This window comes from Halichoeres trimaculatus, unplaced genomic scaffold (genome assembly GCF_033239565.1).
Source record: "Halichoeres trimaculatus isolate MK-OKI-2021-1 unplaced genomic scaffold, fHalTri1.1 fHalTri1_scaffold_5, whole genome shotgun sequence".
Lineage (NCBI taxonomy): Eukaryota > Metazoa > Chordata > Actinopteri > Labriformes > Labridae > Halichoeres > Halichoeres trimaculatus.
The window spans coordinates 10,974,724-11,045,319 of NW_027437183.1; the positions used below are offsets into that span (position 1 = coordinate 10,974,724).

The 70,596-nt window shown below is 40.5% G+C and overlaps 3 protein-coding genes across 5 annotated transcripts in view; 2 read left to right on the plus strand and 1 right to left on the minus strand.

Annotated features, from left to right (window-relative positions):
- The first annotated feature begins 6,934 nt into the window (after positions 1–6,934).
- LOC141790522 (uncharacterized) lies at positions 6,935–11,128 on the plus strand. Of its 3 annotated transcripts, XM_074670443.1 has the most exons (10): positions 6,935–7,015; positions 7,137–7,254; positions 8,058–8,085; positions 8,188–8,337; positions 8,444–8,564; positions 8,766–8,978; positions 9,107–9,190; positions 9,473–9,614; positions 9,820–9,982; positions 10,181–11,128. In XM_074670443.1, coding segments are annotated over exons 3-10 (1,110 nt in total). In that variant the 5' UTR covers positions 6,935–7,015; positions 7,137–7,254; positions 8,058–8,083; the 3' UTR covers positions 10,416–11,128. The 3 variants fall into 3 exon arrangements, with proteins under 3 accessions (XP_074526544.1, XP_074526546.1, XP_074526545.1); XM_074670445.1 differs by lacking the exon at positions 6,935–7,015 and having other exon boundaries at positions 7,252–7,340; XM_074670444.1 differs by lacking the exons at positions 6,935–7,015; positions 7,137–7,254 and adding an exon at positions 7,376–7,745.
- Positions 11,129–13,415: 2,287 nt separating this feature from the next.
- cspg4ba (chondroitin sulfate proteoglycan 4ba) lies at positions 13,416–43,208 on the plus strand. The gene is made up of 10 exons (XM_074670829.1): positions 13,416–13,641; positions 18,675–18,838; positions 20,862–24,434; positions 26,034–26,507; positions 27,325–27,501; positions 32,201–32,399; positions 33,980–34,111; positions 36,906–37,078; positions 37,564–37,747; positions 39,189–43,208. Exons 1-10 carry the CDS (start codon positions 13,554–13,556, stop codon positions 41,246–41,248), a joined length of 7,224 nt encoding a protein of 2,407 aa, XP_074526930.1. The 5' UTR covers positions 13,416–13,553; the 3' UTR covers positions 41,249–43,208.
- A 17,980-nt stretch (positions 43,209–61,188) lies between these two features.
- The window catches only part of snx18a (sorting nexin 18a), a 15,475-nt gene continuing 6,067 nt past the window's right edge, over positions 61,189–70,596 (minus strand). The window contains exon 2 of the mRNA XM_074670156.1: positions 61,189–62,616. Within this exon, the coding sequence (XP_074526257.1) occupies positions 62,363–62,616 (254 nt within the window). The 3' untranslated portion in view covers positions 61,189–62,362. The remainder of the gene's footprint in view (positions 62,617–70,596) is intronic.

Genomic DNA, 70,596 nt, shown 5'->3' on the forward strand with positions numbered 1-70,596 from the left:
GTCCTGGAGCGAGATGATTGGCTGATTTCTTTTCCTCCTTCTTCCTACATGACACACACGCTTTGCATGCTTTGAAACTTACAGCCTCAGGCTCAGGTAAGCTGTGCGGTAAGCATGGACCGGGTGATAAATGGACCTAGTCTCTGTGATGTCACCTATTTGTTTCTGAAGTAGAGTTTTGAAGAAGTTGACAATTCAATGTTCTACTTTAACCAAGTTAGGGGCAAGTGGCAACTCCTGGCCGTACTAAATCAAGCCCATGTAGATCTTCTAAAAATCCCAGTTCTCAAAAACTGGCTGTAGAAACCACAAACACAACAAGCCAAAAAAAGTTTTCACAGCATTAATAAACATACTTAACACTTACAGTATTTAACACTCATCAATTCTACTGCATCGGGGTCACAGCAGACGTCTAATAACCCAACTCAACATACCTGAAACTCAATCAAAACTCTAACCAAACAAACATCTCCACTGTCTCATTTTAGAGGCTAACGTTACCACTGGCATCACTGTTATCAAGTCACTGAGTGAGTGCGTGTGTCCTGGACAGATGTCTGTCAAAGGTTAAGCTTGTTGCTGTCCCCTCTCCAGCAGCTCTTTCACATATCGAACATGTTGCTCTGCTCCTGCTTCTGTTAACTGTGAAGTCTTTGACAGTCGAACACTGATTTGCAGCACCTCTTTAAGCTTCCTGGCAGCAAACGTTGCCAAACTAAACGGCACGTGGACTCACATGCAGGTGAACACACTCCAACTCTTGCTTGACATTACATGAATTATGAGTTTAATTATGAGTCCAAGTGGAGTTACAAGTTTTTAAGTCCTGGTTCTCAGAAAGAAGAACACTGGCATTAATTTTGCAGGTTTTCGTAGCGAGGGACTGAGCAAAGTTTACTCAAACTTGGAAATATAAATCATCAAAAACACTGAAAGTTACAAAAACACCATTTTCACCACCCTGACTTACAGTAGCTCCTGTGGGGCACACTGTACTGCAGCTGCAAGATGTCTTGAGTTTTAGTCTGAAGCACAGCTGTGATCTTCGACACGTAATACAAACGGCTGAACTGTGAGGGTGTTGGTCTATTTATAAGCAGAGACAGTAGATCCACACTTGATTTGAGCCTTTGAGGCTGTGATCCTTTGAATGTTTTAAATATTTCTACACATCATGATCACATCAAACACAAACAGTACAGTGGGGTGTCAAATGATTGTTCTCTGCTCAAAAGCACACAGCCAATCCTTAGGGTGACCTCCAGCGATAAGTTAAAAAACTCCAAAACCATCATGCACAGCTTTTTGTTTTTGCAGATAAGAGATGTTTCTTATAGCATTATACATTGCTATAGTGTTGTGCAAAGCTGTTAAGTAATATGCCCCTGCATGCATGTAGGCTTTTTTTTTTTTAAACTCTTTCTGTTCTGAAAGACGATCAGTCATGTCAAGTTCTAAATATTGAGGAGCTTCTTTGGGGGCTGCACCGGAAAGAGAAGCTCTTACGTTCTGTTGACTCAGTCAGATTTGGAAAAAGACGTGACGCACTGACACCTGACTCCTCGCTCAAAGAGCTTGAGCTATATAAAGGGCAAGCTGTTGCACTGAGGTACCACTGAACTCTTTCAACCTGCACGCGCATGAGCACACGTAATTATTATTTATTTGCTTAGTCAGTTTCCTCATCAACCACCTTATCTTGCCAACCCTCTCCCCTCTCTTTTTTTCCTCAAGAATGCACTCTTAAGCATCCTTAAAGGCTTGTTAGCATTCATCCGGTGCATCTACCAAGAATAGCCGCTCTGTTTCTTTTCGATCAATCAGAGGGCCCCTAGAAAAACCGAATTGGCCCCCTGAACGCCAGCACCTCTGTCTTTGCTGCTCCTTTGGCGTCTGCAGGACTCGGGTGTGATTCCAGGCACGGGGATACCTAGAAACTGGGCCTTGTGGTCTCTGCCAGTTTCCATGGTTCCCCCCTGTCAAAGGAAGGTTCTTTCTGGGTCCGGTGTGTTTGTGAAGTCCCCGTGAAAAGATGGCTCTGTGTCTCGAGGTCCAGAGCCCAACGAGAGCAGAATTCCTCTGCGACTTGGTCTGAGTTTGGGGTTGTGCAGCACGGTGGATGGAAGTGAAAGACGGGGGAGAAAACACAGAAGCAGCATGTTTGGGTTCTGGCTCGGTGCCATGCATCAGTTAGGAGCTCAGGGGGACTGGGTCACTGGGGGGTTCCTAGGGGGGAGGTAAACACAACTGTGTGTACTCATTTCCACCAGCAAACATACATCCAACTGCTAAGATACAAACAGAAACAAGTGGAAACATAAACACCTTCTTTTCATGCCTGCATCAGTAAAATGTAAGTATTACGTAACAAAACTGAAAGAATTTCTTGTTCGCTGCATCAAAAACACTTCAAATGTCAAAATACAACAAGTATATCTTCATATCTTTATATTTGAAGATTTAATTCATTTACAGGGCGTTTTACTTTCATAATTTTACAGTGTAGTTTACATATGACTCATCTTGCGGAATTCCTGTCGGCACTCCCTCAGGTCTCTCCTGATTCTCAGGTTTAGTGTATGTGTGTACACACATTAACACACACACACACACACACACACACACACACACACACACACACACACACACACACACACACACACACACACACACACACACACACACACACACAGTAGTCGGAAGCTTCTGTTAAAACTAAAACACCCACAATGACTCAGCCGACACAGAGGAGGATAAGCAATCCTAAGAGAGATAACACACATGACCTAGACCAACGAATATGTCCAATGAGACAAAAGCTGATAAGCTGCAACATGCCTTCGGTGTCTCACGTGATCCAAATATGTCTTAAAACACTGAAGTGATGACTCTCAGTCCCAGTTTCTGTTGTTACTCACAAGAAACACTGGTTTTGGTATGAACGCAGCAAACTGAATTGCATCAGTGATCCGTTTTCAGCCCTTATTTAGCAATGCTTCTTTCAGTGACAACATCATAAAATTTATTATCAGATTTCTTCTGAAAAGCAGCAGCCTACAAAGAGTTGACTGTCCCAGGTCTATACACTGTGTAGAAAAGAGACTAGTCTTTCAATGGGACAACCAGTACCACCAGCCTTTCCTGTTATATTTGTGCACAAAGTCCTCTTATTAAGTGCAGGATTTGTCACCTGGCTCAAAAAAGGCGGCTCACACCTCGTTGTTTCACATGGACAATTACATTCTTGATATTCAACTCTTGTATTCAAAGACTTCCTTGAGGCAGTCATTTGAATACAAGTTTAAGTATGCCTCAGAGTAAGCACAGGATGTCCCTATATAGATGACAAGATAATGATTTGTGTTGGTAAGTTAATGTAAAGAACATAGCCTAACATCTTCAGTCACACCCCCTGATGAAAGCAGTAACAGCCTGCTGTATATGAGAGTGTTGGTGCTTGTATGTGTCCACGTCTCTGTTTTGATTCTGGGCCAGCTACAAGCAATTAGCATACAAGTTAACATGTTGGAGAAATTTGCCTCAGTCCTCTTTTGGGTTTGGACCTAGCATTCGTGATAAGCCCCGTTTCCACCAAGCGGTTCAGTTCTGTTCGTCTCGGCACCGACATGCATTTAATGGCGCTTCCACTGACTGATCCTGCAACAGATCGGCAAATAACCGAGACGAACCGTCCTACTTTTTGCCAGACTAAACCGATCTGACCTCGGAGGGTGGAGCTACAACACTGCAGACCGTTGATTGGTCGAAAGAAGTGTCACTTACCGTGCAACAGCGACTGTATTTCTCCTGGGAGCACACAGTCTTCTCTGAACAAAGCTTAATTGCACTTTGTAATAAAAAGCCACATTCCAATCACAAAGAGGACGAAATGCTGGATGTCCTCCATTGTTGTGTTGCACTGCTATGGCATTGCGCTATTATTCAACAGATGCAGATTTCGGCATCTGGCATACGCACCACCTACCATAAGGGGGCACAGTTTGCTGTCAGGCTTAACTGTACCAAACCATACCAAACAGTACTGAACTGAACTGGACTGCGTGGTAGAAATGCGGTTATACTGACAGAATCAGAGCTTAGGTGTTTATTTTTTAAGTCACCAGTGTAAGTTTTCATCAGTTTAGCAACAAAACCAGAAATCCGCACAGAGATATAGAAAGAAAAACCCACTTTTTGACAGTTTTTTGAAAACTCTTGTGTCATTGAAAAAGTGAAGAGGATCTGACTGTTGTTAGCCTCTGGTTTAATGCAGCTGCTGGTGATTCAGAGCCTTGCTCAGGGACGCGTCAGGGGGACACTTGTTGGCCTGAGGCTGAGTTCTCCTGTTGAAGGACGTGCAGGGTGATGCTTCATGTGCTTCCCTGCAGCATCAGGGAAATCATCGAGAAGAGATTTGATCTGAAAGGCTCAAAGAGCAAAAAGTATGATGTTTGTGACATCTTGTCACTGACTTTCAGTATTTCTACACTCCTTCATCCAGGCCAAAGGCAGCTGCTGTCAAAAGTTGTTTTACAGTCCATATATTCTTATTTTCCACTTGACTATTAAAGTTTTTCTGCAAAGAACACTCAGTTCTTTGTGATGGTATTCCCTCACACCTTTACAGAATACAGGCTCATGTACGTCAATTGTTATTATCTTAATACCGCTATGCGTACAATAATTCCCTCAAGGATAACATAATTCTCAAACAGGCACGGGAAAGTGTTGTGAATTTTTCACCACAGTGCGTAAAACGGGCTGACTCTGCTCGTGCTGTCAGCCGAACGCCTGACTTTGCACACGCTCAACAGCTCCGTTTCCACTGCGGCTTCTGGAAAAGCACCTGGGCCTCCCCACATGGCAGCAGATGGAGGAACCACCACACACCCACTCAGGGCTGGAGGCTCCGCTCAGTGGGGCCAAACATAACAATAACCCTCGGCCTGGTCAGTGCTCGTACACTGCTCTGCTTTCCATGAATTCGCAATGTTGAAGCCAAGGTTTTCCATGGTCACGGCCAATGAAGCCTCTGTCTGAGGGTGGTTAAGTGCAAGATGGCCAGTAAAAGAGCATGGGGGTGTCATAACTGCAAATACACAGTAATAACAGACTAAACTATAGCTTTGCATGGTTTACTAAATGCCAAATTCCATAAAGGAACATATGGTGTTTCTATACTTCAGCCATTTTCTCCACTTTAAGAAACACTTGTTGAGTACGCCCACTACAATTCACTCAGGCTATACTTAAATTCAAGCTACTAACCTTTTAATAACATGACTACGATGTACACACACATGACAATAAGATAATTTATATCAAGCTTAGATACACAGACCAGAGCTTCAGATTTGGACTGAACTAGAATGACACATCATGTGAAGAATTCTTCCTCCCTCTGCTGGACAAATGCTGACAGTGCTTCACAGGCTGACAGGTTGAACATTTCCTTTATTTACACTAATCTGCTTTGGTAATTTCCAGTTTTAAATCATTTTTTGGTATTAATTTCCAGATTACGTGTTTGGTCATAATGCTGTGCCCAACTACATACCACATATATACAATTATTTTCTAATCCAATTTGTGCCCTATCTTTTCGGAATGAAAAGCTGAAATCAGCATTTTTCCAAACTGTTTTGAAGATTTTAACTTAATTATAAACCAGGTTAAAGAAACTATCTGTAGAGGTTGATGGCATATTTTTCGAGGGATTTGTTAGAGGCATTTGTCTAATCTCTCTGATAAACAATAGACAAAATAACTACAGCTGATTCACCATTTTACAATTTAAAAAAAAAAAACAAAAAAAAAAACACAACACTTATGATCCACGAAAGGGTGGGAAAAGCTGTTGAAAGACAAAATGCAATGTATCTGAAATAGCAAATCTTTGTCATGATTATACCTGAAGAAAAAAAAGCTGACGATATAAGATGTTGAGAAACAAGTGGTTATACGCAGCTAGTATTGGTATACACCTTGGTCTAACTTTTTTTCTTTTAATCCAGCTATAGTAGAACAATGTCTTCATTAATTTACAAAAAGCTGTTCTTTTATTATCGATAACATGCTTCTTCAGCTTAGCCTGTTTTACTATTAATTTTGAAATAAGACTGTGAGGTGGGGATTTACAGAAAACTCTGTTGAGTCTTTGTTGACAGAAGAATTGACTCAACTTGTATTAAAGACAATTTTCTTTTCATTTAAGCACTGAATGAAGAGATGCATGGTTTGATGGACCAACACAACAACTTTTAACGAAAGTGGTAGCTAGCCAGCATAGGACAGTTAGTTAGCATGGAAGATTACAAGGCACTAAATTCTTGAACCCGTTGGTGAAGACAGACATTTTATGGGTTAATTATTGACCACAGGAGTGTTTGGAAACAACCAGACACGTGGGCTTGGTTGACACAGTTGGGTGAAACCTTTAACTTACTTTGTCATGTTGAGGTGAAGATATCAATGCAAGAATTGTTTTTACCTCACTTTGCTCAATCAAATATTGTCATGTTCAGAGGTGTTTAACAATGGTTATTGAGGTCAGTGAGGAACATTTTAAAATCTTATCTGTTACTGGATTATTGCTGTTAGGCAGTACAAGCTATTTTAGGCTAAGCTGTAAAATACAGGTTAGTGAAATCCTGATGAAGAATATACCTAAAATCTTAAGAAATAAAACATGTACCCAGATAGAAAACACAAGTCATACGGCATTAATTTGAGCAAACCACATTTCTTTAAGCAAAACTGTGGTTTTACTTTAAAACTCAGACTTCAGGCTAAGCTTCACTAACCAAGATTTTTTTTTCCTTTGAATGGCCTCATTAAAAAAGCAACAATGGCACATATTTTCCCTAATAATTGAGACATAACAATTATTTTACTTACATTTACGTGAGGGCGCTCATTCTCTGGCGGTCTATGTACTTCCGGGGTATCAGCGAAGAGCTGTTGACGATGACAAGACCATAATCCGTCTATTCCTGCCGACATAGAGCCCCTGGTAAAATAAAAACCTTGTTTTTATTGATTCCCTTACATGTTTGTAAAAATATTTAGTTAAAGAAAAACTGTTCTGTTTCTAATTGATATGTTCCCATCGGTTTATGCAAAACATCCACCAGAAGTACTAACAATCTATCAACCCTGAAAGTGCGAAACGGAAGTTCGGGGATGCCATCTCTTGATTCTCCGTTTCATCTTTGTCGTACCAGGAGACACCGGCGTTTGGAGGACAGTCAGGTAGTGAAACAGGGTTATCCACTGCATCGATTTACGGGACACATCAATTATAATCAGCGGTGTCCACTGGGATTGCGGGATTCCGAGTACAATAAATGAATTATTCGATTTTGGTGTTTAATTTAGACGTGAATTGTGTTTTCCCGCTGGATGACAGGTTAAGCTATGTCTTAGTTAGCTAGCTGACGTAAATAAAACTTTGCTGCTTGTTTCACTTCCATCCAAGAGTGCCCATATGGTTTAAGTGTATTTGTAGTTAAAGTCACTCTGTCAGCCAAACTTTTCTGAAAAAAACAGCGTTGTTAGATTTTGTCCGGTCTCGTACGTCTCAATGCTATCAGATAACATGATGCTTGGTAGCTTTTGTTAAGATTTTTTGTTTACATTTTTATACTTTTGTCAAATAGAGCAAGGGAAGTAATGAAGCTTTTTGTACCAGTTTATTCGTTGTGCATTTGTATAAAGGTCCATCTCCTCTAGAGGACGCCCTGGTACGTAGGTTTGGAGAAACGTACCACTTTTTTAAATACCCCATACACTAGGTTTATCTACCCTGCACAGTATTTTTGTAAACTGTCAAGAGGATTAGCAAAAATTACCCGCTGTAATTTTTTTTAATGGATATAATTGATCTATTAAAATATTTACCTAATGCCAACAGCTTTATTAGAAATCATCATTCCATGAGTATTGAAAGTTGTTGTCAGAGTATACACCAGGCTATGAATGTAGTTGAGATTACATTAAATTTAAACTATTATGATGTGCTGTCATGAGTATTCACCATCTTTTGCTCTGTGCAGGTGAGGAGGACACATTAACCCAGAGCATGTAAGAGTCCCTCTAATACAAAATTTGTTCAGTCTTGTCTAAAATTGCTTTTGTATTACTGTTACCATTATTCATATTAATCTGGTTTTTTTTCATCTAAAGGTCAGGATTTAAGAATCCTGTGTCACTTCCAGTAGCTGTGGGTTTCATGTTGGTAGGTGTCCCATACTCCATCTCTTTGGCTGCTCAGTGGCTCTATGGCTGGCCAAACAAACCTGGATATAAGAAGTACATGGAGGCTCTCAAACCAAGGTAACATACAAATTGTAGATGCACCTTTTCTCACAATGAAGTTCATTGAACAATATGATAGAGCTGGTTCTTAATCTCTTTGTGTTGTGTTTGCTTTCATCATCAGACGAATATACTGTTTGACCAGAGCAGTGCTGGAAACCTTAAAATACCTGCAGTACGGGAGGCTCTACTTCCAGTGGAAGTCCTGGTACAAGAACGACAAAAACCGTAAACATTATGAAAAGGTGTGTTCGAAAAGAAAATATTTTTTGTTTTATTAATGTATTAGAGATTTTTTATCCAGAAATTACCGCCGTTATCAAGGATAAATATCCGCTCTAATGGGTTTGTCTCAGTTTTCTCTAAGAAATTTGAAATGCTCTCTTAAATATTTGTGAATCATTTCAGTTTCTAAACATTCACACATCTTTTTTGAAATTTGAAAGGGCATCACATTTGGCCGCAGAAGCAACAAACTGGATTTGTATCACCCTCCAAACAAAGGCAGATCTGAAGAAGTGGCATCACCGCTGGTGGTTTTTATCTTTGGAGGAGCGTGGGGTTCGGGAGACCGATCCATCTACTGCTTACTGGCTAGGCAGATGGCTGAAGAACTCAATGCTACAGTCCTTTGTCCTGATTACTGCACCTATCCAAAGGTTGTTCTCTTTTGTTTTTAAACATGTGAGGTGTTTCAGATTCATACTAAAGTGACCTTAATCTTTGAAAAGAATCATGAATTTTGCCTTAGGACCAGAGCTCACTGCTAGTTTCTTCTCTTGACCAGGGAAACGTGTTGGGAATGGTGCAAGATATTGCAGACTGCTTGGTTTGGGCCCAAGAGAATGGAGGAAAATTTAACTTTGACAAAGTAAGGAATATCCCCAAGATGAGAGAATTAGAGCAATAACAAACACATTGAAGATTTATACCCCCAAAAAGAAAACATTTAAAGTCGTGACTTGTGACATTACACACTCATTTGTTTATGTATCTATTTATACTGTTGTTTTGCTGTAAGATTCATCTTTATTCCCCCGTGACATTGCCCCACTGAGATATTTTTCATTGTTCTGAGCTTTAACATCCACATTAACCTAATGTTCATGTAAGAGATGTTCTTCCACTTGTCTTCCCCTACTGTGTTTTGCAGGACAATGTGGTGCTAATTGGTCATTCAGCGGGTGCACATTTGTGTGCACTGGCCACTCTGTTTCTCATTGATGCAAGAGAAGAGCTTTTCATAGAGGTCAGCAAACAGAGAGATGTTATGCTGGCGATAAGAGGAGTTATTGGTAAGCGTATAACCGAGTTTCAGTCATGGTTGCTTCATTGTTTTATGCTGAGGAAATTTCCCTTTCAGAATCCTGTCCTTTAACAATAAAAATAACTTTTTGTCTTTCAAGTATTTCATATTTTTTCTTTTTGTGACCCGTGAAACATCTTTTGGGTGATACTTAATGCTTTTGACATCCTTCTCTTCTTTCATTTCCTGCTCAGGCCTGAGTGGCGTCTACAACATCATGGACCATTATGAGCACGAACAGAAGCGAGCAGTTGAATTTGTCTCTACTATGCACAAAGCCATGAATGGGGTGGAGAACTTCCCGTACTACTCACCAACACACTTACTGAAGGAGCTCAGTCAGGACAAACTGAACAAGTGAGCTGAATAATAACTTTATGTACATTCACTGATTAAGATATCTCATAACAACAATCTCATTAAATACATGAGAGAAATATATGAGATCAATTTTAGAAAACAATTGCACAGTAGTTATGCCAAAAATTAATCACTCTATAAAGAGGAACACAGGATGAAAAATAAAGATGTGTATAAAATTTGTGTTTCTGTCAGAGTTCCTCCGTTCGCTTTGCTCCATGGGACCAGCGACATCATTGTTCCTGTTGAATCTTCCACAAAGTTCTCCGAGCTCCTCACCTCACTGTCCATAAAGGTGTCGCTCTACCTACTGCCCAAAGTTGACCACACTGAGATCGTCACCGACATCATGGCCTCAGACAGGCGCTTCTACAGTCCCATCTACAGCTGTATCAAACAGGAGTACAGAAGACTCTCAGGGTCCTGCTGATGTCCAATCAGATCCCATCATCATATCCCATCCTTCATCACTTATTTTACTGATTGTTTCAGGGTTTGTTTACAGCATTATCTGTTCTAATACCTCAAGATAACCACGTGGGCCTTGATTTTAACTTGATTCCTTTCAGTTATGATTCCATTATGTTGATTCATATTCCATATACCTCTTTAATCTTTGTTGAGTTAATCCAGGAGTTTGACATAAATGACTTTGAATCTATGTTTTGGGTGAAATCAGCATGAAATCATTTTAGTATTGCTTTGGGGAAATGTTACTCAGATGAAGGTGAAGTTGAATATCAGACATGAAGGAAATCCAACCTGACGCAGTATTATGGAAAACAAGTGAAGCACTCTATTACAGTGTGTTGATATGGGAGTCCAGTTTACAAACTGGACCTCTGGACCATTTCTCTTCTCCTCAGATTGACCTTTAAAATGTTTAAATTATAAACAAAACGTCATTTGGTTTATAAAGTTATGCTATGGCACTATTTATTGATCTCAGATTCATTTAATGAGGCTGAAGGAGGTTTTTTTTCTTTTGTTACCAATCTCACACACAGAAAGTAAATGTGAACTTACTGCCAACGAGCAGTATTAAAAGAAGTGCTAATCATGTTGGACCACCATTTTTACAACCTTAAATACAAAACACTTTTGGTGCTATGTATACAATAAAAAAGACAGGAAATAAAAGTATCTGAGTTAAACTTATTCATTACTGTTTTATTGTAATCATTCATGTTTCATATTCCTGTGTGCTTGTTTTTTTTTATCTAATGTGGCAATTAATCAACATTTCTCTAACATAATGCATATAGTAACAGTTACATTGCGACTGTTTATTGTCATTCGCAACACTTAGGAGGAGTTTTATGCTCTATTTAGACAAGTTAAATTATAATACTCTGAATTTTTAAATTACAATTTGATATTTTTGGTATTTAGGGATGCATGCTGATATCTTCAAAATAATTCTGACTGATGTTGAGCTATGAATCCCTTTTTTCCCCACAGTAAGTGAAAGAGTAAGTGTTGTTTTGCTCTTGAGTCAATTGCCTCAAAGCATTGCAAATAACTATATGGCTGATGATTCCCAAAATTTCCCAATACTTCTATACAGCCTGCATTTTGAAGGTTTTTCTTTGCCTGCATACCTGTTATCAAAAATGTCCATATCTGCTTGTACTGTAATCAATACGAAAATTTCAAGCCTTTCACTGGGGAAAAGAGCAAGGTGTATTGGAATTTTTGTGCAGTTTCCCTTTAACACAGAAACATATTAATTTCTTGGACAAAAATCTTGGACATAACAGAGCAGAAATATCTTGGAAATAATCTTTTTATTTATTTATTTAAAGTTTCATCTGAAATATTTTTTAAACTGCATTACTCTAAAGGAGTATTTTGTAAAAACTTAGCTCCTATTCCTTTGACTTAAAAAAATATTTAAGTTTGAACAAAAAGTTGCCTGTTTTGAAAGGAAAAAGACTGTGTAATAAAAGGACAGAGCTTTTTTCCTCTGAACATAAGTGGACTTAGGGGACACTGGGATGCCCTCTAAAGTGGCACGCCGTGGAGTGATATGTGTCAAAGTTGCCCCCAGGTTGTCCCTCCAGTGGAGTCAACGTGATGCAGTGCAGAGCCACACAGGATGCCCAGAGTGCCCCACATGCTAGTTTGCCCTTGCCCCAAAGTGCCTCTGAATGGTTAGATAGTTCACACTTTCCTGTCTGTTTTTATTACAGAGCTGTTCTACTTTCTGATGCCCCACCGCATGCAGCTGCTGCCCTTTTTGTTCGCTTTCCCCCCACTGTTCCTCAGACAACCTGAGTCAGCCACTGCCTCTGCACATGACCACACAAGCAGACAGCACATTTTTACTTCTGGACACACACACACACACACACACACACACACACACACACACACACACACACACACACACACACACACACACACAAACATTTTTATGCTTCTTTTATGCATATAACATCAAAAACCAGCGACAAAGGGAAACACTACTCCAAAAATATTACAAGAATATTGTGAATTTAATCAAATAAGTATAGTGCATGCTTAACATTCAACATTCAAATACAGATAACCTCATCTGATTTTTTTTTTTTTTTTAATGTGAAAGACTATGCATGCTGGAATAAAAATGTATTCATTTTTGTGGGAATGCATACTTTCATAGTATTAAAACCTATGGTTATGAGGATGCACTTTAAATTGCATATATTTAAGGACAAGGCAATTTTATATTGCACATTCAATATAAAAATCAATTCATTGGACCTCACAGAAAAGAAAAGTAAATTCTAAAATTAAAAGCATTAAAAAATAAAAACGTGGTTCAAAATGAAAAACAGATATCACATAAAATGGGAACTTACATATTAAAACATAGTACAAAAAAATAATGTAATAGTACGAATTACATTGTTTTTAATTAAGTACGAAAAAATAATGATATAGTACGAATTACATTGTTTTCAAATAAGGCTAGCTACTTATTTTAGCTTATGTTAGCTTATGCATAAGCTAACGTTAGCTTAAATAAGTAGAAGTGTAATATTGCATGCATATTGTTGTGTAGGGTTATGTAAAGTGTTAAAAATTTTACCATGCATTTGATTATATAAAATATAAATTGAATAAAAAATCGCAAAATGCTTAAATTTAGACAATATTTAGGATTTCGGTATGAACCAGTGGCCGTTAAGTTAGGTTTGATGTCATACTATCTGTTCTATCTGTTCTAGGCTCTGGTTTAAACCAGGTAAGGACTCTTCCTCCTTCTGTGAGAGAACACACACACACACACACACACACACACACACACACACACACACACACACACACACACACACACACACACACACACACACACACACACACACACACACACACACACACACGAGGCGGAGTTAAGCGAAGACCTACATCGGTGCTCGGGCTCAGCTCCCTTCACACTCTCCCTCTTTCCCGTTGCACATTTCTTGGAGTCTCTCAACTGTTGTGTTTGACGGAACCGGAGCGTGACTGAGTGGAAACACGTCTGTAAATATGTAACTTCCACAGTTCGGCTAACAGAAACGTTTCCAGTGGGAGAGGAAAGATGGATTCTGTTGTGAGAAAAACCCAGAAGAAGTTGTGGCTCCGTTGGCTGCTTTGGTGGTCGCTCCTGCTCCAGGCGGCGTCAGGAGGTAACGATGCAACTTTTCGACCTTTTAATCAATGAAAACACACAGAGACTCACTTATTACCCAACCTTTGGGAACTATATGTTAAATCAGAAACACTGTTCTTAAATTTGATAATTTGGACAAGTTTCTTCCTGTAATTGTTGTTTTCTGAGGAAATAGTGCGACCCGTGGAGGCTCCTTACTAGGACATAAAACACAAATGGTCTTATCACAACTACCCAAACATCACCATTTAACTGTCTTTACTCCTTCATATGAAGGCTACAGCACTATTTCTGTTTCATCATGTAGAAATGTGTCACCAAATGCAGGCTAAGTATCACTTTACAGGGGAATGTTGTTTTCTTCCAGTACGTGCTTTTTAAAAGCTGCCTTACATGTCTGTAAAACTCAGCAACAGAAGGGCATGAATTTTATATGAAGACTGGTGGTTTGAAAAATGTCTGCTAAATTACAGAGTTTTGTTCCAGTTTGAAGCCTTGAAAAAGCAGGATTCTGCAAGGTTATTTCAAATGAATGAGTCTTATCTTAACATCAGTTTTATCTCATATTTATGACCTTGGCTAATCTGTGCATGCATGATGCACTGGCAGGATAATGCAGTTCACTGTGAGCACCCACCTTCTCAGACAGATCAGCAGAGATGAGGATGTGATGTCCACTGCACTGGAAAAACTATCAGACTGTGACAATGGCAAATGAAATGCTAGAATTGACAGTCATCTCCGTGCAGAGAGATCTGAAGACAAAATATGTTTTTTTGGTGTGTTGGCTTTAGTTTTATATTTGCATCCATATGGGCATTCATTATTCTCTGCTGGGGTTGATCCTGTGCATGTGTCATCTAAATTCAGTGTTCACCCAGCCTTACCCCCCCCGGGGATAATCAGGCGTTATCGCAACATGACTCACCCTCACCGTATCCTTCATTGAAAATAATTACAGTATAGACTTTTGTTTCACTTCGATGCATGTTATAATGTGCTGTATCCTCTGCATTCCCTCTGTAGCATTACGAAATCAGCCTTTGCTACTACACCCACGTCCCAGGTTTTGACAGTGCATCAGCATCAGAGAGGCATGACAGTCAGAAAAACCAAAGAGGCACTTCAGTCAAGTTGCATCTCTGATTTGAGCACACAGGCAGTGACATGCACTGGTCTCTCACCCCCCAAATTAACTGAGAGCGGGTGTTTGCTCAAAGGTCACTGCTTTTTTTGTTGAAGGAGTGGTGTGCGACATCTCGCCAAAAAATGTCCGTGTCACACGTGAAAATGTCCCCGTGGACATGCAGATTACAGAACAACCCTCCAAACACCCCCTGTTACTGCTTCTTAAGACACACAATCATGTGCACGCGGGTCTGTGTTTATGTGTGGGTATTGTCTTCTGGCACTTTACGGTGCTCTTTCATTTACATACACCCACAAAATGTCCATAATGAAACACATGAGAAACAAACAGTGTCCCAAACACTACCTTTTAACATATTTGTACGGCTCTTCAAGAACCGTGACCCCTTCAGGAAAGTGAACTGTGAGGGGAAACCCTTTAGCTTTAACCACATGACCAGAACGTCAAAGAAACAATGACAGAGTAGAAGTAAGCAGGCGTGTGCATCCTTGTGAATTAAAGGGGAAAATGTTATTGCATTCCTCTTGGCAGTTTTCGGACATTGTTCCTCACTGTTTTGTACACAGAGTCACTCAGGGAGATGAGAAAGACAATAAATTCAGTGGGCCTGGCTCCGGATCAGAGGGGGGATAAGTCATGCTGTGTGCCCGGGTGCCAATCAATCTGTGCTTTTTCTAGCTGTGTTAAAAGTTTGTTAATGGTACTCTTCACCTGACTGGTCGATTAATGAGAGCCAATTAAAAGCTATTTGAGACCCAGATAAACTATTGCTTGTTATTGTAATTTAGGGTGTCCTGCATACAGCTGCAAGGATATAAAGAGTATCAGAGATTAAAATAGATTGTAAGGAGGGTAAAGGGGGCTTAAGCTAGGATAAATATAGCCAAAAACATGCAATCCATGGAGACCATTTATGAGAATAGCTACAGCTGTAATTTGGTTATCTGAATGTACTATTTATGTGGAATTTGTTGCCTTTTATTGGAAAGAACAGGAAATGTGGGGAAACAGAGAGTGGGGCAAATGCACCTGTTTTTAGCATTTCCTACAAGTTATTCTTGAAAGCAATGGAGGCTGAGAGGTTAAAAAAAAGGCGTCCTTATGTTGTGGCTGGACTTTACTATGTTCTGTTAATTATTAATAGTAGCACAACACCCCAGCTCCGTTATAACATTAAAATAGTTAAAATTAAGATAAACTTGGCTTTATGTTGAGCAGGAATGCTAACTATGATAGGGATGATAAAGGACTTTGTCACTCATTTCTCAGTGACCAATCATGAGTGCCTGGCTCTGCTCCTGCTGGTTATAAATGACTGAACAGAAGGATTGTGTTTGCTAAGAGTTAAAACAACAAAAATAAATCTGCAAGAGCTATTAAAACAGCAAGAGTCTGGATTCAAGTACCTGAGATTGGTTTATCTTAACTCCATGTTCTGAAACTAGACTTAATGTCAGGCCAGAGGAAAGATTTATTCAGTGTCATCTTGATTATACATAATGGATAGGAATGAGCTGGCTGTTCATTTTCAAAACATTTGAATTAGAAAGTGTATCTTAAATTGCGTTTTGTATTTTGCCTTCTTCTGGTTTTGTGTAAATGAAAGCTGCACATTGTTTTGAAATATCTTCAGTTATTTGTCCTTTGAAGAGTTTAAACTTAGTGTGACTCCGAAATGAACAGTTATGAATCAAGACCTTCAGGGATAGGTTGGACGATTTCTCTCGTACTTTATAATGCCAGCAACTGGCATTATAGACTGAGGAGGCTGGTGTCAGATAAGACGACTTAGGGCGCAGTCACACTGGCCATCCAAACAATCCAATACTCAAGCAACACCCAGGTGGTGCTATAACTGTCTTGTCCAGAAGCAGCTTTTGGTAGATCTCCACCAAAGCCTTGAGCCGGTCATCTGGTGTATTGGGGAATACTAAGTGCAAAAGTGGAGTAACAGATGCACATTTTGTATGAAGACAGTCAATAGATTCAGCAGCACAACTACAACACGGTAGTTGATGACAATCGTAACAACAGTACTGTTGTCCTGTTGTATGCGCTCACGCGAGGTGGAGTGTGACGTCAGTGTTTCCACTGAAAACTCAGGCTTACTGTTAACACAGCAACGGTGTCAGCAGCGTTTCAGAAGAATCCCACTCTGGAAGCCGTTTTCAAAAGGTTGCGTTTTAGGTCGGCTGAAACGCCGTTTCCGTGTAAACGCGAGGCTGAAGCGCAACAAAACTTTTGCGTGCCACTCTAAGACAGTTATTGTGTAGACGTCCCTTTAAGGCACATGTATGGCACACCTACAAACCCTCAAGTAAAGTGTACCACGCTAAAGCACACTTCTCGTAAGTTTGCCATAGCAGAAAAGTAAATCTCACCTGTGCACAGCACACTTGTGGTGACACACTGGCCAAGCAAACTGGACTTAAGGGTTGGAGTGTGTAAGGGCACGGTTCTAATGGGGTCTTACAGCCAGATGAACATGCTTTTCTCTATTTTCACAATGAGTGATAAATTTGACTTGTTGAAGAAAGCAGGATAATAATTATTTATAAGGAAACACATCTTAAATCTGTGCAAGGGAAAATTAGCTGAAGATATGAAGTGTCACTTAATCCACAGGGGGCGCTAAAATCAACATTGACACAGTTCGTCACGGAAGCTGTAGTGTGGTCTCTCAGCGTTCAGCACCTGTTGATTGTCAGCTGTGTATTGATATTGCTGAAGGGCTTTTTCAGTTGCTACATGGTCTATAGAGCTGGATTAACTTCAGGTTGATGCACAAACCTTTAAAACAACGCATTAACCCATTTTATCTAGTTACCCAGGTCAGACCGCCCACAGGTCAGTCTGCCCCATTAGTGGTCATCTATCGTTGTCCTCGGCCATTAGCTACGAATAACCCAAACATGGAGTTGACATGTTTGTTAACAAAGGCAAAGATGTTTGTTAACCTCTTACTCTGCGTGGGACTCTTGTGCTCATTAAAACCAGAGCTGGTGCTGCCCGGGCACGAGGGCTTAGATGAGAATGCTTCAGAGCGCATTAGCCTCGATTACAGGGTGATGTGAGATGGCTGGGAGTTGACGTAGAAGAAACAGCTGGGTCCGTCTGCCCGGCTCTTTCTGGAACATGGGGCCACAGACAATGTGGGGATGTCAGAGCCTTTCATGTTCAGGTTGAAGGTTCCTGTCAGGGCAGGGAGGACAGGTCTCAACATGTCTGAGTCCCTCCAATCCACCTCCACATCTCCTGTCTCCATTTGTACTTAGCTGTTGTTGTATTATACTCAGACACCTTTACAGTTTAGATTTATCAGTCTGACTGTCCATGAAGAACTTTCTCCTTAAAGTACTAACACCCTGAGGTTCCTCCACAGTATACAAGCTGCTTCTGTGTTTGATGCTTAAGGTGGTCATTATTGTAAAGGTAATGCATCAAAATTACACGCCTGTTGAATGCATGTTAATCATTATGCTTAAGCACAAAGAGTAAAAACACAACAGGCCCACCTGGAAGGCAGCAGATCTAAAGAGAGTAAAAAACATTCCTTTAAATCAGGTGAGCTATAATTTATGCACCCTGTTATGAAGCTGTGTGGGTGTGTGTTTTTGTGTATGTGCTATCCCCACGTACACACACTCTGCTCTACTTTCAAAGAACAGCCAGAATGATAATTAGCTTGGCTTTTACATCTAAATGTCACATGTTGGCTATATTAAGACCACAACGCCTGACATGACTTGCTCTGTGTTTACTCTTTTCTTTTCTACTTTCTTTTTCAACTCTTCTTTACATTCACTTTCAACAAATGTGAAGTGTTTTTAAACCATGTAAAAGGGCAACTTCTTTTCTCCTTCTTATTGTTGAAGTCTTTCTAATGTCTCGTTCTGCAGCTTCCTTCTATGGTGATGGCTTTGTACAGCTGAAGGCAACAGAGTCGTCCGACCATAACAGTCTCCGCATTAGCTTCCGAACCTCCAGCACCAAAGGCCTGCTGTTTCTCGCTGCCGGCAAGACAGACCACCTCCTACTGGAGCTTCATGCTGGTCGCCTGCAGGTGGGTACATCCGCGGCCCTCACACATGAGCATATGTGTTCAGGCATACATGAGAACACACATGCATATATTTTCAAGCGCAGAGATCTTTGTGCTTCACCACACGCATGCGCATGGAAAGACATGACACACACACTGTGACCACCTTGAGCTATTGCTCCATCTCATCTGACAGTGTCAGTCTCTCAGCGCAGTAACACAAGTAGACAAGGCTGTGTGATGTGAGCTGAACGCGAGCTTCAAACCAGTCACTGGGCACAACTGAATTGTGATGTGAATTTAATTTATGTTAGAAATGTCGTTTGTGACGTGGCTACACTGCAAATGACGTCTGCTTCAGACTGCCTGCATGCAGTCCAAGGACTTTATGAATTACTTTTGCTTCCATAATTTTTGATGTTCTTCTGCTTGAATGCTCTTGGCTTCTAAAATTAAAAAGATACTTTGACTTTGTGTGTTATTGGACTGCCACTCATAAGTATTTCTGACAATAAATACAGAAGTTAGTAAGAATATGCACTAGGCAAAAATAAATATAAAAAAAAAAAAGATTTTTTTTTGTTTGTATTATCAAGGAAAAAACTGAACAAAACTCCAATATTTCAACTTGGTTTAACAACATGCAAAGCTGCATATCCTCATGTTAGAGAAGCTAGTTAATTGACTGACATGTCAATCATTATCCTCATGACATAACTGTCTGTCATCTGATATAATCTGATATAATAAGGCTAATCTGTGCCGTGTTCCATCAAGGCTTAGCCAGTCAAAAAGAAAAACAAATTAAAATTGACAAATTAAAACAATAATTGCTTATGTTCAAGGCACTGTATTTCATAACACCAGTTTATAATAGCTGAAATTATTCGGTCAGAAAATATGAGAAGAAGCAGTCAAAACCATGTGCGTGCAGCCAAGGAGCTTTAAAATACCACAATATTCATCCGACTAAATATAGAAAGATACAGAATGTGCAAGAAGACACCTCTTAATTTGAACTTTTCCCAGATTTTATGAAAGGGCACACTCAAGAGATTAAATATAGGTTTATATACCAAGCTCACAACACAAGCCAGCGCGGGGGACTTCAGAGTGAAATACATTTGTCCCTTCAAGGCTCCCTCTAGCATCTGGTAAGCAGCTCTGCCAGCAGAAATCAGCCCACTGAAAGGACAGATGTACTGTAGAAAGCCTCTGTAATATGAAGAAACATTCATAAGAAACTCAGAGTCCTGACATATGCAGGATACTTTTTTAACATCAAACCCATGAAATCTTTGTGACTAAGCTTTTTTTGCCTTACAATTGCGCTACTGGAAATGAATCACACCGACCAACACTGTGTTCACTGACGTTCTTCAGTGTGCATGCTTGTCTTTGTACCTTAAACAAGCTCAGGTCACTATTTTTTTATTTTATTTTGTTAACTCACACAAGCTATCCTCGGGCTTAGGGTCTCATTCCATGTGAGTCAGGCATGAGCGTCACTCCCTGGAAACCCTCGCATGAATAGCAGGGACTCAGCAGCAAGCCTTGACAAGCATGTCATCTGAATGCAGAATTAGCCGGAGATGGTGACATGATGCTCTAAAGAATATAGCTCGAGGCAAAGGGATAATAGTTCTCTTCCTGTTGAAAATAACAGGAAGAGAAGGAAAATATCACTGTTGTGTTAACCTGTGACACCACAGAGTATATAAGCAATCTTTACCCTGTACTTTCCTTCAGAGCTGTCACAAAACATTGTGGTCGGTGGAGTGTAATGTGCAGTTTAACCAATCTGGAAACAAGATGCAGCGTTTATCGGATTAGAAAGATGGCACTTTGTGGATCTTACCGTTTCCTGACAGTCCATCTCATAAGTCTGTCAGTGTTTGAGTGCAGACCAGAGATAGCTTTTTGCCCGGCATGCTCTAAAGCAATGACAGTAATCATATTAAATGTAGAACTCCAAAAAATACTCTGTTGTAAGAAATGCCTAAATGAATCTCTACTAATTTTGTTGTTTTGCTTCTTCTTCCAGCTGAAAGTGGACCTTGGATCAGGGGAGGAAGTTTTGCATTCAGACCAAGGCACCCAGCTTAACGATCTCGCCTGGCACTCAGTGGAGATCCACCATGGACAGAACAACATCACTCTGACTGTAGACAAAAACTCACACACAAGTGTAAAAATGCCAGGCTCCAGTCAAGATCTTAACGTGTTGGATGGTCTCTTTGTTGGAGGATCAGGAGGCTTGGACAGATCCTACCTCCCCAGGGACCCTCTTGGCTTTAGAGGCTGTATGGACCAGGCAATCTTCAATGAACATGACCTGCTGTTGTCACTGAGGCCGTATACTGGATTCAAGAATGTCCATGAGGTGTCTCTAGGATGTAGTCCTCAATTTTTTGCCACTGAGGACGACCCCATCAGCTTTTTTAGCTCCAGGGCTTATATTTCTCTTCCAACCTGGATTGCCCAGCAAGACACAGTGTTTGAGTGTGTTGTGCACACTTCTGCCAAAGAGGGAATTATCCTGTACAACTCAGCCAGAGAGGGGGACTTTGTGGCTATGGAGATTCAGGAAGGCTTGCTAGTGGCCATCATTGGGAAAGGTGGAACCAAAACTGAGCTCCGCTCCCTCACATTCATCAACGACAGGAAGTGGCATTCAATCAAGTTGCATTTAAATTCCAAAAGCCTTGAGCTCACTGTTGATGGCGAGGTGGTGAAAAGCAGCATCAACTCTCGCTCCAAGGGGCTTCAGTTTAAAGGTTACCTGTTTGTCGGAGGTATCGATGACAGCACCAGATCGGAAGTCAGAAAGATGGGGCTTGTCTCTGTTTCTGGGAAGCGGGTCAGAGGAGGTTCCTTTAAGGGTTGTTTAAAGAACATTGAAGTCAATAGAGCAAAGATGGGCCTCTCCAATACGATAGTCACCAAGGATATATCAGTTGGTTGTGAGCCTGAGAGACTACCAGAACTATTCAGCACTGTTAGCCCAACAAGCACTCCAGCATCCCTTTTTCACTTAGTGACTCCAACGCCGTCGCTCTACATGTCTACTCTCGCAAGAGGCTTGGACAGAAGGTACGGCTCAAACTTTATGCACCTTAAAAACCTTGTTGTCCAGGAAGGAGGTCGAGCTTCTCTTGAAGCCAAACACATCAAAGTGCTCTTGGATTTCAAGAAGCTTGGTATTCGACAGTCACAGATCATGTTCAGAATTCAAGAGCAGCCCGTTCGTGGTCAGTTGCGACTTGATGTTGATCAGGACCAGGAAGAGAACACCTTCAGCATGTTGGACCTTTGGCATGGACGTGTCATGTATATCCATGGAGGGTCTGAGGAACCAGACGACTTCTTCATGTTTTCGATTCATTCTAGCAGCAGAAAACAAGCCCCCGATTATCTTAAGGACAACAAGCTGTATCGCTACAATATCACAGTGACACCCACAAACGATGCCCCTGAACTGAGTCTCCCTGAAGGAAACCTCTTCGTCCTGTTGGAACACTCAAAGAAACGCCTCACTACTGACATTTTGAAGGCCACAGACATTGACAGTAACTACACCGACCTTTTCTTCTCTGTGCTTGGAAACCTGAATGCTGATGCTGGATATTTGGAACTAGAAAACAACCCTGGCAAGGCAGTGACCACTTTCTCATATTTAGACTTAGAGGAGCAAAGAGTATTCTATGTCCACACAGGAGTTCGAAACTCAAGGATAGTTCTCAGAGTCAGTGATGGGGACAAAGTTAGCAACACTGTGGTGCTGAGGGTCATGGCTGTAGCACTGGAGTATAAGATTGCCAACAACACAGGTCTTCAGATCATTCAAGGAGAAGCAGCTATAATTGGTTCCAAGCAGCTGGCTGTGCAAACCAACGCTGTAAAGCAGCTTGTAGACATCCGGTATGATATTATTGAACCACCTCAGTATGGAGAACTACAGAGACTACACTCAAGCGGTGAATGGAGGCCAACTGACTCATTCTCCCAAAGGCTTCTGGAAAAAGAGCGGCTAAGGTATGTTAGCTCTTTCCAAGAAGTCCAGACAGCCAATGCAACAGACTACTTTAAGAGTAAAGTTATTGTGGCTGCAAAGGCGACAACAGAAATACTATTTCCAATCACTGTAACGTGGGTGAGGTACCACCTGGTGAGGAATGTTATGTTACATTTAGATAAAATTAGAAAAGTCACACTGGACTCTGAGTGTCTTTATGCCAAAGCTGAAGGTGTGGACCTCTCAGAGGATGAGCTTTATTTCCGTGTTCTGACCATACCAAAGAAAGGTAAACTCCTGCTGGACACCACCGTCCTGGGGAAGAACTCAACCTTCAGCCAAAGAGATGTAACAAATCTGAAAGTCCACTATGAGCTGGTTGACAGGCCTTATGAAGATACAAGCGATAGGTTCAAATTTCAGCTGGTTTCCAAACATGCACAGTCACAAAACTATGATTTCCAGTTTTCCATTAAAGCTGACGTCAACAGCGTGTTTATGAAAAATGATGGCCTCTCCCTCCTGGAAGGGGAAAGTAAACTCATCACAAAAGATGAGCTCTTTGCTGAGACTTTAAGTACAAAGGATATGTACTACACAGTTATTAGTAGCCCTAAGCACGGTAAGCTAGCTCGTATTAGCCAGTCAAATTCCAATGCTAGCTACAATAACATCTTAACCTTTAGCAATCAGGATATTTTGGAGGAACGAATCATGTACATCCATGATGACAGTGAAACAACCCATGATGAGTTTCATTTCATTGCCTCCACCAGCCCAGCGTTTAAATCTTCCATTGCAGAGGATGAAATTGGCTCCAAAGTGGGAGCTTTCAACATATCTATTGAATTAGTCAATGATCAGAAGCCGGTACGTGTGATTGATAAAGTTTTCCATGTTGTACGGGATGGACAGAGGCTTCTCACTATAGAGGATTTGCGCTATCACGACTTAGATTCTGACTTTGATGACGGCCAGTTGATTTACACTCGACGTGGGATCCCAATGGGCGACCTGGTGCTGGTGAATGACACGTCTCATCGACTGTTCCAGTTTCGACAGAGAGATTTGGAAGAAAAAAAAGTTTTGTTCATTCACAAAGGCGTGAGCACTGGCAGGTTTGTGCTCTTCGTCTCAGATGGGAAACATTTTGTGTCAAGCCTTTTAGATATTAGTGCGCATGATGCATTCTTGAAAGTTGGAAACAACACTGGTCTACTTGTTCAGAAGGGCCATTCGGTAATCTTTTCTAGAAGTAATTTTAGTATTATTTCAAATCTGGACATTAGAGATGACCGCAATGTGATCTTCACACTGGATGAGGCTCCCAAGTATGGAGGACTTTATCTCAATGAAACCAAAGTGGAGTCGTTCTCGCAGTCGGATTTAAAGGACGGGCTGGTCTCATACCGGCACCATGACAGCAAACACCTGGCAGATCATTTCAACCTCACAGTGAAAGCTGAAGGCCTTCGATTCACAGAGAGGATCAATGTGAAGGTTTACCTGGAAAGTCATCAGAGGCCACCCATCGTGCAGAATCATAACACCTTACTGGTGGAAGAGGGGAAACCAGCAAAGATCGATGAGGCCATATTAGAGGTGGGTGTTTCAGACAGAGACAGAATACAAGTTTTTAATCAAAGTTTGTACAAAGATCTTTCTTTTTAACAAACTTAATTGTAGTATTTAAGTTTTTCTTATTAAATAAGATAGCAAAGTCACCAAAATGACAGTTTACATTTGTGTTTGTGGTTAATTATTAGGTCAAGTAAACTTGACTGATGAAGATATGACTCAATATTAGTGTTACAACAATATACATACTTACGTTGAATGGCTGTGAGTAACAAATTAATTTTAGTCAATAATAACAATTTATGGGTTTCTTAATTGAACGTTTGATGTTCCATTATTGTTTAACTTGTAATGTTCATTTAATCCATACAGTGTGATGCAATTCTTAGATATAGCTTAATTCAAGAATCAAACGTCATGATCTCTACTTTTAGATTAATCATTCAAATAATCGCCAAATTGCTCTCACCTTTTGCAGTGGGTAACTTGGCTGCCAGCACTCTAAACAGCTGCACCTGTATGCTTAGTTCTTGAGTTATAGCACAATTTTTTGACTACTCCTGTGATATTTTTTTAGAGCCCGACCGATATGGGATTTTTGGGGCCAATGCAGATATCGATACTGAGGGCAAAAAAAAGCTGATATCCAATATATCGGCTGATGTCTGATATATCAACCAATATCCGATATATCGGCTGATATATATATATATATATATATATCATAAATTAATTGATATGCAGAGGATGTATACTGTATATGAACACAAATTATTCTAATACCCATATGACTCAAGACAGAGACAGAACACCATTAAATTAAAACAAGGAACTTAATTTATAAAACTATCAATATAAGAACTGTAGTGTAAACCAATGATAAATAAGAACAAGCTGTAAACACAATAATGAATAAAGAAGTCAAACTGTAAACACCTTAAATAAAGAAGTCAAACTTTAAACACAGTAAGTAGAAAAAAAAGTCATACTGTAAACACACAATGAGCAACTTACATAACGTTAAAATGCCGTATTATAGTCTCACATTACATAATGGTGGATGTGTGAATTAACAGTAGCATTTATCTCTGTTTATTTCAGCCCAACACACAGACACACAGGAGCTGGAGTGACAGAATCTCCGTGGAGCAAAAATTTGTATAATCGGCTACATTTTGGCCGATGTTGATTAATCGGTGACAGGCTGTAATTGGCCTGATTAATCGGGCTCTAATTTTTTTATTCCATTTGACACAAAGTGAATGAGTGAATTAACCAACTAAGTCCAGGAGATTTTTAAAGTCATAATATGCCATTCAAAAGTAGGGGTGCCATAATTTTCTATGATAGCAGCAGCTGATGCTGCAAGTTAACTTGAAATGTTGATCCCATTCCGATTATCACGTTAACACTGACAGCCTGAGTTGAAATCCAACACTATGGGCAGGGACATCTGGCAGATTATCTAACTGATAACAAAAGGCAGCTGGAGGAAAAGAAAACCAAACACTGACCTGTGTACAATGATGCCACGTTACATTTATAGCAAAATGAAATCTGAGGCTGAGTGACACATGGAACATTTCAGATTTAACCACTGAATATGTTCTCTGATTGATGCAGGTCACTCACGAGGACAACCTGCCATCTGAGATTGTACTCACAGTGACGGCGGGCCCGTCTCATGGCTTTCTCCGGCGTTTTGTGGAAGCAGAGGAGCGCTACATCGGAACTAAACAGTCCCCTGTCAAGACATTTACCCAAGAGGATGTTAACAGTGGGAACATCCAGTACATGCAGGTGGAGCCCGGCAAAGTCAACGACACTTTCATCCTTCACGCCAGCAACGGGGTCACTGATGTCAGTGACATTAAGATGTCTGTTGACATCATCCCACACCTCATCCCACTCCAGGTCTTCAATTTCACGCTGAACGAGGGAGCCTCTAAGGCACTTACTCAGGATGTGCTCAAAGTGATCAACCGACACTTCTCTGGGATTAACTTCCTGTATAGTTTGACTGAGCCGCCTCAGCATGGCCACATTGAGCATTCCCGACACCCTGGTATACCCATAACCTCTTTCAGCAGGAGGCAGGTGAGATATTTTTAAACACACTCTTATTGAGCTGCTATGGTAATAGGATCTGAATTGGAACATGAATGATGTGCTTTTGTTATGATTCCCATAATAAAGACTAAATTTTGAATACTGAAGCAGATTAAAACCAGTTTATTGATGGCTAACTATATGGATTTTTACATCTATTTTTTGTTTGTTAATGCATCTACATAATGATTTGAAGTACATTCTCCACCTACTGTCTTTTAAAGCTCAAACCTTTGACTCTCTGGGAATATTTGCTCTGGAAAAGAGGCTTTTTTTTAATGTACTGTCAATCATCTGGCCTAACATCCACCCTCACAAAACAGTTTCAAGCTCTAAATGACAACATAGAAACATTTAAAAACCCTGTACTGTAGCTTTAATTGAATAAATGAAGCATTATGCTTTCAAGTGGCTGATTGATGGATTCATGAATAGAAATTTAAAGTATTTTCAGTAATTACTTCAGGCCGACAAGTTTTTTCAAATGAATCCTTTCCACATGTGCTCATTCCTACTAATGAAGTTACAACACTTCTGGGGGGAAAATTAGCATTAGCCTGGCTTAACCCCTTTACACTGAGCCTGTCATATCTCCAATCTCTCTACCATGCTGACTTTGTTATTTCCTAATTAGCTTCTAAAATGTTATAAATCAACAGTAAGTGCTAATTACTCCTCTAAATGAGCGTTGTTAGAGATGACAGAAGTCAAAACTCATGACAGCGTTTGGTTTCTCTCCTCTTTGGCTGAAATTTTTAAGTCTTGCTTCAGGTTTGCTCTAATAACTTCCGCTGTGTTTAATCAGGTGGAGCATGAATTCATCTACTATGTGCACGACAGCAGCGAAACATTAGCTGACAACTTCACCATCGTGGCCAACGACACAGGCCTGAGGAAGCAGAGTGCAGCACAGACGGTGTACATCCAGGTTACAGCTGTCAACGACGAGCCTCCTGTTATTACAGCCAACCGCGTCCTCAGGGTGAGTTTGCACCACTGCTCTATATTTAAACACAGGATTTTTTTTAACTTGTAAGTCTGGCACCAACGCTTACTGTCAGACAATTTTCATGTGGGCAGTGCTGCAAGTTGCCATGGCTGGTTGGATGAAACTATGTTTGCTATGTGGAGGAGGGTCCAGAGGGGCCAGTGTGCAGAGATCATTGACATACATTTGGCCCAGCCTGGGACTTGACTGAGGGTCTGTTATGGTTGTAAGGTGTTGAGGTGTCAAACAAATGACCCAAGGACACAAAAAAGGCACCAGCTTTTTGTTCTTTTGCTGCAGAATGTTTGTTTCGGTAGGGGGGAAGTGCCGTTTGGCTTAGGTTGAATGTGGCAGGAATTGTTATCTAAGGTTTCTCATGCATACAAAAGATTTTGAATCAAATGGAAAATATCCGCCAGGCACTGCACAGTCACAAGGCTGCAGAAATACATTTCTTTCATTTGACTTCTTTGCAGCAGCCTTTGTAGAGTTTTATGATCCCTGCTCTCTACTAAAATGGCTTTAACTCAGCCTCTCTTGTCCATATTCAGAGAAACCTGACTGGTTATGCACCACCTACCTGTAAAAAAGAACTTGTAATTACATATGTTTTATGTATGCTACTCGTAAATTTGATGGAAGTGGCCATGTGTGTCCTTGTTCTGAGCCGTGCTGACTTGTACTCAGTCAGCTTTAGTGGCCAGAGTTGGGTGAGGTCCAGCTGGAAAGAGAGGGTGAAGTATAGCTCTCTATTGTCTGAGCAGCTTTGCCCCAAATGCCTCAAATTCCTCTGGGATCCTGAGCTGAAGAGCCTCTTCTTAAATCACTGAGGAACATCAGGAACCTTAGGGCAATTAAGTAGAGAGAAGAGCTGTAAGAGATTCTTAGTTATTCTAATTAAAAAATTTGGTCTACTGGTTTTAGAGTCATGAGTTATTCTTATGTGTCGTAAAATGTGATTTATTATCTTGCGTTTTTTGCAGAGACAAGTCATAAAGTGCTCTGTTATTGTGGATCATAAAAGCCACTTAATAATTGATCTGAGTTTTCAAATGTTAACAAAACTGACAGAGCAATAAATTCACTCAAAGAGTGCAGCAGTGATCAAACATTTTATCCAAACACCTGTCTCAACAGGTCTGTGTTTTCACTGATTCCTCAGATAAACACTCTGCTGTTGAGCAGCTTGATTTAAGGGAACTAGAGTCTCACTGTCCACAAGGTGGCTCTCTGCCTCTGCACATTATGTTGGATTTAAAACCTGCTCTGTTTTCTAGACGTGTACATTTACCAGTAAACAGATCAGGTTGTGCCACAATTATTTCATACATTGTACAAGCTAAATACTCTTCAAACCAGCCTCACATTCATTTTTAGGTCAGTGAAAATCAGTGTGACAAAATGGATACATCTGTCAAAGTTACAGCACATTACACTCCTGCCAAAAATGTTAATTACCATTCACTCCACATGCCTTTATTTGTAGCTTTGGCAGCACTCATTCACAAATGTTTGACCTGTTTCTCTTTTCCACAATCTGTGCCAGACATCTGAAAGTTACAACGCCATATGTTAACAGTCCGCGTTTGATGAGAGAGGATTAAACAGTTCAGCTGTCTGGATTTTACAGCATAACTAAACTTTGTTGAGTTGACACACAGAGCATTTTTCATCATATTTTGGGGTTTTTGGTTCTGTTTTTGTTTTTGTTTTGGTGACCTGAAAGCAGGAGGAACGATTTACACCCTGTGAAGTGTGATTACATAAAAATAAAAGAGAGATTCAAGGTATTTTTCTTTATCTGATGCACATAATTCAAAAACATCCTTCAAATTAACATCAAAACAGTTGAGGTGTAACAGTCAGGGCCCAGAGGAGCTGAATAGAAGAGGATCAAAGGTGTAAGAGATGCTGAGGTGTCTTTTCTCCTCCAGCCTGATGAGCAGCAGACACCCCGCTACGTTCAAACCACTGATCTCCACTCTGAGGGCCTGTTGGTGCAAATTAATCTCATGTGTCTTCCCTTTGAAATTTGTGAGTCACAGCGATTATCAAACCCACCAGACTGCTCCTGCTGCGACTTCCTGTAGGGGGATTGTTGTTGGTGCAGTCACTTCCCGCTACATGAACACACGTTCGCATGTGTGGCAAGTGTTCTCAGACGGGACAGCGTGGAGCTGTGAGGGGGGTGTGATTCGTGTGGTGTCCCATGTGGTGTTTAAAGGTGCTAATTGAAAAACAGTGTCCCCTGTTTCTGTTCCAGTAAGCAACACTTACAGCAAAGTGAGAGGCCAGGCTGACAGTTACACCTCAACCTTTAATTTTTGTGATTTCAAGTCCATTAAGACTTCGGTGTCACTCTGTACTTAGTGGTTTGAAAAGGTAAAAGCCATCCTCAGGTTGTTTTAAACTCTTAGGTATCATAATATGAAGCTTGTGGCTCGAGGTAACAGCACTTTTTGTCTTCTTTTCCCTGCAATTTTCACTTCTGCAGAGTGGGAGCACAGACATTTCACACACCCCAACCCACAGTGAACTGTGCTGAGATATATCAAACAGCATGTGAATGCAGAGGTGTTGCTGTGATCACACCAATTATGGGAAACAAATCACTATAAGAATTAAATGAAGATCTTGTGGCTGCATTGCTTCAAAGTGTGGCCTTTTAACAGTTTTTACAGCTCTCAAACCAGAAAGAAAAGTCTAGAAATTATGTTTTCGTCAAGGCACAAACAATGCAAGGCACTGTGACCTTAAGGCTTTTATATTAAAGAGTTTATTACCTCCACCAAGGAGGTTATGTTTAAAGGAGGGTTTGTCTGTTTTTTTGTTGTCTGTGAACAAAATAACTCAAAAAGTAACAAAAAGATCTTGATGAAATTTTCAGAAAATGTTCAAAATGGGATAAGGAAAAAGTGATTAAATTTTGGAGGTCATCCGGATCACCATCTGGATCCAGGACTTTTTAAAGGATTCTTTATCATTGTGAGATAGGGCTGTTTTCACCATATGTGTGCATAACTCCACGATAAATGGTCGGATTGCTTTGCAAAACAACACAAGACAAGATCACCATAATTTCTGACAGATGTACAAGTTTGTTCCAGATCCTGTAAATATTCTGGATACTAAGACCCTGAATATGAAATATGTACTGGGTCATTATAATTTTCGACACTGTCAGGTAACAAATTATTGTACAAACCTGCAACTACAGTCTGCTGAAAGGGAGTATAACATTAAAGTAGGACTAAAGTGTTGCGTGACAGTCACAATATGCTAGGCGGAGGTTTGTGCTCCCTGATGGCTTTTTTAGTTCAAAAAGTGTCAACTTAGTATGCATAGCAGGGCCACTCTTATTAAAATAATGGATTATTTGCATGCAATGAGTTGTGTTTGATGGTGTGGGTCTCTGCCTTTCCACGTGCCTACGTGGAATATGAAAGCCCCCCTGCAGGTGGGAAGGGGACTTCCCCCCTCTTTCATGTGCCTACATAAAAAGCCAAGGCAGATAAAGCAGGGGCAGGACCCCCTGCAAGCTTACAGCTTTACTTTGTAGTCTCTTAATGCAGATATTAGAAGCTGATGGAGACCACAATATGATGAAAAAACTTAAATTAGACCTACATCTAGCACATGGTCAGAAATGTGGTTAAGGTAATTCATTTTATTTCATGTACATGGAACAACCCACAGATGTTTTGGAATTTGAAAAAGAGCGCTTTAGTCACAGTCACTAAGGCAAAAACAAATATAATGCCTTTTCGGTGTTTCAAGAAATCATAGCAGCACAGTCCTGGTTGTACATGCTGCTCACTGTCTTTTCTTTCTGGGACTAGATTAGAGAGCTATTAGTCCCTGTGTCATTCTTCTGCAACAAGTCAAAATGTCTGCTGTTAACAATCAGATCTGCAGCCTCCCACCATTTACTGTGGAATCCCGACCTGTGTGAGGGACACTGACTTGTTACGCAATGAGCGCTCAGGCCGACAGTACAGAGGCTCATCCTTTGTTGTCAGGAGTCTGCATGCTTCAGCAGTTTTGTGTTCTGTGTGTCAATGAGTTCCTCTGTTCCTTCGTGTTAGCTCCAGGCTCTTTGAATTTACATGGAGGCAGGACTGAAACTGTGCCCCTCTGACGCGCTGAAGTTCATCCAACTGTGCTCACAATCTGCGTGCTTATATTTAGTCCTAAGATGTTGAAGAACGCTGCATGAATGACATTTTCTTCTATAGGTTGGTTTTGTCTTTAGGTGCCTGAGTTAGAGATTACTCTGTCTGATTGGGTCACACACACATACACACACACACACACACACACACACACACACACACTGCACAGCCGAAGTGATGTGTGAACGGAGTGAAACAGCCTCACACCAAAAACCTCCTTATTGTATGTGATGATAAATTACAGAGACACATCACGTGTTTGCTGTTTCTTTCCAGGAGACCTGAGATGTGCAGATTTATTTAAAGGCTGGAAACAAGTTTAAATGTAAAAGTTTTTTAACTTGTACGACCAAACAATAGGCTATTCTTTTCCATCCATCAAAGTAAATGTCAGGCTCACATTTAGCTGTCACATCATGGGATGTCAAAGCGAATTTCTCCGTTCCCTCGTCCCTGCAGGCCTGTGTTTGCATGTGGATTACAGATGTCACCTGCTGTGTCCTTGTCTGTCTTGTGTCCAGGTTTGGGTGTCCTCAGTGACAGAGATCCGGCCAGAGGATCTGAGAGCGCAGGACCTTGATAGCCCCCCAGAGGAGCTGCACTTCATGGTGACTCCACCCAGCAATGGACACCTGGCCCTGAAGAGTGCCCCCATGAAGGTTGTGCTCAACTTTACTCAGGCGCATATTGACCAGGGACAGCTGCTGTTTGTACACAAAGGTAAAATCTGCTTCTGATACTGAAGTCTAAGCACGTGTTAAAAGTCTAATCTGTATTAAAACTGTATTTTAGATCTAACATGAGCCATATTCACCCAACAAGTCCAGAAAAGTGTCCTTTTTTTTAGGTGTTAAGAGACAATGCTGCCTGAATTGCTTGTAAAGAGTAAAAAAAATCTGGCAATGGGAAACTGAAAAAATACATAATTTTGACCCACTTGTCAGTTTTTTATAAGAAGGCATCATTTTTGTCTTTTGATATCTTGACATCAGGCATTTTTTGATGAATGTGACTCATATTAAATCTAATAAGATCATTTTCCGAAAAATAAGACAAACGTTTGGGGAGATCTCATTTTTTGCAGTAGACAAAGAAACATCTCCTGTGCAGACCACGGTAAAGGCCGGAGGAAGGTCATTTAATAAGACAGATTTAAAAAATAGTTGTTTTTTTTATATGAATTTAGAATATACAAATGATATTAAATCTAATAGCTTAAATTAGAGATGTAAGAAGAGGAGTCAAACGACAGTTGTTTTTTAGGACTGCAGATAAAATTATGATTAACCTTTTAAGACCTGAGATTTTGTCTGGTCTGCATTTTTTTTATTTACCTTGCTGTTCTGCATTAGTAAGACCTAATAAGTACAATAACTAGACTTTGTACGAGAGGTTTGATTATTTGTGTTGTAAGTTCTCTATAAGGTGTTTGTTGGTCGTGTTATTGTACTTAAATATGTTGTTTTCTTCACTAAAATGACTGTAATGTTGTGATTCCCTCAAAAGATGATGTGGGCAGTGTCCCTAAATGTGGCTAATAGGTCAAAGTTTTAAAAAATGAAGTATCATGAGTTTGAGAGGCAGAAATGTAATGTCCACATATGTGGACGCTGGGCCTTTAGAGGCTATACAAAGTAAATATTTTAAGAAATGCTGTTTTTTTGGTCAAACTGTGTCTCTGTTCTTATATAAAGATGGCATCTGCTGTGTAGATTGCTAAATGTTTAAGTATTGTGACCATTCAACATGTTGATGTCTTTGCCCTTCAGTTTGACCATGTGTTGTTGTTCCACTAGCATCCACTAGAAGGTGCTGTTGATGATTTCATTTGATTTACTTCTTTTGTGTCTGCCTGCAGATCAGGTTTCTGCTTACTGCTCTGATTCTTATCTTCTTTCTCTCTTTGTCTGCACTTGTTCCTCCAGGAGAGGTTGTAATAACAGTGTGCGGGGTCTTGCCATGGCCTACATTTCACAGAATGTCTTTTTTTTTTACACTTACCTAAGTACAGAGAATGTATTCTGAATATTCTTTGAAGAATATGAATTTTTAGCTTGCACAGCAGTTTTTGCTTTGAGACCAACATAAGAAACGCTGATCTGGTGACTTTTTATGTGTATTTTGCAGAAACCAAACCCAGCTTGTTTGTGTATTTACTCAAGCCAAGAACAAAATGAAAACATACACTCACAACAACCGAGACGCAGTTGTTTACTTACTGCTGCCGAGAGAATTGAACAGCTTTGCGTCATAGTTACTGTTGGAGATTTATTTTTGTTTCTGTTTCATCGCACATCCAGGTGCCATGGCTGGGGGATTCAACTTCCAGGTTAATGATGGCGTGAACTTCACTCCCAGGCAGATCTTCAGCATCACAGCCAAAGCTTTGGTTCTTAGTTTGGAGAAGAACCGTCCTCTTAAGGTGTTTCCAGGTAAATGTCTCCCTGAGAGAAAAAAAACATCAAAACATTTCTCTGGAATCTCTCTTTTTTTAATCAATGTCAGTTAAACTATTTGAAACCAAAGTGAAGTAAATGTGGGGCAAAGAGGGGACTATTTCCAGAGTCTGATCAATACACATTTGGTTACAGTGAGTGTTTTCTGGCAGCAGCAGAGTTTATACCGGATTTACTTTAAAACTTTACATTCTGAATGTTCAGAGTAACGAAGACACATGACACTAAGATAGTGTGTCTTTCAGATGTTTTCCTTTTTTTACCGTCTCTTTTTTCTTTGCAAGGCCCTGAGGGAAAAAGAAATGTGCTCTCTTATGCTTTGGCTTCACATACAACACAATTTTGTTGTGCCAATTCCTGCTAGATTATGTCTTCTAATGGGATTTATTGATGCAGGAAAATTAAATTTCTTCCCTCTGAACTAGCATCAAGATTTCTCGTTGTTTTTCAAATCCAATGCAATATAAATCGAGCTAAATGATAGAAAACACTTTATTTTTAGCTGTATTTTCACACCAGACAGGATGACAGTTACAATAATTCAGAAGTAAAATTCCTGAGCCATGGAGAAAACAGACAGCTGTGTCCTGAAAATGAAGTGAAACAAGCTTTTGTCTGTTTTTCTCTTTAACTCACAGGCTCTTTTTAGATCAACAGTTTAAATTCATAAGCAGAGTTCTCATTTCCTCTTTTACTTCCCTTTCAGTGGCTGATTTTAAGAATACATGTGTATGTCTTTGACATCGGTCAGTATCTGTAAGATTTAACCTGAGGGTATATTTAGCTCAGCTGCATCCTCTCAGAATCTCATTGGTTTAATTATTTAGTACATTTTCAGCAGCCAAACCATTACTCACATACCAGACTGGTGATTCAGCTCCAGCTTTTCCTGAATGTTTTGATGCTCTGTCGTATGCTACTTTTAATACTGAGCAGCTAAAAATAGTCTGACTGGGTGAAGTCTGTGTCTGCGAGCGTATTTAAAGGTTTTCATAGATTTCCGGAGGTCTGGTTTGTGAGTTAGAAGGAGAGGATGCGATGAGGAAAGCAAACTGCCAACTGGCACGCTCTGCTAAGCTTCCCAGCCACAGGGTGAGTGGGTACTTGAAAAGCTGTGCCACTGTCTGTCTGAGGCAGCCCTGTGTGCGCTTCGCTTCGTGCCAGGAGGGGCAGAGGGAGGAGGGGATGGGCGGGGTGGGAGCTTTAACTGACAATGAAGGGTTGTGATGGGGTTCAGGGGGAGATGAAACACTTTCACACTGTGGAGGTAAGATGAATGTTTTCCGCTTTGCTTGCAAAGCCTTTAATTGTCAGTGCGCTTTGTAAAAGTCTGCAAAGAGGTCTCACTCAGCTGCAGAGAAGCTTCATTAAGAACCAGGAACCTGAAAGCACGCTGACGGTAATTTAACACAGCAATGCCTGAAAATAACGACCAGGGTTTGCTGGAAGCATAAACGACTTAATAGCAGATTATTTTTACTCTTTACAAGCAATTCAGGCGTCAGTTTTTACTTTTAATATCTTGAAATAAGACATTTTTTGCACTTGTTAGGTAACTGTGGCTCATATTTGGTCTAAAAAGACGCTCTTACTAAAAATAAGACAAAACACTTGCTAGTTTTCAGCTTTTGCAGTGTAGTGTTTAACTCTGTAATCAAGCGCTTTAGCTTTTCAAAACAGCAGGTTTCCCCCTTAAGGCAGCATGAATCACAACAACCTTCACACAATAAAGGTAAGGTCAGACAGGCAGGATGTAGCCTGAGATACACAGGGAAAAAAAAAACAAATGAGCACATCTGATGGTTTTTAGAGTCGCTTTAACAACCTCCTGATGTAACATCTCTTAGTTCAGTGTTGCTTTATTATTCCAAACCCTTTTCTCCACGGTGTTTTAAAAACCCATATGCCTCAAACTCATGAACAAGGAATATTTATGAGGTATTGTTCTCCTTCCTCAGTTTCTCAATTTATGTTTTTTGGAGAAGGATTCTGCAGCTTTATCTTTAATCTTACTTCTTCGCCCATTTCGATGTTTCTCGTATCTGAATACTACCGTATTGAAATGCTGCACCATTATCTGGTTCTGTAATCTCACACAGATGTAAAGCAAGATAGGGTTTCCTTCTGAGATCGCAAATAAAGCCCATCTTTGCCTCTTCCTGGAGGAGTGAAATTTCCCACGAGAGAAAGACAAGAATGGTGCTACTGCTCACGACGAGTGATGAATGGATTTTACTGTGCTACCACCCCTCTTTCCATGTATCATTGCCTTCTATCATTTGCCAGAAGCTGCTTTTAAAGAATCCGTACAATCTGTGGAGATCTCTGTAATGCTTTCCAAGAAGAAAAGAAGCTCTCTGTAGTCAGTTCCTGTTATCATGCACAGGAGATGTTTCTCTTTTCGTTTCACCCAAGTGGAAGATCGCTCAGCCTTCAAGGAGCTGATCCACTTTTAATTTCTTGTTTGGATTTTATGTAACAAGCCGCACTGCAGTTGGACAGAGCTGTAAAAAAAACTCTGTGATGTCTGCAGTGCAGCTTTAATTTGACACATCAAAGAGCCCTCGTCAGACTATTCCACAGCTTGTTTTGCATAATTTGGAGCTGAAACGATGTGTAATGCTTGCAGAGGGACGAACTTGCAATATTTTCTGCAGCTGCACTATATTTGTGACCATGCAGTCAGAGTAAAGCTAATTATCATATAGATTTTCATAATCAATCATCACAGCACCAAGCTTATTTTCTGAATTGTGCATGTTTCCTCCAGGCTCTTCTGCACCAATCACAAGCCAGGATTTACACGCAGTGACCAATGACATCAGCAACACCTCCAATCGCATTATTACATATAATGTGATTCGGCATCCTAAACTGGGGCGTCTGGTCATGAAACAGTTGGACAATTCAACAGTGGACATCTCAACTTTCACACAAGACATGGTGAGTGAAAAACTGAAGGTGGTGTTAACACAAGTATGTCTGAAAGAAAGATAAAAGATAAAACATTAGGGTTCGTCCATTCATGTGGAAAGTTTCCAGATTTGGATGTTATGAATTATTCATGTTCTTCATCCTCATTCAGGAAATTGACTTTGAGCTTCTTTAGCTGAATGGAACATGTTAGGCTTTTATGTTATCAATTATTTTGATGGGCCACAACCTAACACAATGAAAGCTGTGCTTTAAAAGCTCCCTGCACTTTATTTACTGCTGAGCACAGCCCATTTAAATTAATAATGAAATTGTATACATACTCTTTTAAGATCTTTCATTATGATTGCAGAGGCTACTGATCCGTTCATACGGCTGAGTGAACCATCAGTTCATTTTAGAGTCTAATCTGCAGGCTGCATGTTGTGCAATCTGTTTATGTGGATTAATTTTGTTATGTGGTTTGCTTGAGGATCTGTGTTTATGCTCCGCAGGTGGACAGGAGAGTGGTCATGTATATTCAGTCCCCCATTGAGTCAGTGGGCTGGGAAGCCATGGACTCTATGACCTTCTCTGTGGCGTCGCCTCCTACCTCTCTGGACAGCCAGACCTTCAAAATAGATATTTCTTACGAGAATACCGGACCTGAACACAACACGGTTCTGCTTGCTAACACAGGTATGAAGAACAGTTAACAGCACTACTGGCATTTCTGTGTCACTGAAATCATAATCTTGCTATTTTGTTCACAGTAACAACAAGCTGTTTTAATTTAGATCTAATGTTTACAAGCTAACTGTTTAATGATGGTAGTTTATTGAAGTATCATTTGTTTAACACTCTTTAAAACAGTTTGACTCAAAGTGAATTTTGACAAACTGAAAAAGCAAAAGATTGACTTTAAGTTCTTACGTTCTCTTTATTTAATAATAAAAAAAGTTTAAAGTTTCCCCTTGCTCAGTGTTGTCAGTGTTTCTTTGAAGATGTAAAGACCTGAGTTGGGTAATCAAACAAGCTTGCTGTCTTTTAAAGCAACAAGCTATGATGTTCAGGGCTAAAACACCAGCCCCCAAAGTCTCTGTATTTTCTGAAAGTACCATCACTAGAGCAGGAAATTTTTAGGTAGCAAAATAAAGTCCTGGAAACCTAAAGCCCCGTTTCCACCAAGTGGTTTAGCTTGATTCGTCTTGTTACAGCATGCATTTTGTGGCGTTCCTGCTGACTAATCCCGTGTCAGATCCCAGAATAACCAAGACAAGCTAACACACTTTTTGGGACCCTTGCGCCAGAGGGTGCCAGACATACCAATCTGACCCCAAAAGGTGGAGCTACAATACAGCAGTCCCTTCACTGGTTGAAAGAATCTTCACTTACTGTGCTACAGCGGCTGCAGCATTTCTGGTGGCACACTGCCTTTTCTGAAACAAAGCTTGATTACGCTTTGTAAAAAAGAGCCACATGCCAATCACAAAGAAAACGGATCGCTTAATGTTTTCCATCGTTGCTCTTTATTTGCTGTGCCGTGTTTTTCTTCTTTGTTGGATTCATTAGCAGGGCACACTGTGTCGCTCTGCTATGGTGTCATGCTATTACAAAACTGACACGACTATCAGCGTCTGCCTACCAAGAGGGGCATAGTTGGCTGTGGAAACTTAAACAGGATCAGGCTTTACCAATCCGACCTGTACCAAACTGTGCTAATCCAAACCGGACTGCTTGGTGGAACGGGGCTTAAGTTAGACCATGCTTCTTGGACTTGAAATTCTTCCAGTAGTACCTTGTTGCTTGGAAAGGTTCCTGGTTCTCTAATGCAAACACAGCCGGAGCTATTACAATTCAACCTGGGCAAACTTTAAGATTTGTTCCTAATTATGGCAATTTAGTTAACATTTCAGCTTCATGGTGATCAAGCCATTAGATCAACAAATTCAGTGAACTACAGGGAACTTAATGGAAACCCGTCATATAGTTGGTGAGATATTTCTGTTTGAAGTTTGGGACTCATCAACCAACCAACTTAATGTTGTCCTCCCAAGGGTAAAGCTGGTGTTTATGTTTTCACAACATGTTTATGTTTAACACACCTCTGTTAATGCGGTCAATGTTTGTTTGGTTCTAGGTGCTGAGGTAGTCGAAGGAGAGAGTGTCGTTATCGATGAAACAAAGCTGGATGCCACTAATCTGATGACCAAGTTGCCAACACCTCAGCGAAGCTCCCAAGAGGTCTGGTTCCAGGTGACGTCCCTGCCTCAGCATGGGGTTATAGTGGTGGGCGAGAGGAACCTCACCAAGGAGAAACCTAACTTCTCCCAGTTCATCATCAACAAATATGGTATCACCTACAAGCACGACAACTCAGAGACGACACTTGATTCATTTGCATTCAGTGCTTGGACTAATCCTAAAGGTAAGACAGCACAGCGACCCGAAGATGACAGCGATGTTGTCGAGGAGTGCTTCAACATCACAATCACACCCATCAATGATCAGCCACCTCTGCTGAAAACCAAAGCTCCCAGTCTGAGGGTGGTGCAAGGAGATACAGTCGCTCTCAGGCCTGAGAATCTCAAAGTTGAAGACTTAGACAACGCTCCTGATGATATAAAGTTCTCTGTGATAAGTAAGCCAAACAACGGTTATTTAGCTCTTAAAGGAAGTTTGAATGAGTCTGTGCTGGAGTTCACTCAAGCTCAAATCAATAATGGAAGTGTCTATTTCATCCACGATGGGAGCTCTGTCTCTGGGGTCTTCTACTTCAGTGTCACCGATGGCCATCACAAACCTATATATAAACTCTTCAACCTAGAAGTGACTGAAATCACAATTTCTGTGGTCAACAACAGAGGAATGACTCTGGAGCAAGGCAAAACGTCAGTAGCATTGACTCAGGACAACCTGGCTGCTGAAACTAACGGGAAAAACATCACCATTCACTACCAGATCACAAGACCTCCACATTTTGGTAAACTCCTTCAGGACGACAAAGAGGTTACAAAGTTTGAGCAGGAGGATCTTCTGAGTGGAAGACTGTCGTATCATATGACTTCACTGACCTCTGCTGAAGACAGCTTTGAGTTCACTGCCTATACTTCAGAGGCTAATCTGACTGGCCAGGTGCTCAACATTACAGTCAAACCTGCAATCCAGGTTGGCAAAGGTGTGAGGATACCTAATGGGGTCGATGTCAAACTCAACACCAACTTTCTGAACGCATCTGAGCTGGCAAAAGTCAGTGATAGTGACCCTGTGTTTGAAATCATCTCCCATCCCAAGTATGGCAAAGTGGTTCGGACGACATCCAAATTATCAAAGAAAGCTGTTCCAGTGGAGTCTTTCACCTTCCAGGATGTGATACAGGAAAAGGTAGCCTTGAAACTCAATGCCAACATGACAGGAGTTCAAGAGCTGAATGACTCCCTGGTGTTTGTTTTGAAAGCTGAAAATGTCCAACCTGCTAAAGGAGAGTTCCACTTCACTGTCGTACCATATGATCCAGCACTTTCTCCAACCACAAAGAGTCCCGTACCAACCACATGGACTGCTCGACAAACACCAATCCAGACGTCAAGAAATGGAACTGTTTCGCCATTCATGTCCACTGCGTTCTTCACCACACAGCAGCCAATCAAAAACCACCAGAAGTTCAAGGCACGCAACCGCTGGGGCAACTCCAACAGAACGAGTATTTTTGGCACAACTCTTGGCAAAACAACACGTGGACCGGAGGACTTCCCCTACAGGAATACACCTGTCCGTGTGGAGTCGTACCCTCAAAAGACTTCCAGTCCTCTCCTGGTCATTTTGCCCCTGCTGGCTCTGCTGCTTCTTGTCATCATCTTTGTCGTCCTTGTCGTCTTTCTTCGACACCACAGGGTGAGGAAGCAAAGCACTGCTACGCCAGATGAGCAACCCTCCACTGGTCTTCCAAGCAGTCAGCCCTACCAGGGTCAAATGCAGAGGAGCACAACAGTTCCCACAGTGACTGTCACTCCACTGAAGCACACGAGCCCGGGGAGCCCTGTGTTTGACCGTCTATCCCCAATGACTCAGGGTTCAGCTTATAACACCATAGATTCAAACATGCTCATAAGCTCTTGGAGCAGTGGTTCCCCTGCGTCATCCTCTCAGATCATTCACTGCTCCACTCCAACTCTGCAGAAAAATCAGTACTGGGTATGATCCTGCATGAACCAACTTTTAACTGTGCGAGTTAAAATTCTGTGACAGATTTTGGTGCCAGATGTTAAGTGTTATGAACTCTGACGACACAAAAATCTGTAACAGGTTTCCACCTTAAAGCTGCATTAATCAATGTTTGATACTAAATCAATTTAAAACATAATTTAAAAAGCTTTTACTCCTGGGAAGAACCCACTTATGCAGCTTTAAGAAGCTTTTAGCCTATTTTAGCTAGTTGAAACTGGATATGTTGGAAAATTATGGATTGAAAGCCAGAAGTGTTTGACAACAGTTGGTGGCCTGTTAAGCCTGGTTTATACTTCTGTTGAATGGACACCATAGGTAATGTCATACAAAATGTCCAAATCACTGCACATCACTGTACATTTCATCTCCTCTAATGTATCCAACTGTATGAAAAACAAAAACATGTATCGGCTTTAATGTAACAGAAGGTGTTACAAAAAAGGCAAACAGAAAACGTAGCAGAAAACAGTCAATCTGACAGTTATACAGACAACACTGCTGGCCTCGGGTGTTTCTGAAGGGTATTGTAGGGCAATTCAGTCACTACACTACAGTAAGGTCAGCACAGAAGTATAAACCAAGCTTTCACCAGATCCAAAATATCATCATATGTTTAGAAACTCAGCTCCAGTGATGTGATGTATTGCAAGCACTTTCAGGAAGAGCTAACCAAGTCTAAAACACTGTATCTTGAAATATTTATGACTATTTCCCTTTTAACCTTCTAGTGGCCAAAATTTGGTTGATGCAGCTTTAACATTACACAAAAGAAGTAAACTACTGTAGCCAAAATACTTTGCCATACACCGATGGGCAGTATGACTTTTGGTTTTTGAGTTGCACAATTCATTAAAACACTGGTTTACAATCCAGCAGCTGCTGAATATTCAGTTGTCTGACTGACTTTTCCAAAACACTTAGCATTGTGGTAAAGTACGACCTGTGTTTGGTGCCTAATGTAAGTTTAACCACTCATCGTCATCTTGTCCTCATGCACGTTGAAGTCTAATCATGAGATGATGAAAATAACAGGTTGAAACTGTGAATTACTCCGACTGACACTGGCACAAAGATGTACTGTCGAAGCATTTCTATTGATTGTGCATATTTTGTATTGCTGTTATGTATTATATAATATAGTATAGTAGCTTTTTTAAACTCAGGTATTTTTGTTGACTGTCATTTACCTACATGTTACCTCAGTTTGGGGCAGCATGTGTCATAAAGTCTCCTTGTTTAACGTTAACGGACTGGGTATTATTCAGTTATCCTCTCTGCTTCACAGTATTGCTGTTTCCTGAAATGGGACTCTAGATTTTTTTTTTACCACTGTTTTAACATTTTTCTTTACAACCCTGATCAAATTGTACTGGTTAAAATACCTGCACTGTTTTTATTTTGAATATATATTTTTCAATACTCACAATATTTGTATATTTTTGAAGTGTGCACACACAATCAAGGTACTGATATTTAAGATGACACAAATCTGTGCTGTATTCTCCACTTTATCCTCAGTTGACTGGATTCAAATTGTATACACACTCTGCAATATCACATATTTCCACAGCTGGATCAATGAGTTCACAGTAAATATCCAGTAACAGGGCAAGTGGTTCGTCTGGGAAACAGACAAAAAAAACTACATTAACTTTAAGTGTGTGCTGTGAATGCTGTCCTTATTCAATACTAAAAAGCTGGTTTAACTTGCGTCCACAGATCCTCTGACTGAAGGCCTTGTTGGTTTGACACTGTAACAATGTATCTACTGTAAACTACAGGCACTGTTCTGACTGTCCTGTCAACCTATGAGAGATGAGCTTAAGCTCTCACAGAAAACTGTTGTTAACTTGTATTGTCCTAAAATATTTTGTACTGAAGAGAAGTGTCTATCCACTGTATTCCAGTCTCATCTGAAAGATTTAACCTGCTGTGTAACAAAAGTGTCATATTTATTTATACCTTATTTTTAATAAACCACTTTGAAATGTTGAAAGAAACTCATCTCAGCTTTTATACATGTGGAGAATTATAGTGTATGTGACTGTGAAATTATCTCAAGTTCTGTGTTCCTCAGGCAAAATTAATCAGCATGCAAGATGTGCCCCATTTTTTCCACTTCAACAACTTTTTTTAATTTACTTTAATTAATTAATTTATTTACTTATTTATCTTCAAGAAAAACAATCAATGTGGGTGGGCTTCTGCCTTTATTTTGATAGGACAGTTTGAGAGACATGGGGGATGATATCTAGCAAATCATGCTAGGATTGGGATCAAGCTCAACCTCCGGCTACGAGAAATGAAGCAGTTGTGCAAAAAACTGCAGTACGTCACATGTCCACTTGAGGCAGGCTCCAGAAATACTGGAAACCACACACACACCACTTCAAAAAGCAGATTCTTGCAGCAAAACAAACATATGAGTCTGATTAGCTTATGTCTCTAACTACACACAGTTCTCAGAGGGTGACGTTTTTTCATAACTCAGCAGTTTAGAAGATATTACAATCCCAAGTTTTCACAATTGAAGACACAGCTCCCAGACTGACTGGTGGGCACCCTGTAGCTGTTAGTGAGGGAGCTCAACAAGCCTCATGAGATCAGTTTGTACAATTTGGCTTCCGTCAACGATAGGCTTTAGAACTCTATCAAAAACAAATGGGTGACATCATAGATATTATGTCCATTATCATTCAGTCTATGACTATGAATTAGGCAATGAATCAACCCTATGACCAGTGCAGTTAGGATCTCTGGCCTCTTTAAAAGACATCTGCATTTGACAGATGCCAGCGCTCCAAAATATCCACCACAAAGCATCAGTTAGAAAAAGGTTATCATCATAACCACTTCTACTTTTCAGCAATGCAAAAGCCTTTCAGTCAGCAGGACTCTGTCATGTGATCTAAAAGAAAATGTTTTGTGTCTCCCAGCTCAATGGGAAATGTGTTGATGTCCCAGCAAACGTCTGCTCAAAATCACATTTACACTGGTAATCTGATTTAAAGGAGCACAGGGACTCTTCTCTGCAGCTGCGAATCAGTCCACATGACTGATGATACGACGCCAGGAAGGCAACTGGTTATTTCTCCTGACAGCAAACGGATCAACAAAGCTGTCCACCACATGTGCACAGGTGTTGATTAAAGATTAAAAAGAAACATGCAAACAGTTTGCACACAAAAATGCACCGTCTCAGGATTTGTAGACTAGTTTCGCTGGTGTGTGGAACGGGCCTTGTTGACAGTAAATGAGCTAACAGGAATGATGAGTAATGGCATCACATGAGAGCTGCAAAGTTAGCACAATGATGTCAAGGCAGAGTCCTCCAACAACAACTTCACTGGGACACTTAACCACAGAATTGTCTTTTATTTACAAGCGCAGTGAAACAGAGAATCTCATGTTGGAGATAAACAGCTGCATGTGTGGCCAGCGAGGCAGTTTGAGCTGGTGTTTCAAAGTGTGAGCTCCGTCACTGATCTGACAAAGTGGCTTTTCCACAATCCAGTCATTAACTTCTAAGTGTTCAGCATTAGGCTGAAGAATGAAACCCTCAAATGTGACAGTATTTAAAGCAGCACTGGTGTGAATGCGGCTTGTTGGGTTAACACTTGGATGACTGAAAATCCCCCAGTGTTTCACTGCCCACATTTCCGTGCTTCTTCGTGATCAGAACTAGTCATGTGTTAAGTTCAATGATGTTTGACAAACCCAGCAGTCAAAGAGTTAGAAAAAAGGAAAATCTGCAAACACTAAAGAAAGAAAAATGTTGACAATGTCACAAGTTTTAAACCCCTCTGCAAACTCACACACATGCAAAAAATTGCAGAAGCACAACTTTTGCAAAAATTCCAACAACTGTTGCACATTCTGAGATGGCCTGTTTGTGTTTAGGGATGTTTAAGATCTGAATAACTGAACCCAGATCATCCAGACACTGGAGCAGGCCAGCTCACGCTCTATTTATCGGCTGAAATCAGTTGCAGAGATGCTTGGTTTGTTTTCTGTGTCAGAGCAGATTTACTGTCTGTAAACAACAGGCTGTAAAAGAAGGGAGCTTCAAAATTAAAAACCCAACATTCAGTGTTAACGTCTTCACTGTGATAGTTTAATTTTACATTAGAGGCTTTACACTTACAGGACAGCATAAAGATGTTAATTGGTTTTACTAACAAAAAATAAATAAAATAAGAAAAGAAAAACCTTCTGCTTTTGAAAGCCTGGTTTATACTTCTGCATTGACCCTGCAGCAGAGTGGCGACACAGTCATGAGCACTACATCTTTTGCATTGATATGTGTGTGTGCATCGTTTTGCAACACTCATCCAAAACACAAGAGGGTGGTGCCAATTGTAAAAAAAAAAAAAAAAATAGCCACCAAATCGCCTGTATTTTGTCCCGCCATGTTTTCTGGTTACTTTTCACAACAGTATAATCATGTTCTGTAAAAGCGAATACATATAGGATGACACGAAATTAAAGGATCCATATTATGCTCCTTTTTTTTGCAGTTTAATATGGATCATTGATGTCTTCATGAAATGGTAGTAACATGTTTTGGTCCAAAAAGCCAATAAATCAAGAACAGCAGCATTGTTTCCAGGCTCTCATAGCCCCTCTGTCCAGAACGGTCTGATTTAGTGGGCGTGACCTTCATATGTAAATGTGCCACCACTGATACCGTCCTGGTCTTCCACGTCACTGAGATAGCGCTACGAACTCTGAGTGCACAATGTTTAGAAAACAGCGAAGCTCGTTTACCGTAACATTACAGGCTAACATAACCGCAGCTAAAGTTAGCATCCTGAAGCTAACACAGAGACGGGGTTACATTTCCAGGGTCAGAGGTTTGTTGGCGGATGATTGGTAACACGCCTGGATTCAGGACCAGTCTATTCACTAGCTCTCTGTTGTACTGTCCAAAGTTGGAAAAGCAGTCAGCCATAAAGTGACTAGCACACACATGCACAATTTTACTGAGTGTAGCTGGAACATTTCCCTGATAAATGAACTCTAGCCACTTAGTCTTGTCTTCTTCCGAGATGGGAAGCTTGTGCATGGAACACAAATTTCACTAAAAGACTTAATAAAGTGATTTTTGCGTAATATAGGACCTTTAAAAGTCAATGTGTCTGGAGAGAGAAATATTGTAAATACAGGAAGCAGGATCCTGTTCAGTGGACCAATCACAGGGCTTGCAGTCTGATTTGTTTTGATGAGTAGTTAGAATTTTGAAGGAGGTGCTTGATGGCTATATGAGCAGGCTTCAGCATAATAAATAATCAATCGTGTGAATAATAATCTCATTTTGGGATATAGTTTAAAAGGCTTCAGAAAAAAGAGTGATTAAAAACCCCTTACAATGGCTTTAATTTCCTCTTTATATTTACAAAGCATCAAACAGATAATGAGTTAAACATGGAGACTTTATACTGTGGTTAAGGTCGTAGCCATTCTACTGAGTGACCATGGTTCATCCCCCTCAAACCAAGAATGTGAGTGAAAAAGAACTCAGAGTTTAGAAATTTCTCAGCATACATCAAACACTCGACCTTACACTTAGTTATTATGTCTGAATATAAAGTGACCATGTTAGAATAAATCCTAGGTACACCAAATGTCTGCACTGATCAGTTTCTGAGACGCTTCAAAATTATTTTTCCTCTCCCAACACGAACAAGGAGAGAGTCAGCACACTGTGCCACGCGGCTGATAGTTACGTTATGAAAGTATGAGTGATGATGTAACTCATGATTGTGTATTTGTTTTTATCTGAGATCTCTGTTAGCTTTGATAAGAGCAACAACTGGAGCGTAGCGTTCTGTCAGTGTGCCCTTTAACATCATCAATGGAGACATCTTTAACCTCTTATCATGCATCATGGGTTTATGTAATCAGAGAATTTATGATTTTGAGACAAATCTGAAATATTAAAACAGGTTGTGTGGGTTTTTTTTTTTGCTTTGACACACATTTGAAAAATACCTTTTTGCATCTCTTGGGCCTACATGAGGAAATTGTAAACAAAGCTTACTCAGTTCCTTGCAGACTGATGCTCATTACAGTCTATGATGAGTTATTCGTACTTCCATGAACAAAAGTCAAAATATAGTCTCAAAAAGAGGAAACTGGCGCGGAGAAAAAGCTGACATCACAGTGCATAAGGTTACAAAATGTGGATGTCTGGCAGGAAAGGGTCACATGCTGGACACAGGATTTAAATAATCTTTACATCAGCTGACACAGTCTTAGTCCATCCTTTAGATTGCAACACCGATGTGCAGAAAACAAAACGGCTAATTTTCCTTCTGTGTGCATGAGGGAATCTGAGAGTCAGAGAAAAGAATTAGTAAGGATGATTTCTTGCCCTCAGATATTAGATCTCAGTGTGATCGCTGTAATTTCAGGGTTGGTAATTATAGGGCAGAGGGTAAGAGAACAAAAGCACCCTGCAAGACGAAACTGAGGGAGACAAAGCTTGTTCATTTTAATACGGCTCCACTCAGACAAACCCAGATGGTTAATTGAATCTCTTCAACTGCCGGTTACACTTTACAAAGACTGAGTTTCGCTTTGAAAAAAGACTCCTTTTTTTCCTTCAGCTTCTTATAAACTATTACAAGAAAAACAGCGTCTGTGCATTTGAAGTAGCTCTAATATGTCATCCACAAAGAGTCATTAAGTTGCTTAATAAAAGCTAATCAAGACGTGTAAAATACTGCACAGGGATTCAGAATGTAGCATGCTGGTGTGGAGAGCCGTGAAGGTTGCCTGAATCCTGGAGTAGCTTGTTACCCCAGATGTGTTCGCATGAGATTCAGATTGTTTCTGCATCCAAACTGGGATTGTGAGTTATTATCTGCTGGAATAAGGATTAGCTGTTTGATCATTGACAGGAGTAATCTGGGTTTTTGGCAGTGAGCGCAGCTTTCTCTCTGCTCTGCACGTTGGAACTGGGCTCTAGACTGAACATGATCATGATCATACTAAAAGAAGTATATAACAAGAGAATCTATGACCTTTTTGTCACGTGTTGGAAGCCTCACGTGCCCTATTGACATTGATTTGGTGACACCCTGTTGAATCAGTCTATGGATTGCTCCACTCAGCAGGATCATTACTACGAATCATGCATCAGATGTTCAGTATAGTTGAAGCACTGACTCCTGTGTCAATCATTTCCTCAGCCCTTCATCATTGCTTTTACGTTTATAGTCAATCATTAGAAATGATGTGAAGGATTATTAGCAAACAAAAGAGAACCATAAGTGTTACAAACATGTGAAATGATCTAGACCCATGTGTGTGAGCCTGTGAAGGGTGAGGCAGAGTCAGTGCAGTTTGTAGGAGGTGTGTTGGAGAGGTCAGACCACCAGCACTCCATGTCAGCTGGGGGATTTGATGACTGTGGTCTGTGGCGAGCAGCAGACAAAGAGGGTGGCGAGCTTGTTGGCGGTGTGTATTTGTGTGTGTGGATTTCCAACTCAGATTAAAAAAAAAGTTTCCAGAGAGGAAAATGAAGCTAATCTTATGACATAAACTTTACAAACACATCTGCCTTGTTATTCTTAAATGCTTACCGCTTGGACGCCATTCATGTTGCGCAGTGTGGTGAATAACCCAGTTTAAAAGAAGATACTGCTCTGAAAATATAACACAGATCAGATAGGAGCTAAAGAGCTACATCTTTTTATACATGTGCTGTCATAATCTTCACACAGTCAAAGTTCATCAGGGCCTATGCAACAGATGCTTTCTAACATCCTGTCAAAGGGTCATGTTGTGACAAACACACCAATGGAAAGTAACAAATTGTTTTTCAGGGGTTGTATTCCTGATCATTTAGCTTACAGAAAGCAAAAATAAGATCTCTGACTGGGTGCTGGTTCTAACAAGCTTTTGCTCTCACCATCTTTAAATGTCACATGATCAAAAGAGGAAATGATGGAGGTCTTGCCATCACTTACCTTGAGTCATATCACAATGTTAACTCAAATACATGGATGTACATTAACAAATTCATCAACACACTCAGTTTCAGGACCACCAGATACAAGTGTTTACTCCACAAAATGATTTCTGAAAATGTGAATTAAACATCATATTTTTTTAACCTACTTTCTTTTGATAACACATGCTTTTACTTGTTCATTATGCAGCCATTTAAAGTGTGAACAAATAAATCTTACATTACATGTTTATACCACCATGGCCAGGGGTCTGCAACCTATGGCTCTGGAGCCTCATGCAGCTCTTTGACCCTTTAACAGTGGCTCCTTGTAGCTTTGAATGAATATTATTGATATAAAGAAATTTTATTGTTGTTACAAAAAAATCATGATGCCTTGACAGTTAACAAATTTTGATAACCCTAATCTTAACCTTAAATACACCAACACTAACCCTAACCCAAAAACACACTAACACAGTAACCCTAACCCTGAAAACCCTAAGCCTACTAACCCCAGCCCTGACCCTTACCTAACACTAACACTAAATTAAAATTATGATGCAACATTTTGTTGAACTAAATATGCATCACAACTTGCAATCAAGGGTGCCACCCCTCAACTTCACCTTCTACAAAACTAACAGCCCATCAACTTTGCTTGTACCTACGACTAACCTTAAGTTTTCCCCCTGGAAAGATAACTAAATTTACAAAAAGACAAAGCTGGAAGAAAATACAGATTTTGATTCTGTATGGATGGATTCTTTTAACTACCAACATGCCAGCTTTATGCATGCTTGATGTCATCAAATTCAAGTCTTCTTTTTTTTAGTTCTACATTTTCATTAATTAAAAAAAATCTTGTTTGGAATATTATTTAAAATTTTTAACTATTTTTTAAAACTGCATACAAATATGGCTTCTGGAGAAGACAAAGTAGGTTTTATTGCCCCAGAATGACATGATTCCAAGTGAGATGAAGCCAAATGGCTCCTTCGATAGTAAAGGTTTCAGACCCCTGACAATGGCTGATGCTTTGTCATAAGAGCGTTCACTCTGACAGTGTGGAATAATGTAGCTCACTCTGATTTCTCAGCTGGTGCACTCTCAAAACGGTCAAAAAGTTGGGTGTGGAACGGTTGACACTTCCCATCCTCAACAGACGCCGTCTTTGCTCCTTAGGAGAAGTGATAGGGACACGTCAAACAATGGATCTTGGGGAATCAATAAATAGCTTAAGATCACCTGTGAATGGTTGTGATTTATGGTAATATCAGAGCGCCAGTGTTTGCTTTGACACAACACCACACTTTAGATATTTCTACACTGCACTAGTAAATGTACATAGTGTGTGTACTAACAGATTCTGTTTGAGACACAGCATCTGAATGTCATCAAAACTGGCTAAAACTCTTGAAACAGTGAACCATTCAAATTATGTGTATATATTTCAATACCAAGAACAACAATTACAAACGTGTCTCTATGTTTACACTGTTTTGTCCACGTTAGGTTACCATACATAGGAGAAATAATGGTGATATGAGAATGAGGAGAGACACGTGAGGCTCTTAATTAGTCGTTTCTGACACAAACAACCTGGGTGACCAAAAATGTCTGAAAATGGTATTTCAAATCAGCATATTTTCCTCATCCGATCTCATGCTGTGATTACAATTTTTTACCTCCACCATACCTGATGTTTTGAAAACAATAGTAGAAAAAAAAAAACGAAAGCCTGGGATTTATGACTGACAGAGTTCAGAGTGGGTAAGTCTGAGTGAGAAAACAGCTCTGTTAGTGGGAGAAGTGGCCTCTTTCCTTGTTGTTCAAGCTTGTTTATTGTAATTAGAGCTATAAATGAAACGCTCGGATGGGGGAGGGGAGGAGGAGAACGCACATCGGCCGACAAAAGACAAAAACAAAAAGAAAAACTGTTTGTGTGTGTGTATCTTGGAGAGCAGCCAGGGGGTGGGGGTGGGATGAGGTGGGGGGGCAGTCAGCGTTTTTCAGACTACATGAATGAGGCCCCACCGGAGCCAGCTTCCTGTGTGAGGGCTATAAAAACAAAACCGGGGCTGAAGAATGCAGAGTGCTCCCACATTCCAGAACGTTCTGCCAGGTACAGGACACACAGCAGGTCCACCTCTCTTTCCCTGGATAAACAGAGCGTACAACAATTCCCACGATGCACTGCCAGGGAAAACACAAAAACATGCAAATGTATGCCTGTAAAGGTCAGCGCTGTGCTAAATTACCTTTTCAAAGCTTCATGTGAAGGCCTCCGCTGGTGGTCCATTTGAACTCACATTCATAACATCCCACATCACAAAAAGGAGCACAGAACAAACACTTTTCTTCTTTTACCACTCCTGAGTAAGACGACTAAAAGCCAATTGTTTTTTCTTGAACTGAGTAAGTGTTGTGAGTGGAAAAAGGTTCATCCTCTGGGAACCATGCAAACAAAATCAAGGAAACTTTCACATTATATAAATATATGAATACTATCTAAGAGGAGATCCTAGGCTGATAGCAGCCAAACAGGAAAGCCCATAAATAATATTACAGCACACCCTGTGAGGTAAGAGAATATCAATAGGATCTTAATGGAAAACTTTATTTATAACCTGTAAACAGTAGCTGTCAATAACTAGACAGTCCGTCTGCAATAGGGGACATAACTGAAACACGCTGGTGTGGTACTCGGTCTTTAATGAAAACTATTTATAGCAGGCATAAAGAGGGTCATGCTGTGCTGCGGTCAGTGGATGATCTCATGGGAGTTGCTGACCAAGCCCACATGTTTGTACAGTCATACTTCCTGCAAAACCAAGAAGTGCATCAAACGCAAAACATTATCTGAGGGAGAAACCCAGAGACATGATTTAGCTCTTTCCTAAGAACATTCACATTTATAGGATGATTCATGTCATAAACAGGAAAAAGAGGAAACTACGTTTTAGGAACTGTAGACCTGACATATTTAAAAAGCTGTTCTCAGCCAATAAAGATTTCAAATCATCCATTATTATTTTAACTGAACCTGTTGACCAATAACCACTTAGTAGGAATTTTAATTAAATGGTGAGCAATAAACTTTAGGCATTGCAGGCTGACCTCTTGGGAGTGGTATAAGAGCCTGTTAGAGGTAATTAAATTTCAGCACAAAACACACACAGGGACTAACACTTGACTTAGCACACTGCCTGAACACTCAGGTCTTGTAAAACCATTATAGAGTTTAAATATTTCAGGCATGTTGCGTGCAAGGAAAACATGAAACCAAAGAATTTGTCAATCATCTTTGCTGTGGAAGGTAGAACATGTGTTACCTCACAGTGTTGTCAACCATCAGCAGGTCACCACTGTTACGACAGTTTTCAGTTGTACAGATCAAGAATGAAGATTAGTCTGACTGAGCATCAAATGTAATTTTCCACAGCTGTACCAACAGAGAACTACATTCAAAAGGATACTAAAGATACCATCAGATCCAATACCAGATAATACAGTTTGATACTATATTAAAGAATACATTTGAGTACAGCACTGCAGGTTAAGCAGTATGATATAGAGAGGTAAAGAATGATAGGACACAATGAGACATAATCAATATGATATGATATGATATGATATGATACGATACGATACGATACGATACGGTACGATACGATACGATACGATACGATACGATACGATACGATACGATATGATAAGTAAGGGTCTGATACAGTACAAAGTGATACAATTTGTTTGATACAACATAACATAATGCAATACGGTACTATACTTGGCACGATAGGTTCCATTATAACATGATACATGGAATATGATATGATAATACACAATATGATACGTTATGATGCAACAGGTTATGATATGTTATGTTACAACATGATACAATGCAACATGATACTACGTTACAATATAATACAATAAACAATAAAACACAACTAATACAAAACAGTACAATACAATATAATACACTATGATACAATTCAATTTCAATATGACACAATATTTTTTAATATAATATATGGTATAATACAATATGAAATGATTCTATGTGATAATATACAGTAGAATAGAATAGAATAGAATAGAATAGAATAGAAAAGAACTTTATTGTCATTGTAACAAGTTAAACGAAAATGAAGTCACAGCAGCAATCAAGAAAACAAAAGTAAGAAAGTGTATAGAAAGTGCAAGAAGCTCCATAAGAAAATAGATGATGACAGCTCGTCCATTATTCTCTAGTTCAGCCAGTCTCCACCTCCACAGGGTCCAGGACTGAGCTTCTTCAGTCATGCTCTATCTCTGTCTCTTTGATCCTGTCTGCTCACAGCAGGTGAAGCTCTTCCAATGTGGCGTTGGTGCCTGATGTTAGCTCCGTTAGCCATGTTTATGAATAGCATGATGCTACTCTGCCCTCTAGTATTCCCTCTGTTGCTGGGTTAGCAAGGCTAGCTCGTCCATCTTATTGGAGATTGGTCTTACATTCCCAATAACGATGGATGAAAGGACAGGTCCTTGTCGTCACTTCTTAGCTCACACCTGAGAACCAGCACGTCGTGCTCACCTCCTTCTCCTCACCTTGTGGGAAAACATCAGGCCTTACACCAGTTAGCATTGACATGCTATAGGCTGCTAACAGCTGAGTTCACATGTAAACAATGCAGCCATGGTTACATGTAGGATCTCCAGACAAACACAGGAGAAAAAGTAGTAAAAAATATTGCTGAAGCCACAAAGAGTTTGGTGTCTATGACCAACAAATGAGCCAAACAAAGTAATGATCCACTCCAAATACAAAGATTACGAACAAGAGACAAAAAAAATTACAAGAAACGGACAAAGAAATGAGAGCTGCTGCAAAAGGCAGCCATAGCCAACATGGCGGCCCCTAGCAACCAGGCAACTAGGCCCTAGCAATATGTATGTATAGTTTAGGCAGAATGTACCAAAGCAGGTGTGGTCTCTACGCAATTCACTCCCATTGTTACATCACTTCAGGAGCAATTCTTATCTTTTTGAACAAGTTCTGTTTTTCCAGCAGGTGGGCTACAGAAACAAAGCAGAGGCTCCTTTACTTCCAAGTTCCCAGTGTTGTTAGGCCGCTGGATGACTGATATAGACAAGGAAAACGTGTGATTTTCTTGTAAGTGGGACCTGTAATAGAAAAGTCAAACAGGACTTACCTAACTAATGTCTCAAGAGAGTCTTACATACACACACACATGCATTTGTGTTTATTTTAGGTAATTGTACCACTGGGACTGTAACATGATGCCAGCATTGGAAGGAGTGTTTTGTCCCCAGAGCCTGGAGCCTCAGTGCTGCCCTGTCCCTCTGCTCCTCAGGGTGTCAGCTGTGTCAGGACAGGGTCTCCCCTCTGCCTCTGCTGGCCCAGACTCTGATCAAAGGCTGACCCAGACCGGACTGTAAGTGAAAACAGACCCAGCCAGAATCCCCCTCCAGCAGGAATATGCTGAGTACAGACGAACGCCACACATTCCAAAAGCATGAAGCGTGCAGAAAGAGACAGAACAGGACTAACACTTGAAGTTCGTCTTACATGTGGAGGGGGCTGAGCGGGCTGAGGGTGGAGTGTTTGTGCTGAAAACCTGTGATGTATTGTTTTATCTTCTTCAGCAGAGGAGCACAATAGATCTCCATGTTTTTATTGAGAATCAGTGTTGTAAAAACTAGAAGGAAGAACTCAAATTCCTGAAGTAGGATCATGATGTATGGACTATTTGATCTACAGCGCCAGACGGATGAACTGTCTGACGCCTCAGTTTTTACTATGAAGTTCAACTTCACAGAGTGTTTTAATGAGGAGGTGCTTTTTAAGATGCACCTTTAAGGTAATGTTTGATGTTAAAAAAAAATGCATGTTTTAACTTAAAACTCATCCTTTGTGTGATATCAATCACAATCAAACTACTAAAACATAGTTTGAAACCACCTCTTTACTAAGGAACAGCAGACAGCAGCTGTTTAAACACATAATACAACAATATCATGTTCACTTTTTCATTCTCACACCTGCACTTGAAATATGATACTCAATCTCAAACAAACCATTTCCCTTTAACAGAAATCCTGTGTTTGGTTTGGCACTTCCTCCTTCAATATCACAAGGAAGAAAATGAGAGATGACATCTTTGTGGTTCTCCTTCAGGGCACTTCCTGGCATTATAATGTCACATTTAATCAGCAACAGCAATGAGAGGAAATCAGGGTCAAGCACACAATGGCGTTTGGTGTGATGTTATGTCATGAGAGTGTAAGTGCTCTGAAGAGGGTGTGTTAAAGATAGCAGATTAGAAATGATGCACTGATGTCAGGAAGAAGTTATGATTTGTTGGACAGGGTGTGGATGAAGATCTCGCTGCCATCATGAAGGGTCAGCCAAAACACCTAGTTTTAAGAGGCTTAATGTGTTTAATACAGAAACCAGGCCTGAGTGTTGCACAGAGAGGGTGCAATAAGAACTGGGCGTACTCTCTGCGCAAGCATGTCGAGACACTGATTCAGTCCTTATGAAAGCAATGTGGTCAGTCGGGCTTTGGTGCCAGGTCGTTAGAGGGGGGAAACCCTGGTCTCTCAACTACCGTTCTGAATCTCAGTGCCAGCTATTGAAAGTGATTAAAAAACTGAAAAATTCACACAAGACTAATAAAAAAACATAAACTAAGATTTGTAAAACAGTTTGTTCCAAGCAGGTAATCTGATTGGCAAGAGGCTTTCACGTTTGCCCTGGTACAAAGTTTAACAATTGTGTTCTAACAATAGGGAAATAGCATCATAACCCATGGACATACTCTTGATTATTTCCTGGCTTTCTTTCTGATCTCTCAGCAGTGTAAGATGCTTGTTTCTGATTGGTCAATACCCCTTGACAACCCCTCAGAGAGGGTTATTAACTCTAACCAAACTGAGTGACACCAGAGGCCAATTGTTTACACGTCATGTCACATCATGGTTGCAGGAAAGGAAAGTTCAGACTTCTGCTTGTGGCACCATGGATGGTCATGTGAGATTAAACAGCAACTTTCCATGGCTACGGTGCAGTGGCGGCTGCTGGTCAGTCAAGGAGAGGAAGCTCATTTTTTTCCGGCCTACATCATAAATTTGTTTATTTATTTAAACATAATTTCTACCCTCCGTGCCAGCTTGCTAGCAGCCGGAGCTGCTACGTGAGACTACAACAGGCTGTAAGTGTGAGTGACAGGGGGAGAAGCTCCGCAGCTGGAGCTGTTGCTGCTTAATGTTGAAAGAGAGAGAATCTTTAAACACAACGCTCGATGTTTTTAAGATAGGTAAACTTGCTGGGGATCGAAAAAGCCTCCGGATCAGTCCAGAACAAGTAAATGTAGAACTCAGAAGATGCTCCGGTGGAGGGCTATACTTCAGGATTGCTGACTGGCTCATTTCACTGTCAATCAAAAAGGGATTCGGCCTCAGACAGATCATCCAATCATCATGCAGAAGCCCAGCGTCCAGGCCAGCCCACTGTCTCATAGACCCCCAGAGACACTGAGCGTCCAATGGGCAGGACAAAGTCCAGCATTTATCCAATGACCGTCCAGTTTCCACAGTGGAACAACCCACTCTACGCTCCCCCGCTGAAGTCAGAAGACGCTCAGCGTCCAACTGTGTTACAGCGCTGAGACGCTGCGGGGATGAATGAGAAGGAGGTCGAGCCAGTTACCTGTGATATGTAGCTGATTCTGAACAAAAGATGAAGGAATTCTAGCGCATATTTTGTCAATGAAATGTACACACAGCAGAACATATCACCACTCTTTTGGGGGACATTTTAGGGGAAGCTGAGCTTCCCTTGCAGTCTTAGAGCAATCGCCACTGCTATGGTGTTAGTTTTGGGGAGCATGCTAACTCAGCAAGTTGTGACAATTGCTCTGTTTTTATTTGGAGAAGCTCCGAGAGGACGAGATGAATAAGGGCAGTTTAATGCTAACCTGACTCAATCCATATCAATTGAATCATTTAATATCCTTTAAAATAATCTCTTAACCAATGATTTTTTTACTGAAGTGTTTGTTTCCTTTGTTACTTAGCTGTGTAAAAAGCAGAGTAATGTAAGTTTAGTGGGTAGTGTTGGGATAAAGAACCTGTGTACAGAACAGAGTCAGTGGTTTGTGGTAGCCTTAAAACACACACACATCACATCTCACACTCAAAGTTGTGAAGTTCTGCTGAAAGTCAGACATTTGGTCAAACAAAACTCCCTCTCATGAGCTATTGTTGGAATGGTGAAAACAAGCTGTCAAGTCATCTTGTTTTTCTCTGTAAACAAGCAGCTGGGATTGGGTGCATCCACATTTTCTCATTTTGGGGAGGTCACCGCACTGACGATGAAGGTACAGAATGTCTTGGGGTCACATTCAGTGAATTCCAGAGAGCCACAGCGAGTCCAAAAGGGAAGAGAGCCAAGTCTCACAGCAGCAGCAATGACATCTCATTTTGGAAGGGTGGTGTTTCAAATTAGAGCTGCTGGATTACAAACTCTCCTAGAACAAATCCTCCATAAAATCAAGCTCCTTCTCTTGTATCCTCTATGGTGTAATCCCACAGTGATCACTCTTGTGTCATGGTCTTTTAACAAGCCCCCCCACCCATCAGCCGTCACCCCAGCAGCATCTGGGAAGTTCTTCCGCTGCTCGTGTGGCCTTCAGCTTCTCACACTTGATGTTTGTGTCAGTGGAATGTGGTCAGCTGTTCTGTCTGAGCTGAGACCTGTTTCCTGCTTTCTAGCCTGTGGTGAGTGAGATGATGCCTCAACAAAAAAGCATTTTCACTCTGCATGTTTTTACACTACAGTGGAGTTAGACTAGAAACCACTGTGACGCGGTGGCCATATGTGGCACTTTCAGTCATATGTCGCAATAAGCAGTGTGTTAATTTTTTCAACCAAATCCTGTTTTTATTTTTTATAACTCTATGTTTACAACATGTGACAGTTTTACTTATTTAGAAGAACCAAAGCTTCAGGCTGGGAGGGGGGAGAATGTAAAAACAGGAGCACCCATTTCCTCAGGCGTTGGCTGTATTGACTAAAGGCCTGAGGGATGAAATTACTGTGGGCTGCATGGATCTTCTTGAGTTTATAGAGAAAATAAAAACTAGAGATTACAATTAAAATCAAAAAAAAAAAAAAAAAAAACGAGATGAAGAAACGTTTGACAGTTTGCAGATCCCACATGGGCTCAGTTAGCGCCTGCATGAGGCACACTCTTGGAGTGTGGTATCAATATGTTTGTTTGATGGTCCACAACTTTGGTCCAGAATGAGATTATTTACTTAATTTGATTGTTGAAAACTTCCATTTGCTATCTTCACATGATGATCAATCAGTTTTTCATTTATTTATTTATTTTGATGACACTTGCATTTTTTAAATTTTATGTCTTAGCATGCTTCCTCCTTAGCTTTTTAATAGTCATAGAGGTCTATGTTCACATATTCATGTTATCCATAGGATGCATCCTTCATTCCTTTTCTTTTTATTTCTCACGACAAAAAAATGAGTAGTATTATAGTGACACACATGTGAACAAATGCACTAAGTTTGCTTATTTTCTTGGTTCCCAGTGAACAAACTGTAATGAGTGTTGAAGTGTACCTCATGCTAATGTCAGTATGTTTGTCCGTTGTTCCATAGTGAGATGTTTTAATTCATTATCTCCACATCATGATCAACTAAGTTGGTGACTCCAAAACATCTTAAAAGACGTTTGCATTTAGAATTTTACTTCTTAGCATCCTGATTCAACAGCTTTTTGTGAGACATATAATTCTACGTTTGTATATTCATGGTTTCCAGGGGACGCATCCAAATATTGACTCCTGTCTTTACATGGATCACACCAGCAGGATAAAACTGACACATAAGTAAAACATTATGACATAAGTATACCTATGCACAAAGATTGCTCATTTTCACAGTTCCCAGTGGATGAACCCTAATGATCTTAGATCAGGGGTGTCAAACATACGGCCACCTGATCAAAACCGGCCCACCAGGTGGTCTAATCCAGCCCGCATAATGGGAAACCTGTGTGCTTAGTGTGTATGCAGCAATCAAAGTCAGCTACGTAATTGCTAACGTTAGCATCAAAGCGTACTATGAGGTGGAGTTTAACGAAACATGCACTGAAGGCTGCAGAAGTCGTGTACCCTGAGAAGTGACAAACTTGTGCTAACATTAGCCTGACAAGGATGACTGTGTAATAGGATACTTCATTTAATTTAAAGATTTTTACAGTATACTTGTACTTCCTTGTGCTAGAACAAAAGGAAAACCTTTGATTTGATATTATTCATAGGTACCTGTGCTATGATTTTAGTGGTGTGGCCCGCTTGAGATCAAATTAGGCTCTTTGTGACCCTCAAAACAAAATCAGTTTCACACCCCTGCTCTGAATGTTACTGTTATGTGTGCATGAAATGTGAGATTAAGGTCTGCATCAAATTTTTTGGATACCTCAGAGATCCCCCATAATTCATGGGTTAATACAAACAAAACAACATTTGTGAGCAGAGATGACAACGTGAAATTTTGTGCTGTTTATAAAATCTTAGCATGTCGACTTGATTAATGATGTTAAACATGGTAAACATAGTCCGTAATCATCATTAGCATTTTAGCATCATATTTCACGTATATCAGCAGGCTTATGTTAGCACTTTGCTAAATACATTCACATCTTGTTGGATGTAAAAGGCTTTGGCTTTAGTCCAAGAAAATAGCTCCATTTACTCCTGAACATGTTACAGAGGAAGATTATGAGTTTTATGTGTATGAGACTTGTGCATATGAGCCAGTTGATGCCTTTTATGGTTGCCCCTATTTATTTCTTTTTAATCCTCAGCACTTAAGGTAGCTTATTTTAAACTGCTCTGTGCTTCAGTAATCAGTTTTAGTGTTATATGGAAATATTCATACTTTATTTCATATAAGAGCAGCTGAATTAACCGTATCTTCCCAGGTTAAATCTAGCATATCTGATCCTGCTTGTGATTCTTATCACAATATTTCATGGATTCATGGTGCGTTCACTGCATAAATTATGCTTTAAAAGATGCATTTCTAACCTCTATTTTTATCAGCTTCTCTTTTTCATTTCAAACTCCTGCAGAGGAGGACAGAGCGTAGGGGGAGATCTTGACAGATAACCTGCTGGTGCGAATGCATTAACATAGAAAACATATTTACAGAACTGAGTGCTTCTTTAAACTCTGCAGGTGATAAAAGCTGCAGCATTCTGTGACCTTTGTTCACCATCACATCTGTCAAAGTGGATCGGTCAAAACAGACGCTGCACTGCTGCACAGTACTTCTGCCCTGAGACAGTAAACAAAGGGCCTGCTTTGGACACATCTGTTGACGTGCACAGGAAGAGTTTTTTTCCCCAAATCAGGCCATCTGTGAGTGTGACAAAATGTTATCTCCAATAAGCGCTGCTCTGCATTGTTGTTATCTCGGTTACAGGCGGCGGTGATGACGGCTAATGAAAGTCTCTCCCAGCTAATTTTGACCTTTCCCTGCTCACTACGTGTTCTCTGTCATCCACTCTGACGCTTTTAACAGTGGCCAGATGTCCCAGATGGCTGGCCAGGCTCTGCGCTGTCAGCAGATCTGCAAACCTTGTGAGCTTAGCATGAAACACTGACATGGCACACCACTCCTCCAGGGAGGCAGCAGAGAAAACCTGCAGAGCCAAACACGCTGCTCTCTTTGTGCTTTCATAAAATGCCACAATGGCTACATGACACGGGTCATATAAAAACCTATAGTTTGAGAGACTGAGGCACTTTGAAGGACTGTTAAACAGGAGTTAAGAAAGTGTTATTCAGACATCTGGATAGAAAATAGTAAAAAGTGATAAAGACAAAACACACAGGGCCAATCCACAGCGTTTTGTGAAGGAGGAATTTATTTCTCACCACTTCTATGCCAATCTCTTCATATTACAAACAGAAGAGCAGTTGAGCTGTCAAAAGTGTGCCGTTAAAAAGACCGCATCGTTAAAAGAGAGGAGGAACCGTCTAACAGCCTGCCTCTGAACGCTACTCAAAAATTATGTCTGCAAACGGACATATTGTCGACAAATTCAGCTACCTTCATTAGCAAGTGTCCATCAAACACATCCCTTATATTATGTAAGCACCAGCGCTGACTGTGCCGTTTGTCAGGTGTTGATTCCTGTTGTCATATTCTCTCTTAATCCTTGTTTTGTCTCTCTGTCAGGAGGAAAAAAAAACCTAGGTACCCCACGGAAAAAAATCCCCACAACAATATCTGCCCTTGATCAAAACACAGTGATTTTTTTTTTCTTTCAAAGACCAAAAAGTTTGTAGCTTTGTAAAAACAAATAGAATATATTTCTACATATACAGTATATAAAGCTTTTTAATAACTAGTAAAAAAAAAAAAAAAAAAGAAGGAAACGACTGGAGAGACGTAATGTGAAGGCACAGCAAGACAGAGGTGACAGAGCCTGCTCAGGGAGGAGTCTGTAAACATTTCTTCCTGTTTGTCTGAGGAGACAGAGACATCAGGAGGAGCTTGAGTGTTTCCAGAAGGCAGAATGGAGCATTGTTACTCCTGGAGTGGCAGTCACTTTAGAAACGGTCAGTTAAAAACTGCGCTGTAAGGCTGAAATCATGTGATTTACAAAGTCTTGCACCGGGTATGGTGGTGGAAGCAGCAGATACAAGGCTGGCTCTTTCTCTCTGCAGGTCATGATGTTGATTAGATCTGATTCACCCATGCACCAGAGCAAATGGTGCTCCATTACCGCTGATCTCATTAAATCTAAAGGCATTTGTAACACAAGTTCATTAAATTACACATCCTTGCTTCAACAAGGAGATCTAGTTCCCAAAAAAATGTGGCCAACACACAGAGAAGCCTGGATTTGGTAGAAATGTCCGTATTACTGGAGCGTAATCTCCTTGAATGTTCCTCCCTGCTGGATGAGCACCATTCACAGCATGTGGTGCAGGCTGCTGTGGGCCAAATCTCCACTGGCTGGCAGAAAAGGTGCATGGTCATCGATCACCGAGGGTTTAAACAGACAGGCTATGACAAGCCGTCTTTTTTACGCGTTGTCATATTTCTGCAGAGCCTCCTCGAGCTTGCCTGTGATTTTCTGGAAGAAGGATATCTGCTGCTGAAGGTAGTGCTGCATCTGGGCCTTGAAGTCCCGCACCCGGATCTGGTGGAAGTGCTGGATCTCAGCCAGCGTGGCGCAGGAGATGATGTTGCAGCGCTCGTTGATCCCCTCGGCCTGAGCTGGGTCCATCTTGCCCTCCTCCACGTGCTTCTGGCTCTCTTTCACTTTGGTCAAGGCCCCTAATCAGAGACATAGCAGAAATAAAAAAACAAGTTCATCTACTTTTTTTCCAGGCTCACATTTATAATTGTTATCATGTTTATTTTGGGGATTGCTTCATCTTGGAAAAAACACAACATGCTATTCTAATCCTGTGTGGGAAAACGGCCCTTAACTGGGTCTGTTCACAGCAACGTTCCTCCCCTCACATACAAGACTGATTTCTTCATTCTGAATGTTCAACTCATCACAAAGACGGACTGACTTTCTGACTTTTCCCAAGAAGAGTTAATTAATAATCTGAAACAGGATTCCAGTTCACAGCTTCAGAGTACATTTATAACTTCAAGAAATTGTCCTAAAATGACCTGACGAGCTGTTTGAGCAAACCTCCTGAGAGCCACATCTGTGTTTTTGGTTAGAGAATGTGAGGGGGCCGGACTCGAACAGAGTCTATTAGATTATTCTATTTCAAGGTCTGTTCTCAACAACCATTTAAGGCCATTCTGCTGGCAGTGTGATCCCATCTACCAATGGCTGCTGGCAGCTTGAGGGGCACATGATAAACACAGAACATTTCCTTCCTAATGTGAACAACTGCTTTGTTATACTTTGTTATTCCCTAATGTTGATGTCATAGTGTAGTAATTTGTTTTCTGCAAAACCTCCGCACCGAACAACTGACCACTTATGGCTTTACACAATGATATCCAAAGCAACACCTCGAGAGGAAAACCATGAACTTTGGTGCTACTGTGAAACATCCTCAGCTTCTTTAACCTCTTTGTTGTATTACTGCTTCATCACAATAACTCTTAAACTGGTGGAAAGACTGTTTATTTCTCTTTTATATAAAGCCAAGTTTTTAAGGAACATAAACTTATAGGATGACCTGCAGAGCTCAATTCACCCATGACAAACTTATCAAACTTCCTCTGCCAAACGGGAGATTCTGCTGTTAACTCTGGTTTGGTGTTGTTTGTAATAATTTACTCTTTAACAAATTTTCAATTGAGCATCTGTTTTTTTTCAGACTTCAATCTTTCAATCCACCAAACAAGAGTCAATTGCAGAATAAGCTTTTTGGTACTAGCAGAGAAGATTTGGCAATTTTTTCATGGTCACAACCCACAAACTCAGTTCTTCTGCTCATCCCACAAATGCATGTTCCTGACAAAAGTGGCACCATCTAAAAGTGACATAAACAGGCTTTCTTACAGGATACAATTTATTGCCAAGACATGTTATTTTGAAAAAGAAAATATCTAGCAATCGCAAATTGCCTTACTTTTTGTACCAAGCTTAGTTAGATTGGAAATGCCCATGTAAGCAAACATTTGTAGAAATTCACATCTACTTCGAGTAGGGATGGGTACCTTTCACATTTGAAACAATGCAGTATCGATGCCCGGCACCTGGCAATCAGTATCGGTACTCAACTGTACCAATTTTTGTAATAGTATTCGTTTGTTTTATAATAAAATCTCAAAGTTGATAAATTTAACATATTTATTTTACAATATATAACCCTGCAATGCTGTGTTTATGTCCAGCTTGGAAAGTCACCTTCTATTCCACTTCCTCACAGTCACAAGGATGTGTCGAGGTACTACTGAAACATGGTACCGTTTGATTTTACGAGAATCTGTGCTTGGTACTATGGATGGAACTTAGCCTGTACCCAAAAAAGTAACTAATTTGGTGCCCATCCCTAACTTTGAGCCCATCTAAGTTGTTGTGATTCAATGGAAAGAGTGCAACCTCAAAATTTCAGACACAAATTAGAATCCAAGAATGATGAAGAGTATTATTACCGTCTTGACTGTCTGTGAGGAGCTTTAGCTTCAACTGTTTAGCACAATTTTTTGTAGTTTTTTTGTAAATCTCTTTTTATTTACATTCAATTACACTGAGTAGACACTTTTGGCTATGCTTCCTGCCAAAAGTGATTGGTTGACATTAACAGAATTCAATGATTTTACCAAGGCAAACTCAACAAGTTTTTGTCATTTGATTTTTCCAAATCCTGTCAATTTTCTTTGTGTAATTTATCAAAAGTTGTTGTTTGATATTGATTTGTTCTCTACAGGGGCACAGGTAAATCATGACAGGCTTAGATCTCACCACTCCTACACACTTAACAAGCAACTGTGACCTGCAAAGAAATGATAGCACATATCACACTCATACTGAGACTAACGCACCTCTGAGGTTCCTCCCTGCCAGTTAGAGCGACATGCTGTCGTCACTGTGGTGGGGTCTTGTGGCAAACCGGCTTGAGTCATGTAAGTTCTCAAGCCTGCCATTTTGACACATGTCAACTGTCACTGCTGCCTCTTCTCTCTTCCTCTAAACATTTGCTGAGTTTTTCTCTTCCTGGAAAGAAAAGCCTTCAGCCAAACTGGTGCTGAAACGAGAAACTGTCCCGAATATGTGCGGAGAGAAGGGTGGATGTGAGCAGAAGGGTCAAAGCACTTTGAGCTCATGACAGATGACTTCTTAGACTTTTGACGTACTCTGACCGAGTCAAGGGGAGGAGATGTCTCAGGCAATAAGTGCTGAGGTGAAGGGCAAGAGAAAGTGACAGCAAAGCCTTTCTACCTGATCCAAATCCTTTAAAATGTTTACACATCACAGCAAGGGAAGGAAAAATTTCTCTGGATCCTCACATACAGTTAATGCTCATATAAATGTGCTCTTTCTCCTTGTTTTAGTGTTACTTGTCTAAAATGATTTCCTGATTTGCAAAATGTTTCATCTGACACAAGAAAAAGGTTTCAACTCGGCAGCCCTGATATTTTAGCCAGCTAGTTGATTGCTTTGCCAAAAAAAGGATAATTTCCACATTCTAGTTTTAAATTGTAAAGACATGTCACTTAGCTGCATTCCAGGTGCTCCAGTTTCCAGTTCACAATACTGGGACTGTCCTTTCTGACATTTACCAGACAGGGAAGTCATGGAAAAACACAGCAGACGTAGACCATTTTTCTGTCTCTGTCCTTTGTTAATATGGCAGAAACATCACTGAGCTCAGTACATTGCACCACAGGAACCAGTGCTGACCTCAAATGTACAGGGATGATGTTGTTCAGCTTGAAGCAACATGTTGCACTCATGAAACAAGGGTATGAAGTAAGAGAAGAGTAACTTCATGCATGGCACAACCAGCAGACGGACTTCTGTGATCTCAGGCTTTAAGGTAACAGAGGAAAGTGAGCTCTGTGCTCCTAGGCCATAGAGCTAGACTTCCTGTACTGGCCTGTCATGGGATTTTTAAGCTATCATGAACTTGGTGAACAGCAGCACTCTGCTAAAAGTCTGAATCAGCCGACCTGTTTCCTGAAATGTGACCACAGAGGACTTGCTGACCTCAACTTGCACTCATCTGCTCGTCTTCTGTCTAACCTGTAAGTTCACAAAAATGCCTCATAGCTGCTTTTTACTTGCATTTAAGGCGATATATTAAAGCACACAGACAAATTTGCTGACAAAATCCTCCCTGAAAGACATCCTTTGGCCCTTCCCCCCTTAAAATCTGCCCGGTTTGCCTTTTGGCTGTCGCTCCCTCAGCCGCAGTTTAACCCAGATCTTTGAGATTCCTCTAATGCACAGCAGATTGGACATGACAGAAAGAGACGCAAAGATAACAGCAGAGCGGAGACGGGGGCGGAAACTAGAAAGACAAGAACAAACACAGCTGTCCAAAGACTTAAAGCCAATCCCCAAGGTGTTTACTGTACCTTAAAGGTCTCTGGCTTCCTGCACTTTAAAAGCACACTAATGGACTAGGGGGGAAGAAGAACTGTTGCTGAGGCTGAGACTTTATGACATAAGACAGAGTTCAGTCAAAGATGATGACGTCAGGGATCTGATCTGAAGTGAGACCTTCACTTTTTAAGCTGCTGCAAACACAAAACTATGAATAGATATTGAGTCAAGTAGGGCTGTAGATGTTGATTATTGGTTGCTTATTTTCCAATGTTTGTTTCTTTTTTAATATTCAACTACAAATGTTTGGTTCAGAAATGCCACCAATGAGCCCTCGATATATTAAATAAGTTGACACAGATGATGGAAATTCTTTTTGCATGCATGCTCATTCATTAGGGCCTGTGTCCATTAACAACATTTTTTTGCACCAAATGTACTTATTTTCATCAACCTTTCTAACAACAGTTGTGAAAGTCCATATAGAGGACAAACTGTCCAAACTATCTTTTTGTTTTTAGGCACAGTATTTTCAGGTTTATATCTGCTGCTACAACACAATCTTTGGCATTTGATCCTCTCTTGTAAAATGTTAATGAAACCAAATGCAAAGCACACCTAACATGAAATAAACTGCACATGAAATAAGACACGCTCTGAATTTGGGGATGTGGGTCCTGCTGTGTAAGTAAGGGCATTAATGGACACAGGCCCTTGTTTTCTGCTGCTGTAGTCAGACAGCTCTTTCTGTTTCTTTTTCTTACCAGCTGGTCAGTCACCCTCTGTGTTAGCATATTATCTTGCTGATATGATTATTTTTGTGCCTTTTGTGTCCCATCACATAAGCCTCATTCATAATTCTGCTTCTACTTACCAAAACTACACTATAGCACATGTGGTAGACCTGTACCTGGCTCTACAGCCTGATGTGCACATTCTAAACTAGAAAAGCACTCAGGGAGCGCAGACCTCCACCAAGCATATTGTGATCGTCACACAAAACTTTAGTCCTACTTTAATGTTATACTCCCTTTCAGCAGACAGTCTGCTACAACTTGGTGTTAGTTGCAGGTTTGTACGGTAATTTGTTACCTGACAGTGTTGAAAATTATGACCAAGCACATATTTCATATTCAGGATCTTAGTGTCCAGAATATTGCCAGGATCTGGATTGTACTTTTACATCTGTCAGAAATTACGGTGACCTTGTCTTGCATTGTTTTGCATTGCAACCTGACCACATGGTGAAACTGGCCCAATCTCACAATGATAAAGAATCCTTTGAAAAAGTCCTGGATCCAGACGGTGATCCGGATCACCTCCAAAATTTAATTACTTTGTCCCATTTCAAACATTTCCTGAAAATTTCATCAAGATCCATTTGTTACTTTATGAATTATGTTGTTCACACACAAACAAACAGACAAACTCTCCCACAAACATAACCTCCTTGGCAGAGGTAAATATACAACTACGTATCAAAACAAGGTAAGTTCTTGGATAGATCTGCTGGTTAGTATCATAATTTCTTGTTTTTACACTATTTCTTTGGCCATAGATTTCACCCCCTCTGACATCTCTTTACTTCTTTGCAGTAATTGCAGTATGATTAACTGCTGCTCAACATTTGTCAGCAACAACCTAAACATAAAGCTCAGCTTCAGTTACCATTGTTAACTGTGCATAAATAAGTAGGGGGTATAGCAGGACCAGAAACTGAGGCTTGACAATCATAGAAAGTGCACTCCCAACTAGTGTTTGGTGTTTCAGTGAGTCAGTCCAATACATATGTATGTACAAGGATGACACTGCAAAATCCACTGAAGGGTAGGTAATAAACATATAAATTGTAAACATGCTCAATCCCATCTGAGCTAACATAAAAAAATACTGTAACCCTGTGTGACTGACAGAAAAACAAGCAGGAAAAGAGAACAATAATACTGTAATAAATGAAAGATATGAAGCCTCTGATTCATCTCGACACCAGCCTGATCTGCACTAATTAATTTGTTTTGAAGCAGACCGCAGTGCCACAATATAAATAAGATATAATCCTGATGGGCACTTCACATAGAAATCCTTCCTGGCTGTACGGAGGTGGCACTGAATCCCCCTGGACTCTCTGCAGGCTGCAGCTTCAGCTCTTACGTAATCCTCCTGTTACACAACACGACGAGCTACGACTGTGAGCCGGTGACCTGAACAACCAGTGGCAATCCCCCATCTCATCCCTGCACCACCTCTGTCATCCATCTGTGCTCCACAGGGCATTTAAATAGCCTGTAATGACACAGAAGACAGACCTGCAGGGTGTGTGCAGAAGGGGCGTCAGCTGAAAGTTGGACTTCAGAGGAAACTGATCATTTCTGTGAGCAGAGGCTGGCTTTCCCTTTGTTTCCTGATGCTGTTTTATCCCTTTATGTGATAAAAGTTTGATGAGATCAGCGCTGAACGCATAGATAAAAATAACAGAGGAGAAAGCAGATAAAGAGTAGATATGAAAAGCAAATGAAGTAGGCCAAGCTGAAGGCATTTCATCACCTTGATTACTTATTTACTTAACCTTCATTTACTAATGATACACTCAAGCTTGGATAATCATGGTTATCAATATGCTCTCTCTGCTCTGTCAGCCTGATGCAGACCTGGAGCAGTCTGAACGCTTACAGTGGCTTAATAAAAACATCTTGTTTCTGGAGGAAGTGGGTGGTGTTCTCTCTTATTTTAGTGAAAGTGATAACATCCCTCAGCCTAAAGTTAAAAACAAGTTTCTCCTCAAAACTGCACCGCAGGCAAGGTCAATATTATCCCTCTGAAAAAGTGTTTGAGTAAGAACTTACAGGAGCTGAACTGTTTACATTTTAATACTCACATGACAGATGAGACGACCTGAGCTGTAATAGTCTCCATCTCTAAAAACAGAGGTATGTGTTTTCACCTTTACACAGACTGCTGGATCATTTTTAGAGAACAATAATATACAGAGAAATGTTTCTTTATGCAGCTTCTGTCTCACGTCAGCTTCAGTCATGCCAAATAAAAGTATATCTTCATGTGTATAAACAAACAGAGCCTCTTTGGTATCATACCAGACGCCAACTCACACCAGAGTTCACCCTAAATTTGGACTGTATTTATGAAACCCTCCTCCCTCCTCGCTTTTAGAGCTTGAAATAACAAATCACTTGAAAAACTTGTCCAAAGGCATCCTATCAGATGGGGACAAAAATAAACAGGACGAAAATAAATGATAAGATGCTCAATATGTTTTTGAGAGCAACACCAGACATGATGTGAGTTTCATCATCTGATTGTAGCTCAATGCTAATGGTGTCTCTGAAGAGGTGGGGGATCAATATGGTGCTGCTCTGCGTCCTGATGTGGGGCAGATGGGATCAAATATAACCTGTCTGGTGCCTGAGGTCATAATGAGAGCGATACAGGGAGCTAAGAATGGAGTCCAGCGTTGATTAGACTAAGTGCTTTGGCAGGTCTAGCCTAAAGAACACAACAGTGATGAGTTTTCAGCAGTTACAGGCTCTGAGTCTGCTGAAACAGTCTCACTTTTATTTCTTTGCTTGTTCGTAATCCACAGTTTAGAATACAAGTATCAGCATTTTGTGGATTAGTTTTGTAGTAATGGTGGACACTGGAATTGAACTGACAAAAAGAAAAAAGAGAAGAGGATAGAAGAGCGAAAGAAAGCTAAATGGAAAAGGGATAGAGCACGGTCTAAAACACAGGTTAAACTGATAATGTGCAGTCAAGCCTGCATGCAGCAGTTATTCTGCAGTGATCAGTTCAAACCTGAAAGTCTGTCAATAAAATGAAGAGTGAGGTTACATTAGCTCTGCTCGGTGAAGATGGAGTTATGAGCACTGCTCGGACATAACCAGGATTCACTAACGTTACGCATTATAGACACAAAGTTTCTTAGCCTTATGTAAATATGAATAAATGCATTAACTTGTTGCTTTGCAGCCTTCGAAAAAGTTATCTCGGACAAAGAAAAGCAGTGTTGGGAATAAGATCTGATCCCTGTAATTTGCTTCCAAAACAAATGCACGATTTGGCAAGATTGAGGGTGCTCAAGGGAAACGGTGTCTTTATCCTGGAAAAACACTACCAATCTCAGCCAAAGGTGTCACTGCAATCAACACAAAAAAGATTGTCCTCACAGCACCTTTCATAAATAAATTAAATAAATAAAATATTTTATCCATCCCTGAAGGGAAATTCATGTAGTTTGGGCTCACCTTCCAAATATAATAATAATAATAATAATAATA

Excerpts from the sequence above, each read along its gene's own strand:
- LOC141790522 (XM_074670443.1), top strand. Across the intron at positions 8,338-8,443 it reads ATGGAGGCTCTCAAACCAAG|ACGAATATACTGTTTGACCA; the intron begins GTAACATACAAA and ends TTTCATCATCAG. Across the intron at positions 9,983-10,180 it reads AGTCAGGACAAACTGAACAA|AGTTCCTCCGTTCGCTTTGC; the intron begins GTGAGCTGAATA and ends TGTTTCTGTCAG.
- cspg4ba (XM_074670829.1), top strand. The coding sequence starts at position 13,554 with ATGGATTCTGTTGTGAGAAAAACCCAGAAGAAGTTGTGGCTCCGTTGG. Across the intron at positions 32,400-33,979 it reads GCTGCTGTTTGTACACAAAG|GTGCCATGGCTGGGGGATTC; the intron begins GTAAAATCTGCT and ends TCGCACATCCAG. Across the intron at positions 37,748-39,188 it reads GGTTCTGCTTGCTAACACAG|GTGCTGAGGTAGTCGAAGGA; the intron begins GTATGAAGAACA and ends GTTTGGTTCTAG.